The sequence below is a fragment of the Zingiber officinale genome, chromosome 3B, assembly GCF_018446385.1.
Source record: "Zingiber officinale cultivar Zhangliang chromosome 3B, Zo_v1.1, whole genome shotgun sequence".
Taxonomy (NCBI): Eukaryota; Viridiplantae; Streptophyta; class Magnoliopsida; order Zingiberales; family Zingiberaceae; genus Zingiber; species Zingiber officinale.
In genome coordinates, this window is record NC_055991.1 from 121746248 (window position 1) to 121817831 (window position 71584).

The window sequence follows — 71584 nt, forward strand, 5'->3', positions numbered from 1 at the left end:
TGGAGTGGCAGAAGGCAACAGGTATTCGAAGTTTTGAAGCAGGTGAATACGAAAATATATGCAACATGTATTCTTAGAATTGGGAATTACAAAAAAACAAAAAAAAAAGGGTGAAGCAGCTAAAACCAAGAGTTGGAGTGATAGAAGGCTCGAAGGATAATTATAATTTTTTGATGCAAAAGGGTTTGAACTTAAGTAGGCAAGAAAGAAAGGAAGAAGAAGAAGAAAAATGAATCAGGAGGCCAAAACTGATATTTGTCTTTACTAGGGCCACAACTAATAAATGCTTCATATAGATCGAATTTGACTAATTGATTAGGAAATATCATTTGAGATTGTTTGTGTGGGCCAAACAAGCCTAACGAGCTAAAGAAGCATGACCGATAGGGATATATATGAATCAAAAGTTCATCAACAAATTTGATATTCATTTTGATAAAAATTTATTTATATTCTTTTAATCTATACAAGATCATTTAAATGAATAAATTTGAACAATTCATTTAACTAAATAAATAAGCTTGAATATATACGTGTTCAGCTCGTTAACATCTGTGAATAATATTCGTGAACAACGTTATGAACAATATTCATAAACTATGTTTATCAATAAAACTTTTATCAACTTGCTAAATAAATAAACTTTCAAAATAAATAAATTGTATTATCAAACTCAATAACTAATCAAATAAATTTAAAATGTAAAAGTTTCAAACAATCTTAAATTGAGAGTTTCATAACATCTAAATGAACCAACCTCAAACCAAGCATAAGTTCATGAAAAGGAAAACAAGTCAAAATTGAACAATCATTTTAATGGCGTGGTTCATTTTAAATTTGGCTCATTTACTTTATCAAATAAGCTTGAACATCAGAAAATTTAACTTGACTTATTTACAGCCCTAATGACCGATCATCCTACTAGGGTAGAGGCATTTATGGATATGAGCCAAGATTTTTGTTAACTAGATTAAGGAGAAGATGAAAGAACCAACAAATAAAAAGTTAATTGGAAAAATAAGATTTAATCCTCGAGTAGAGCTTGCAAGGAGCATGAATGAATTAGGTGCAGGAATAGAAAGATATTTAAAGTTAGGTGACAAACTCATCACATTATAGAATTTGGGGGCATGTTACAGCTATGCCTTGCCATGAGTTTTAAGGAAAATTTTGCATAGTTAATAAGAGATATTCCAAGGATTTTGAGGAGGTAGTTTAACATATATAGATTACACCCCAATTACAGTATGCATCATGTCTATCAAAAGGCTCAAAAGATTACTAAAAGGTGAACATTTTGTTGAACATGGATTTCATAAGGGAAATTGAATTACCAAGACGACTCACCTCTCTATCACATCTCCTAATTCAAGCCAAGCTATTGAATCCATGATCTCGTCTTGATCCCAATCTCCATAACTTGATCCCATCAACTTCACAAGCTCCACGAGTTCTAGTTACACACTCAATCATTATGATATTCTATGATATATACAATCGTTAGGATAGTATATTTGGCATAATGGACTCCAAAAATCATATATATTATTATTCTTATGGATTGAAATATTTTTATCAAACTCAGACGGACTTGGTGCATTTGAGAGACGAGGTACCGTGGAAGAATACATCGGTAGACGAGAAGGGAGCGTGCGGTGTTTCAGAAGGACGAGAAGCCGGAACGGAAGATTGGTCGAGGAACAAAAGATGCAGCTGTCCGAGGGACGAAAAGCTGTGGAAGAGTACGTTAGTGGACGAGAAGGAAGCACGCAACGATTCGGAAGGACGAGAAGCCGGAGCGGAAGCTTGCTCGAGGAGAAGGTCGGAAGTTGGGTTCGGGTGAGTCATATTCCGGATGGCCAAAATCACCCAAGCGAGCGAAGCCGGAGCAAAAGTCCTGAACCGATGCAAGCGGAACTGGAGCAGAGACCAGGACCAAAAATTAGCAAAAGTTGATTTCTGGTTCTCGGAGTGCCCGAACCAGGTCAGGCCGCCCGGACTCCGAGCGTCCATAATCCAATTTTTAGCCAAATTCAACGTGGTACGTATCGTTGTGTCGGGGATAAAATATTATCTCATTCCAGGTGCCTGGAACCCTTCCAGACGCCCCGAGCAAGGGTATATAAACAGCCCTACTCCCAGAAGCTAAGAAGAATAAGAAATATACAAGCAACACTTGTACACACTTTCTTTTCTATTTAGCTTCGTCTTTCTGTGCTTTCATTGCTATAAAGAGGTTTCTCCGCCTGAAGGAGAAAATAGTACGACTTCATCTGCCTTGGATTAAACAGCCCTGCTCCCAGAAGCTAAAAAGAACAAGAAATATCCAAGCAACACTTATACACACTTCCTTTTCTGTTTAGCTTCGTCTTTATGTACTTTTCATTATTGTAAAGAGGCTTCTCCGCCTGAAAAAAAAAATAGTGTTACTTCATCTGTCTTGAATTAACAACCTCCCCGATTGTAACCAAATAAATCTGTGTACCTATATCTTTTAGTCTTTTTAATCTTTCTTATATGCAAGTATTATTTTAATTAAGTTATATGTCGAGAAAAGTCTTTTTGCTTAATTTGTGCATGGGTTATTCATCCTTACCGCCACCCCCCTCTAGGCGACTGTCAAGGTCCTAATAATTCTATGATATATACAATCATTATGATAGTATATTTGGCATAATGGTCATGAAAAATCATGTATATTATTATTCTTATGGATTGAAATACTTTTGTAAAATCTTACGTTCAAAAGACACTATAAGTCTATAACTAACCCCAAAACATTTTTCTTAATCAAATGCACACCTATATAAATATATAGCCAAAAAAAGAAAAATAAGATTATATTCTTTCATAATCTCTCAAAATTATAAATTTTAAAACAAATTTATTTAAATAAATAAATATAAAAACGATAATTTTAATTAAAAGTTACCATATTTTTTTTTTGCTGCAATATAATTATGTCCTCCCTTAAAATTTTGTTGAAAACTCCTTTAAGTTTAAACTTTGGCTTTAAAATATTTTACTCAACCCCGGTTTCCGCCCCTTGTTATCCTTGCCTTTACCACCCTCGTGATTATTTTATTTGATGGACTTGAAAGCCTCCCCTATCTTACACCGTGCCCACCTCTCCAATCCGCACGGAGAGACTCCACTGATCCGAGCTGCTATTTAAGCATTTCGCCTCCATTTCTCGATCGCATCCGACTCCAACGCTTCTGCAACCCTAATCGTTTCTCCTCCAGGTACCAATGCTTTCGATTTCCCTTCTTTGTTGTTAGATTTGTGTTAGTTTTTCTTGATCTCTCTTTTGTTGCGAGATCCCGACCTTATTGTAGTGAAATCCCAAGGTTTGGACCAGGGAGATCTGAGCTGGCTAGTGTTTCCCTTCGCAGATCATGGTTGTGGCGATGGATCTGAAGGAGCACAAGTTCCTCGCGGTGGGGCTGCTCTTCGTGGCGACGCTTGTCCTGGCGAAGTTCATCGCCGCCATCCTGGCGCCCAGGGGCAAGAAGCGGCTGCCGCCGACAGTGTCTGCGCTTCCTGTCGTCGGCGGGCTGCTGCGGTTCATGAAGGGCCCCATCCCGATGATCCGGGAGGAGTACGCGAAGCTCGGTGGCGTGTTCACGGTGAACATCTTGAACCGCAAGATTACCTTCTTCGTTGGACCGGAGGTCTCGGCGCACTTCTTCAAGGCGCCGGAGGCGCAACTCAGCCAGCAGGAGGTGTACCAGTTCAACGTGCCCACCTTCGGGCCGGGCGTCGTCTTCGATGTGGACTACTCGGTCAGGCAGGAGCAGTTCCGATTCTTCACGGAATCGCTTAGAGTGACAAAACTCAGGGGTTATGTGGACCAGATGGTGACCGAGGCTGAGGTAATCATCCCCCCTTGCCCCCCTCCCATTTGTGGTGATGATAATTCGGACCTATGCATAGTGGCTTCAGTCTTACACCGCATGTTAGTCTATAGGCTTAATTAATTTGGTAAAATAATCAATCTTTAGATCCATGATATGCTTCAATTGCATTTGTCAAGAAACAGATCCTTCCATCTCAATTCTCATGAGAAAACATTCTGGAGGTTAACATTATTTGCTCCGAAGCACTTGATCTTCCTATGGATTTGACATATTCCACGGGCTCAGATCTATATCACCTATCGTAATTGTGAATAGCATAATTGAATCAACTTTCCTCGGCTCGTATCTCTGGTTAAATAACTCTTATTGAGTATGTTTTACTAACGTAAATGTTAATAGAATTTGGTAGAATCAGAGAACTTACAGGAACAATTATTGGTGAGATATTTTTTATGCTGATGTCACATGTAATCCAACTTGTGTTGATGATTTGTGACGTTTATGGCCCTTGTTCTTTCTTGATATCAACATTGTGAGGACGTTTGAGCTCATTTTAATATTGAACTGAATAATTAGGTGTAATTTTCTTTTAAAATAAATCCATTGCAACTTCAAGTATTCCTCTAGTTTGCATAAACCTTAGCATGAATGATAATGATGGTTGCAGACTCATCTAGATCTAGTGATTGAGGATGCAATTTTTCTGAGAGTTCATGTTATTGTTCTGTTCTTTGGTTGCCTCTGATTTGCTGCATAAGTTGCAATAGTCACAATATATGCCAATAATAAGCTAATGAAGTGGAATTTTTTTCGTTCAAGGTCTGTGTAAGAATTGTCAATTTTACTGGGACATGGATCTTGCACATTGTTTTGTTGATGTTACACAGAATTAGGTGATCCTAATAAGTCATTGTGAATGCTCCAGGATTACTTCTCAAAATGGGGTGAGAGTGGCACAGTAGACTTGAAGTATGAGCTGGAACATCTCATCATATTGACTGCAAGCCGATGCCTGTTAGGGAGGGAGGTAAGGGACAAGCTTTTTGACGATGTCTCTGCCCTATTTCATGATCTTGACAATGGCATGCGCCCAATTAGCGTTATATTCCCTTATCTTCCTATCCCTGCCCACCGCCGGCGTGATCGTGCCCGTGCTAGGATAGCTGAGATTTTTTCCACCATCATCAAGTCACGCAAGAGTTCTGGGAAATCTGACGACGATATGCTGCAGTGCTTCATTGATTCAAAGTACAAAGACGGAAGATCGACGACAGAAGGAGAGATCACTGGTCTGCTGATTGCTGCCCTCTTTGCAGGACAACACACCAGTTCCATCACTTCGACCTGGACTGGAGCATATATGCTCCGTTTCAAGAAGTATCTTGCAGCTGCTCTCGAGGAGCAGAAGGAGATCATGAGGAGGCACGGTGACAAAGTGAATCATGACATCCTATCTGAGATGGACGTTCTCTACAGATGTATTAAGGAAGCTCTCAGACTTCATCCACCATTGATAATGCTTCTGCGCTACTCACATGATGACTTCAGTGTCACCACAAGAGAAGGGAAAGAATATGATATCCCCAAGGGCCATATTGTTGCAACGTCCCCAGCTTTTGCCAACCGGCTGCCCTACATTTTCAAGGATCCAGATTCATATGATCCTGATAGGTTTGCACCTGGAAGGGAGGAAGACAAAGCTGCAGGGGCCTTCTCATACATCTCATTTGGAGGAGGAAGGCATGGGTGCCTGGGAGAACCTTTTGCGTACTTGCAGATTAAGGCTATATGGAGTCACCTGCTGAGGAACTTTGAGTTCGAGCTGATATCTCCATTCCCAGAAAATGATTGGAATGCGATGGTTGTCGGAGTAAAAGGTGAAGTGATGGTGCAGTACAAGCGAAGGAAGCTGCCCATTTACTGACTCTCAATTTAGTGTGTGGTGCCTAACGTAGTTTGAAAGAATTCTCTGGGGTTCCCTGTGGTGTAGTGGTTGTCTTGAGTTTTTCTTGGACTTGTAGCTGTTCGTTTATTCTATAATGTCTCCTTCGAATTTGTGGATTGATCTTCTAAGTGGACTCTTAAAGCAGAAGCAATCTATTTTCGCTAGTCTATTGTTCTTTTTTCTTTTCAAATTTTAGTCTATTTGCAAATAACAAGCTGAATTTACATTGGCAATTGCAAATGCGAGGACAGGGGAAGGCCACTAGCAATAATTTTGGAGATGAAAGAAGTTACCTCTTCTACTTGGGATTTCAGCAGGAAACTTGAAAAGAGCTATTATCTCAAGTTAATCCGGAAAACTGAAGTAACTCTGCCGCCCGAATACCAATTCCTGTGGACGCCGAATTCCAGATTGCTTGCTGAAATACTGCCTTTGTTGTTCGAGAACAGTAGTTGCAAGGGGATTACAGTGAACCAATATGACTATGGCTGCTGGTATTAGGGTGCCAAATTGACTGGGTCGATACACATGGATAAGATTTTCAGCAAACTAACATCTACTTAAGTGCCACTGCGGCTACATTCTATTCAAGAACAAGATTTTATCGTATGGAGGCAGAGAAACAATGGAGAGAGTTCATTCTGCCTTCAGATCTTTACAATGTAGTTAATGGTTTTAAAAATCTTAATATAAGAAAATAAATTAAAATTGAATTAACATTGATGCGGCGATAAGGGAGAGTCCACCTGTCACGGGTCAAGTGGCATGGTGTTGGTCAAAGTCAAGACGGTCAACGCCAGGACTTACGAAAAGAGTCTCGACCAAAGGAGGCTATCTGGTTATCCCAGTCGGCAGAAAGTGGCCAAGTGGATCATCCGGTCGATCAGACGAATGACCATCATGGGTCGGTCGGCCAAACGAACAAACTCGTAACCAGTTATTTCGATCGGGAGGAAAATGAGCCGATAAGACCGCCCGTCCGGCGTAAGGATTGATATTACACAGGAGGAGATGAGGAAACAAAAGAGAACACTCCGTTCATCATTAAATATGAAGAAGCCAAGACAAAGAAGAACACTCCATCTATCATTAATGCACGGAAGACAAGACAAAGAAGTCTTCCTCTAACAATTAATATCATTAAATAAGGGCAAATGAACGATCACGAAGAAAGGTATAAAAGGGTACACCAGGAATGCGGAAAGGGAAGATTTATCTATTTCTTGAGTACTCATTCTCTTTTCCTGATTCTGACTTGAGCGTCGGAGGGCCAACATCAGGGACCTCTTCTCTGGTTTGGTTTTGTTTTGCAGGATCGAGGTCTTCATCCCATCAATAGTCACCCCATCCCCAGCTTTCCAGTTTCCTTCATTCGGACAGGATCATTTTAGCACCGTCTGTGGGAACATAGCCTACATCCAAATAAGAAGATGGGAGATGTTGGACGACTCATAACAGTGGTGCTGAAGCGAGAAGATCTTGATGCACTAATACAAGCTCGAGTGACGAAGATATTGGAGCAACAGCAACAGGCGTTGGGCAATCGGCCAACGCATGAGCTTGCTGCCTCTGCAGCAAGTCGACAGGCCGAAAGAGAAGATCGAGCGGATCAATTTTCATTTAGGGAGCCAAATAAGAGATCGATCGGCTCCTATGGGAACGCCCGTAATACGCCAGTCCCCTTCAACCGAGTGCTATTGTGGGCTCCCCCCAGAAGAAAGGGGTCGAGTAGATAGAGACCAGGGATCATCCTCGGATGAGGCACCCGTACGGACACATGAAAGGGAAAAGCGCCAAGGGAAGACAACTCGCCCGAGCAGGTCAATCAATAATTTTCGGAGGGGATCCTAAATGACCCTCTGCCAAACCATTACACCCCACTGACGATCGGAGAGTACAATGGAGCAACTGATCCCAACGATCATTTAGTCAAGTTTGACAATGGGGCCACCCTTCATCAGTACACGGACGAGGTGAAATGCCGAGTCTTCCTTACTACTCTATCTAGATCAACGCAACGATGGTTCAAACGGCTATCGAACAGCTCGATCCATAGCTTAAGGACTGTTGGAGCAATCTAGGTGCCCTGAGTTTTGATGTTTGTGCAAAGGTTTAAGTTAGGTTTATTGTTGTATTTGATATGCATTGTGAGTGTGCAGGATACAGGTACAACAAGGAAAGTCCAAGGGTGAGTCTTGGCGGTGTAAGTCCAAGCATGTAGTCTTGGCAACGTAAGTCCAAGTGTGATCTTGGCAAAGGAGGAAAGTCCAAGGATGAGTCTTGGCGGTGTAAGTCCAAGCATATAGTCTTGGCAACGTAAGTCCAAGTGTGACTTGGCAATGGATGAAGTCCCGGAGGCGCGACCTCTTGGCAAAGGAAGACCCGACAACAATGACAAGGCCGATGGAAGCTCCAGAAGGCAAGATGTGAAGGATGTGGAGGCATCCGAGGGACGCAAGGCTGATGGAGGAGGCTAGAAGGCTAGGTCTAGGTTGGTCGGGCGAGAACGAGTGCTGAGTGAATGTACTCGAGGTAAAATCCTAGAATTAGGGTTTACTGTAGCAGTACTATAGCATACTGTAGCAGTACTGTAGCAGTCGACTGGTGCACTGTAGAGAGCCGTTGAGAGAGTCGTTGGGCTGACACCAGTCGACTGGTGCAAGGACCAGTCGACTGGTAACGGGCAAATCAGCTTACTGATTTGTTCCAAGCTCTATAAGAAGGAACTTGGGATGGCCGGCCAAGGTGACGAAATTAGACTTGGTTAAAGCCTAATTAGTAGTCACTAAACGTGCTCAAGGTTCTCTTGTGTCCAAGTGTTCTTGGTTGGTGTTGTGGTGAGGTTTCTCCACCCACAAGGAGGTTGAGCTAGCCGGAGTTTGCCGGGGACTAATCCACCGACGGATTGAGGGATCGTCCATCTTACGGACACGCCGTGGAGTAGGAGCAAGTTATCTCCGAACCACGTAAACGCCTTGTGTTAGGGTTTGTGTTTGGTTTGTTGTCTTCTTCCTTATTGTTTTTAGGTTAACTTTCATATTTGTTAGTTTGTTTTTGTATTCCGCTGTGCACTAACATTATAGGAAGTAAAGTTTTGGGTGAGACGCTATTCACCCCCCCCCCTCTAGCGGACGTCAAGGTCCTAACAAGTGGTATCAGAGCAAGGTGAGCTCTTGTTGGACTAATCGCCAAGAGAGCAGCTAGAGGAAGAAGATGGAGTCGGAGGGACCTCTCGGATGGGACATCCAAATCCCACCTCCATACGAGCGCGAGGACTTTGACTATTGGAGGAAGCGGATGGAGATGTGGTTCCAAATGAATTGGGACCAATGGATTGCGTTGGAGGAACCGTTTAAAACTCCAACTGACAAGAAGGGAAAACGTCTCCGACGTCGATATTGGACCAAGGAGCAAAGGGAGCAATCGGAGACGGACAAGGAGGTAACTAAAATTTTAATTAATTTATTACCTCTTAATGCGATATTGAATGTAGGTGAATACGAGAACGCAAGTGACCTTTGGAAAAAGGTAATTGCGCTTCATGAGAGTCCTACACCAATCCAAGGAGAGGAGGAGCCCAAGGAGAATGACTCATTGGTCCAAGAGGAGAAGGACCAATCGAATGTTGATACGTGTTCAACATCCGAGGAGGAGAAGGAAGATGAGGAGGTATCATCCACATCTTCAAGGGAGAAAGAAGTGGAGTCGTCCACATCTTCAAGTGAAGAGGAAGAAGAGCAATCCAAGGAAGATGAGATATTGGAAGCTCAACCCTCCACCTCAACTACCAATAAGAGCACAAAGGACTACATCAAATGTTTTGAGTGTGGTAAGATGGGGCACTACAAGAGTAGGTGTCCTTCGCTCAAGAAGGTAAAGGAGGTAAACCCTAAACTCACTAAAGTTAATTTAGAAACTAATGTGAGTTGTAGGAAGAAGAAGAAGGAGAAGAAGAAGCACATTAGGTGTTTCATGTGTGGTGAGTGGGGACACTACCACACAAAGTGCCCAAGGAGAGGAGAGCTCAAGAAATTGGCGCACTTGAAGAAGTGGGAGAAGAAGTGGAGGAAGAATGGAGGCTTATGTCAAGGGGGAGCTCCAAAGGTAAAGGGTAAGGTAAACCCTAATTTGAATTTAAGTTCAAATTCAAATTCCTCCATGCATGTTAAAAATAATATGAATTATTTTCCCATGGAATTTATGGTTTTAGATATAATGATAGGAATAGGGTTAATGTAGGTGATAACCCTAGGAAATCATTTTCAAATGATAGACCTAAAAGGAAACAACTTATCTTGCCTAAGGAGAAGAAGGTGGTTGAAAACCTAGGCATTAATCCCAAGAAAGGGAGACATATGCCTAGGAAGGTGGGTAGGTCTAGGGATGCCCAAGGTGGACATGTTGACTTTAGGGTTAGAACCCTAGAATTGGAAAATCAAGCCTTGAAGACAAAGCTTGAGGAAATGGAGAAAATCCTAGAGAGGTTCATTATTGGACCTAAAGGACTTGACATATATTTGGGTGGTCAAAGACCCAAAAATGTCAAATTAGGTCCCTCCAAGACCAAAAGGAGGTCAAGTGCTAAGGTAGCACATGACATTGGTAAGAGAGGTGTGACCAAAGATAAGGGAGAGTCATCCAAGGCCAATAAGAAGGAATATGCTAGGGTGGCATATAATTATGGCAAGGATGGGATGTCCAAGGTTAAGGACAAGAAGAAATTAACCAAAGACAATGTGTCTAAGGTTAAGAATGTGAGTTTTGTAGGCCAAGTATCACCCGAGGTGCACCGAAGTGGCCTAGACATAGTGGATGAGTCACCAAGGGAGGTGACTAAGGTTAAGATTCCTAAGGTTAGGAAGAGCCTTTGGGACCCATGGTAGATGGGTTATCAAATGTGCCAAGTGGTTAGGAGACGGACTTAAGTCTCTAACATAGTGGGTTGGCACAATTGAGTTGAGTTTCATGCATAGAAATATGAATTGGGTTCATATTGCATGAAAATTAGTTTTTGATGTATAGATTCCATATAAACTAATGCTAGTGATGCATTATGGTTTAGTATGGGCAGATACATCAAGAGGAAGCCAAAACTAGGACTTTAGGTCAAGGTTCAATTGAACTTTTTAGCTAGTTTTGTGTTTTGTGTCAATCTTGGGATTGGTAATAGATACATTTTGTAATGTATTTTTCCCAAGTATACAAGGGTACAATAGACCTCTCCACAAAATTTGGGGATTTTTGGAGGTCTAGGGAATTTCTGGTGCATTTCTGAAGTTGACCTAAAAAGGCTGATTTTTTCAGAAATAGGGTACCAGTCGACTGGTACAGATACCAGTCGACTGGTAACAGTGTTTTTGAGCACAGAATGCCTCTGTAAGCTCATTTTGTCGATATCAGTCAACTGGTGATGATACCAGTCGACTGGTAACAGTAGATTTCGACCACAGAATGCTTCTGTAAGGTTCTGTCAAAGGGGGCAGTCGACTGGTACCTAGTTCAGTCGACTGATACCAGCCTAAAAATATTTTTTTTAACGTTGTTCTTGACCATGTCAACTCGTTTAAATGTATGAGATCCATGGGGGATAAATACATGAGTTTATGGTTAATTTGGATGACATGTTTTCAACAATTGGGATATTGTTGGAGCTCTTTTTGATGTATGGCAAAGGGGGAGAAGTCTAGGTTTAAGTGAGAAACCTATACACCTTTGCAAGAAATCCTAACTTGAGGGAGAGCTTAGGTAAAGGGGGAGCGATTGTTTAGGCAAAGGGGGAGAAGTTTACCTTTGCGGGAAATCCTAGCTCAAGGGGGAGCTTAGGTGAAGGGGAAGCCTAGAGATTTAGGTTCCATTATTTATGCATGAGTTGATTTGCATATTTATTTGCATATTTATTGCATTTATGTTTCCCTAACTTAAACAGGTTGCCAAACATCAAAAAGGGGGAGATTGTTGGAGCAATCTAGGTGCCCTAAGTTTTGATGTTTGTGCAAAGGTTTAAGTTAGGTTTATTGTTGTATTTGATATGCATTGTGAGTGTGCAGGATACAGGTACAACAAGGAAAGTCCAAGGGTGAGTCTTGGCGGTGTAAGTCCAAGCATGTAGTCTTGGCAACGTAAGTCCAAGTGTGATCCAAGGATGAGTCTTGGCGGTGTAAGTCCAAGCATGTAGTCTTGGCAACGTAAGTCCAAGTGTGACTTGGCAATGGATGAAGTCCCGGAGGCGCGACCTCTTGGCAAAGGAAGACCCGACAACAATGACAAGGCCGATGGAAGCTCCAGAAGGCAAGACGTGAAGGATGGGGAGGCATCCGAGGGACGCAAGGCTGATGGAGGAGGCTAGAAGGCTAGGTCTAGGTTGGTCGGGCGAGAACGAGTGCTGAGTGAATGTACTCGAGGTAAAATCCTAGAATTAGGGTTTACTGTAGCAGTACTGTAGCGTTACTGTAGCAGTCGACTGGTGACTGTAGCAGTCGACTGGTGCACTGTAGAGAGCCGTTGGGCTGACACCAGTCGACTGGTGCAAGGACCAGTCGACTGGTAACGGGCAAATCAGCTTACTGATTTGTTCCAAGCTCTATAAGAAGGAGCTTGGGATGGCCGGCCAAGGTGACGAAATTAGACTTGGTTAAAGCCTAATTAGTAGTCACCAAACGTGCTCAAGGTTCTCTTGTGTCCAAGTGTTCTTGGTTGGTGTTGTGGTGAGGTTTCTCCACCCACAAAGAGGTTGAGCTAGCCGGAGTTTGCCGGGGACTAATCCACCGACGGATTGAGGGATCGTCCACCTTACGGACACGCCGTGGAGTAGGAGCAAGTTATCTCCGAACCACGTAAACGCCTTGTGTTAGGGTTTGTGTTTGGTTTGTTGTCTTCTTCCTTATTGTTTTTAGGTTAACTTTCATATTTGTTAGTTTGTTTTTGTATTCCGCTGTGCACTAACATTATAGGAAGTAAAGTTTTGGGTGAGATGCTATTCACCCCCCTCTAGCGGACGTCAAGGTCCTAACAAGGACTTCCGAGCGGCATTCCTACATCACTTTGCTAGTAGTCGCCGCCACCAGAAAACGAGCGTGAATCTTTTCTCATTGAAGCAAAGGCCCCGAGAGGCCCTGAGGGCCTATATCCAGCACTTCAATCAGGTATCGATGAACATTCCAGCAGTCTCCTCATATGTGTTGGTGAACACCTTCACCCAAGGCTCACCGAGGGAGAGTTCTTCCGATCACTCATTCGGCGGCCGCCGAAGGACTTTAGTCATCTCCAAAAGAAGGTCAATGAATACATTAATGTGGAAGAAGTCCAGGCGGCAAGGAAGAAGGAGATGACCGTCGAGCCCGCAAGAGCATCCGAGCGGCGTCAACCGAGCCGTCATCAACCACCTAAAGGGCCTCGGCCGGGCGCCCTTCCACACTAGGAGACTAGGCCACATGTCGTACAGCAGGTGGCAGTCGCTCGTCCAAGAGGCAAGAGTTGGGCACCGATGTTTTGCACCTTCCATCAGTCGATGACGCACAACACCAGGGACTGCTACGACCTAGCAGCTAGTAGGTCGGTTCCACGTGGATATCGCTGTCGATCGCCACTTCCATACCAACGTCACCAAAGCCAATCTGCAGAACGAAGGGAGGAGGAAAGGACGACCGAGCCACGCCACCTCCAACTACAAAGGGACCGAATCCTTACCCGAGCCTCCTCCAAACGGACCAGACCGTCCGCAAGGGAAGAAGAGAACAAGAGTAATGTCGCTCGGGGGGAGATAGGAATGATCACCGGTGGGCTGAGCGGCGAAGATTCTAACCGAGCAAGGAAATTGCATACGCAGTGGCTCGAGATCCACATTGTTGGCTGCAGCAAGGAGAAAGCTAAGGGACCCGAGATTAGCTTTAGTCCTAAGGATTTGGAGGGAGTGGAGGTCCCCCACGACGATGCATTAATCATCCGAGCAGTAATTGCCAATTATACAATCCACCAAACTTTTATTGATACAGGGAGCTCGGTAAATATCATATACAGAAAGACATTCGATCAATTGCAAATTGACCAGAGTGAACTGCTGCCAATGACGACTCCGCTCTATGGCTTCACAAGCAATGAAGTGTTGCTGATCGGCCAGATCAAGTTGGTCATCTCACTCGGAGAAGAACCCCTGAAGTGAACAGGGACCATAAATTTCATAGTGGTAGATGTGCCCTCAGCCCACAACATCATTTTGGGCCGATCGGCACTCAATGAGTTCCGAGCGGTGGTGTCCACCTACTGATAGAAGATTAAATTCCCGGTGGACGGTAAGGTAGGAGAAGTCAAAGGAGATCAGTTAGCTGCTCGATGATGTTACGTCGAGATGGTCAAGTCTGAAGCAAGAGTTACTCGAAAAAACTCGCGTTTGGAAGTAAACGCCATCATTGAACCCCCCCCCCCCCCCAGCAACTACCTTCATCGCTGTCGATCTAGAGGGCAAGAAAAAGGCGATCACTAACTAGGAGATCCTCAGAGACTTACGAACTAGACTCGACCACGCAGGAGGTAGCTGGGTCGACGAGCTCTCAAGCGTCTTGTGGCCACTTCGCACGACTCCAAAAGAGGCGACCGGCGTAACACCATTCCAACTGATGTACAGAGGAGAAGTGGTGGTTCCTGTGGAGATTGGAGTAGAATCTAACGGGGTGCAACTCTACGACGAGGGAAATGGCGAGCGAAGGTTAATGGAGCTCGACTTGGTGGATGAAGCGCGAGATAAAGTGGTTGTTCGGCTAATGGCTTACCGATAGCGGATGAGACAGAACTACAATAGGAGGGTGATCCCGAGGTCCTTCCAGTTCAGTGATCTGGTGTGGAAGAAAAGCAAGTCAGTGGGCAACGTCACCAAACTCGAGGCACCATGGGTGGGACCTTACAAGGTCGTACAGAAACTCCGCTCGGGGGCTTATTACTTGGAAGACGAAAACAGGAGATGACTCGAGTGGCCATTGAGCGCAAATCATCTCCAATCCTACAGGCGGGGGTGAGAGGTGCGTGAGCAAATATAAATGTACTTGTGTATATGCCTTCTGGATGCAAGGCCGACATAAACAAAAACTAAGTTTTCCAGACTCTTGGGCTGACCAGGACAAGTTAAAAGTCGAGCGACGACTATAAACCTTTGTTTCCATCAACGGTCGAGCGGCGACCTTAAACCCTTGTCTGCATTAACGGTCGAGTGGTGACCTTAAACTCCTATCGTCATCAACGATCGAGCGGCGACCTTAAACTCTTGTCTTCACCAATGGTCGAGCAACGACCTTAAACCCTTGTCTCCATCAACGGTTGAACGATGACCTTAAATCTCTGTTGTCATTAACAATCGAACGACGACCTTAAACTCTTGTCTTCACCAACTATCGAGCGACGACCTTAAACTCTTGTCTCCATCAACGGTCGAGCGACGACCTTAAACTCTTGTCTCCATCAACGGTCGAGCAACGACCTTGAACCTCTGTCGTCATCAATGGTTGAGCGGCGACCTTAAACCCTTGTCTCCATCAATGGTTGAGCGGCGACCTTAAACCCTTGTCTCCGTCAACGGTCGAGCGGTGACCATAAAGTCTTGCCTTCACAAACGGTCAAGCGGTGACCTTAAACTCTTATCTCCATTGACGGTCGAGTGGCGACCTTAAATCCCCTGTCATCATCAATGATCGAGTGGCGACGTTAAACTCTTGTCTTCACCAACGGTCGAGTGACGATCTTAAACTCTTGTCTCCATCAACGGTCGATCGGTGACCTTAAACTCTTGTCTCCATCAACAGTTGAGCGCCGACCTTAAACCCTTGTCTCCATCAACGGTCGAGCGGCGACCTTAAACTCCTGTCATTATCAACGATCGAGCAGCGACCTTAAACTCTTGTCTTCACCAACGGTCGAGCGGCGACCTTAAACTCTTGTCTCCATCAATGGTCGAGCGGCGACCTTAAACTCTTGTCGTCATCAACGGTCGAGCGGCGATCTTAAACCCTTATCTCTGTCAACGGTCGAACGGCGACCTTAAACCCTTGTCTCCATCAACGGTCGAGCGACGACCTTAAACCCGTGTCATCATCAACGGTCGAGCAGCGACCTTAAACTCTTGTCTTCACCAACGGTCAAGCGGCGACCTTAAACTCTTATCTCCACCAACTGTCGAGCGGCGACCTTAAACTCTTGTCTCTATCAACGGTCAAGCGACGACCTTAAACCAATATCTTCATCATCGTTCAAGCGGTAAACTTAAACTCGAAACTGATCAGTCGGATAAACAGATAAACTCACTGCCAATCAGTAAAGCCACACTTGAGTTTACGCGACACTGGAAAAATGAGTCGAAAAATTAAAACCGCCTGTATAGATAAACAGATAAACTCATAATCGCTGCACAGGCTCGGGCGTCAGCCCATATCTATACAAGCGGACCCTGAATGATTATCTAGTGCTCGGGGGCTTAGAATTCAGCGCCTTCCGACTCTCACCACTCCTCAGTCGGAAGATGGAAAACCATCGTTATGTGGCGTTGACCGCTTGGGGCTGATTAGGCCGAGGTTACTCTGTCGGACAGCCGAGACGTTGATGCCGGCCAGATACCAAACTTTTGAACCTTCGGTGGCGACGACATGAAAGAACTGGCGGCACGCAAATAGTTCCCTGTGGCAAACCGAATAGGGATGGTGTCCGATCAGATAATGTAGGGGGAACGGTGGCCGTAGCAGAAGCTGACATCAAGGTTTCAACCAGCTTGGCAGAAGGAAGGTGCGGGCTAGTTCTGGTGGGGTCCACACCACAGAGGAAGCGGATCGCAATGTAGCCTCCGCCCGACGCCTCTTGCGGTTTATCAGTGGTTCCCCAGAAGATGTCAAGTCTGATGCCCCCTTAACTGGAATCACAAGCAGTCGTGCGGAGGGAGGATTTGATGCACCAACCGCTCCACCATTGGGTATCCGGCTAGCTATCCCCTCGCTCACTAGGGTTGGCGCTCCCTCTCTCTCTCCAAGCGGGTCTTTTTATGAGTCGATCGGCTGTAAATCGCGGTTCTCCAACTCAGCCACGACCGCAACATTGATCTCTGCATCCGCGAGTTTGGCTTTGTCGGCCAGACGTGCCCTTTGCATTATGTGAGTTGGAAAAATGGAGAAACAATCAGTTAGATTCAATGAAAAAGATGACAAAGAGCATACCTAAGCTGGTCGAGAGCTTCGTGTGGATCGGGCTCAAGAAGAACACATAGAGGACTCCCTTATGCAACAATTTATGGATATGGTATTTCTGTCCGGCCAATTGTGAAGCAACATGGAGGTAGTCCGAGCGGCTTTTACACTTTTTGAGTTTCAGTTGGTTCGCCACTTCCAGCCACCAGCCTGCCGTGAAATTGGGCCGCTTGGGAAATCGAACAAAAAGGTAGTAGTTCTTCCAATGTTTGTTGGAGGACGACATCTTGTCAAAAAAGACTAAGTCCACTTGGGCTTGAAAAGGAAAAGTCCTCGACTTGGACAATTTGGGATAATAGAAATAGTGGAAAAGCCGAGGAGTAAGAGAAATATCGTGCTGGCGGAACGAAACAATGACCCCGCACAGTAGCCGAAAGGAGTTCAACACTAGTTGGTGGACAGAAATACAAGAAAATTTACAAATAGCATAAATGAAAGGGTGGATCGGGAACCTCAGATCGGCGGTAAATTAGTCCCTGAAGAATGTTACGAAATCGGGTGGCAGTTCGCTCGGACGGTCAAAAGCAGAGGGAATACCAATTTGATAGTTAGACGGAATTTAATATGCAGCCCTCAAACTCTCCGCATCACCTGCGTCAAACCTAGACTCGATGGAGGTGCACCTGAGTCCAAGGACGACGACCGGACGTTGAGCTGAGCTTGCCATCAAGAGAACGAAAGAACAAGATCGAAAATGAATGATAAACAAACACTAAACCGAATCAATCGAATAACCTTACAAGGAAGATCACACAGAATCGATCAAAGAAGCTTACAGGGAGACCATCGGAGTATAGGGAGATCACCAGCGAAAAAGCGGAATGCCACAGTGGCGAAGCTCAAAGACGAAGGCACGAAGTGGGGATGATGACGACACACGCGAGGCTTATAAACCTCACGTCGGTCGCTCTCAACCATCCGATCCAAGGTCTCGAAAACCTAGAAGAAGATCTGGCCGTGGAATTTGAAAAGGCACTAATCACGTCAGCAGAGGATATCCGCCTATCTTGTCAGACGTGTGGCGGCAAAAAGAAGGGCACATGGCATGCGGTTATCGGACAGCATATAATGCACTTAATTAAAAGGGATGGGTGCGTTCTCGGCTATATTGTCAAGGATTTGCACGGGCTTCGAGAAATATGGATGAAGTCAGTGACGACCGCGCTTGCCCGAAGAAGTGCATTTGGAGAATTCTCAAGTATTGTTGCTCATCGTCCCGCTCGACATAGAGAATGAGTTATTGGACCGATCGTCCATTTGTCATGGTTAGATAACGACCGACCAGCGTTGATTGATGCGCCGATCAGATACTAGGGACCGAGCACTCCGATCGGACGTACAAATCACCAACGAAACCAGTTGTCCAGTCAATCGGACTTGTAGCATCCTTCGACTAGATTTGAGGGGTAGGCCTATGATGCGGCGATAAGAGAGAGCTCACCTGTCAAGGGTCAATTGGCACGGTGTCGGTCAAAGTCAAGACGGTCAACGCCAGGGCTTACAGAAAGAGTTTCAGCTAAAGGTAGTTGTCTAGTTATCCCAGTCGGCAGAGAGTGACCGAGCAGATCATCTGACCGGTCAGATGAATGGCCATCATGGGTCGGTCGATCGAACGGACGAACCCGTAACTGGTTGTTTTGGTCGGGAGGAAAATGAGCTACTTGGACCGCCTGTCTGGCGTAAGGAATGACATTACACAGGAGGAGATGAGAAAACAAAAGAGAATACTCCGTCCATCATTAAATATGAAGAAGTCAAGACAATGAAAAACATTTCATCTATTATTAATGCACGGAAGACAAAATAAATAAATCTTCCTCTGGCAATTAATATCATTAAATAAGAGAAGATGAATGATCATGAAGAAAGGTATCAAAGGGTACGCCAGGTATGAGGAAAGGGAAGAATCTATCTATTTCTTGATTACTCATTCTCTCTTCCTGATTCTGACTTGAGCGTCAGAGGGTCAACGTCAGGAATCCCTTCCCTGATTTGGTTTTATTTTACAGGATCGAGGTCTTCATCCCGTCAGTAGTCGTCCCATCCTCAGCTTTCCAACTTCCCTAATTCGAACAGGATCAAACATATTTAAAATATTTTTTTATTGCAATAGCCAAACCTATCAATGAATGGCGGTGCCGGCTTAAGACATAGGTCTATTAAGGGCCCCAATAAAAATTGAGACTCATTCTTTTTAACATTCTAAATTTATTTCTATTTAATTTTTTTATAAAAAAAATTATTCAAATTGTGGACATAATTTTTAACATTTTAAATTTATTTATTTTTAAATTTTTTTAAGAAAATATTCATTTTTGATATTAAGTTATTTTTAATTTATTTGAGGTAGATTTTTTTATAATTATTATTTTTAATTATATGCCTTATTTTACCTAATCAACTCTTTACTTTTTAATATCTCTAAAGAAATCTATTGGTGGTCTTGAAACTTTTCTATCTCACATTAGTGTTCCGTGTCCCTTTTTTTTCATCAACGATTTCATACATTTTTTCCTCTCTCGTCGGTAATTTTTCTTCCTCTGTTTCCCTAATAAGAACATAATAAGTTTTTTTTATGGATACAATGTAAAGAAGAATGCCAGTCTTTTTAAATATTTTTTCCTTTTTTAATTTTCATGAAGTTTTTAATTGTATTGTTTGTTTTGATTGTGTTATTTTTTAATGTTCTTTTATCTTTGTTTTTCTATCTTTTCTTATTCTCTTGTTGTTTCATTAACCATTTTTTATATTTTCTAAAACAGTAAGCAGAAAATTAAATTTTATATAAAAATTATTTTTTAAAATTAATATTTAATTTTTTTAAAAAGAAATTAAATCCGATCTCAAATCCAAATGAAAAAGGATACAACAACAACCAAACATTTTCCTATTAAGTGGGATCGGCTGTATGAATCCTTTTACGTCATTAAGCTCTATCTCCTATTATATCATCATTTATATTTAAATAAATTTTATTTTGTTTTATTATTACTAACCAAATCTTTTTTTGGTCTTCCTCTTCCTCGTTTGATATACATGTTTATCATAATTTCACATCACCTAACTGGAGCATTTATTGATCGTCTAAGTACATGTTCATATCATCTTAAACGTGTGTCTCAGAGTTTTTTCTCAATAGATGCAACTCCGACTTTTTCTCTAATGCTCTCATTTCTTATTTTGTCCATCCTCGTATGTCCACACATCCACCTTAATATCTTCATCTCTGCAACTCTCATCTTCTGCTTATGTGCTCGAGTCATAGCTCAACATTCAGCTCCATATAACATAGCAGGTCTAACTGCGATTTTATAGAACTTACCTTTAAGTTTAAGAGATACTTTACAGTCACATAAAACACTCGATTCTCACCTCCATTTTACTTATCCTGCTTGTATTCTATGTAAGACATCTCTCTCAATCCCTCCATCGTTTTACAAAAATGATCTTAGATATTTAAATCTTTCGGTTCCGGACAACTCATCATCTTCTATCTTAACAATTGTTTCATTACTTCTAATATTGCTAAACTTAAATTTCATATATTCGGTCTTTAATCTATTAAGCTTAAAATATTTTTCTTCTATTGTTTCTCTTCAAAATTTTAATTTAGTATTTACTCCTTCATGTATTTTATCTATCAAAATAATATCATCTATAAATAACATAAAAAAAAAAAAGTTAAGTAAAAATATTTATTTTTTTAAAAAAAATATTAAAGACCTAAGATAATTTGTTTTTCTTCCCTAGGTGCCTCAGCGATACTTGAGACGGCCCTCGTGAACGGAAAATATCAACAGAAAAAGATCCAAAGAAATCTAATTAATTTACATAACAGAGAAAGGAAATTGTTTGATCTTCATATTTTTATGATGTAATCTCATCGTTTTTTAATAGGATGACATTTTTCATCTTTCTCTTAATGTAGCAAATATGGGATTAATAAGAATTAGCCAGCATTTTCTAGCCAATGGTATGCATCTATCTAAAATGACTAATGTATATCCATTGCAACCACATAGACTTTGCTTCTTGATCTCATAGGGTTAGAATAAAATAAGGGTTTTCCCCTTCCCATATTTTAATATCAAGCTTGTACTCTAGATGCAGTGTGGAAGTCATCTGTAGAGTCTTGTTGATGGCTAGTACTTGAAATATGCTCGCGTTCCACGTAAAAATACACACTACGCTTCCACATAAAACCTCTTATCCATATAAAGCTATATCACCGGTCAAGTTTTATTTCAGTTGACAGACAATATATAGCACTCTTGAATCATAGATCATCACCCAAAACGATAATGTCGTGCTTAACTACATTGATCCACACTAGTAGTACATGAAATGAGTAGTTCCATCTGTCGATCCCAGTGACACTGGTTCTAACTGCGTAGTGATGCTTGAGGCACAGCAGGTAAGCCTAGTCCATCCTCCGCCTGCACAATTTCAAGCAGACTAGTCAGGATACCACAATTATGTGACAAATGGACAAAAAGACACCAAAATGCTAAGATAGCATAATTGCGCAATATCAATTTTCAAGAACAGCTTTCTGGACTTGAATACTACATACGGGCTATAGAGTCGTAACTAAGTCTACAAAATCTCCATTACTCGTGCCATTTTTAATGAAGACATGGGAGTGATTCTCCATTAATTTTTCTTGTAAACATTTACAAGTTCTCTTACATGATTTTACTGAATGATAGATATACCTGGTGGTTTACTCTGTTGGGCACTGCTGAAGCATTGCCCATTGGAGCTACAGGCAAGTTAAGTTCTGCGTCCAGATCAGATTCCTTATCTGGTTGAAGGTAAGATGGAACTGCATCAGACTCCGTCTCTGCTCCCATATCAGCTTCCAAAGCATCTAGCTCTATGTTTATTACCCAAAAAAATTTTAAAAAATAACACATTGCAAGTCATTCTAGATTTACAAAATCAATCAATTCAACAAATGGTGAAATGAGCAAATAACATGAAAATTGTATAGGAATGTCATACCACCCATAAGTTCTTCTTCATCAATGTCATCAGGGACATTGTAGCTTCTTCCAAGAGATTCTTGAATCTCTGTGCTGATATCCATCATATCCATCATTTCATCTTGCATACTCTGCATTTCAGAAAATAATTGCATACTTCAAAAACCAAAACACTGTATTTTCAAATCTCTAAATCAAATTGGCTCCTCGAACAATATATGGTAGCAATCTTTAAGCCTACAAGTAAAGGCAACATACATCTATAGCCGAAATATTCACAGTCTTCATCACCCCTTTCAACTCCTTGTTAGCAGTCTTCAATGCTGACATCTAGAGAAGTCATTGTTCTTTTATGTATTAGCAAAAGAAAACATGTTGGAACAATGAAAGTTAGACAAGAGACTTTGTAACATACAGTTTGTTGAGCATCTTTAAGTCCCTCTGTAGCGAAGGCAACTTGATCCAAATTGTATGTCTGGTTATATATCATGTCACGTTGACCATCATACCTGAGCAAAAGCAAGTGGAAATTATCAGGTGATGAGAAAATTGTGCATTTATCCATGCAATATGACAAAATTGATTTATGCAGGAGAGAAATCAGTTCGATATCTATCCAACCAAAAAGGACAGTTCAGAGTCAAAATGTTCTCATTGGATAAAAATTCCACAACATTTCTCAAGATCATCAAAGAGGGATGCCCAGTTGAGATCTTTCAGAAGATCTGCTATTAAACATAGCTAAACAGACATTCTTAGTGCCCATCTCAAAGCCATTTGATGACTGTTGAAGGAGGCAACAACACAATCAAGATCTTCCTATCAAATGTATTAGTTTAGTTGCACTGGGTTGATACAGATCACTAGAAAGTTGCAAAATAACAGTCAAAAAGTTAACCAAAACTTAATCAAGACAAGTAACATGATACTGCCAGCCAATAGCAATACAAAAGGCTACATTACAAACAAGAGGTTTCCTTGTTAAGCTAATATTCCATAATTTCAACAACTTCAAGACAGGGAAAATACTGTCACAAGTTTACAACTCAAGGATAATTTCGTGATCCCTACTAGGGCTATTACAACCTATCATACTGGGATGGGTACCCAAATCAAGCTCTACGGTTTTGTAACAGTACTTAAAACTATTAATTAAAAAAACATGTTGAGACACAAGTTTCTTAGATCACTTTAATCCATGCCACAATATTAGTGTTGACTGCTGTAAATCTTTGAAACCTTGATGCAGGCACATAACTAAAGTTGTACACTAATTCAGAAGCCATAAGTGCTCAACACAAGAGAAATTACTCCTCTAATGCATACTCAGGTGAAATGGTACAATGAAGCAGTTAGTGGAACCTTATGCCATGCAAAAGGATTCATAAGAATTAAAAGTTACTGAAACAATATACATAAAAATTATCCATCAAACCAATACCAAGCATTAGTTAAAACCAACAAATCTTGCTCATATATTTGGCAACAAAATTCAGTCAGTAAATGGGATTGAAGGATGAAAGAGTTATGAGATGTATGATCTGGACAGAACCACCGCAAGCACTGAGTCAAACAAGTTACTTGTTTGAAGGAAAAAAAAGACAGAGAACTTACATCCTCCTCTGCTTAAGGACTCTCATTGCTCTAGCTTTTATAGCTTCTTGAGCAGGACCAGGTCGAGTCTTCTTGATCTGCTCCTTGTATCTAGCTAATTCAGCATCAAGTTTCTTGATTTTCTCATCAACTGTTTCACCCCTTTTATTTATCTGAAAAAAATGTCGGTTTTAGTGACAATAGAAGATTCACAAAAAGACCATTCCAGATGGTCCATACAGCACAAACTAAAAATCAGAATGCAAAATGAATAAGGCCTACAGTCAAACTTACCATAATTTAAATGACAGAAGACAAAGGTGTTACAAATCCAAAAAGAAAGCAACGAATGTATACAAGAGAATCATCATTTCATATTATAGAAGCTACTGAAGAAAATACAGAAACTTAGCTTATTAAACATCAAGTTTATTACGATGCAGATGCATTCCCTGTAAACCAATCTGAAGTGATTGAAAATATTAAACAGACAAAATAAGTACGGCAAGAAAGGATCTAATTAAAAATTTATTTCCAAACATGTTAGTAAGTAAATAAAATATAGGCTCCACTGGAGAATTATACTCCAGCTACGATCAATTTCACTTAACAACACAATCTCGTCCTTTCTGCAAATTACCAAGCCAGATCAACGAAAATTCATGAGGCGATACATCTAAGTCAACTCTTCGAAAATCAGACCAAATCAATGAATCATACTATAAATCTAAATATTAGATTAAACAAAATGGACAATGGAGATCGAGCAAATTAGCATGACGCATCAAGCCACGAGCTACGTCAGAAAATTAGGAAATACATACGTTTTCGGAAAAAGAAGAGGCACAGGTTCAGAGAAGTCAAACCCTATCGGTGGCATCCTGGATCGTCGGAGGAGGCTCCTTGTCCTTCTTAGCGCCGAAGACCCGCCTCATCTCGGGGCTATTCCGACCTTACTCCCACCCTTCCACGACCTCTTCGGAGGAGCGTTATGCTGTGACGAGCGATGGATCGACGAGCCGACGGAGGAACAAAGGGGACGCGATCGGTGTCAGTCAAACCTCAAAAGCCAAACGGGCAAGCTTTCTTAGCAAGGAAACCCTCTACTCCGTCTCCGCGTGGAAATCCTAATGGTTCGGATCCACTTCCGATATATGCAGCTAGCCCGTAATCGCCCCTCATCACTTTGATTCGCACATCCTAGCCGTTTGGCACGAACAGATAGTTTATTAACCATTGAATGTGGATGCGGGTTGGTGAAGATCCGAATTCGTTTGTTTTGTATTCCTTAACATCTAAAAATTTTTTTTTTACTCTCGAGTACTTTTAAAGAAAAAAAAAAAAAAATACTCTTGAGTCCTGTACATGGAGAAAGAATCCTATAAAAATAAATTTATTAACTTAAACTCATTATAATCGAATTTTTAATTCCTAAAATTTAAATTTTAAATATATATAATATACCTATGAAAATTTTTCATTTTTAATCTTGAATATTATAAATTAGAAAAAAAAAATCTTATTAACTCAAATATATTATAATTTAATTCTTAAATTTTAAAATCTTAAACCCTAAATATATACAATATACTTAAAATAAATAAATAAAATAAAATAATTGATTCAAACTAAGACACTTAAATTCAATTTAGACACCCTGCATCCATAGGATTGCTCAATGTGCTATCCACAACTTAGTATTATATACACGTAATTAATCTCCTTTTCTTCATCGTGTAAATTTGAAAGTATCGATAGTAGAAATCCTTAATATAACATATCTATATTTAAAAGTAAATTTGGTCCTGCTCAATAGCATATTTTTATATTTTTTTAAACTCTGAATATCAATCCTTTTGCTTTAATTTTTTTTATAATATATCTAAAAATTTTATAGGTGATGAAAAAGTTGCTTACAACTTCAATTTTACTTGCAGTCCTTATCTTAAAAAAAAATTATTTCCATTTTTATATATGAAATTTTATTTCCTTCAATTCCCTCGTATCAATATCATTACCTAATTATTTCTCATATCTTTTTAAAGTATAAAAAATTTAAAAATAAATATAATTAATCTTAAATTTAATACTTTAAACTAGAATTATCAAATTAAACATAATTTTTTGCCCGCTTAATATTATTTCTCCTAAATTCAACGCTATTTAAAAAGAATCTAGTATATTTTTTATCTAATTAGAATCTAATATATTTTTCATCTAATTAAGATGAAAAAATTTATGCTCAATTTGATAATATATATATATATATATATATATATATATATATATATATTAACATACAATTAATTTTAAAGATGGACTATTTCTCTTTCCCATCATCATGTAAATTTGGAAGTACAATTGGTCCCGCTCAACAACAAATTTTCTATATTTTTCTAAACTTGTATATCAATCCTTTTGCTTTACATTTTGTTTAATAGTATCTACTAATAATCTTTTAGGTGACATAGAAGTTGTTTATTTACACATAAAATCATAAATCGGAAAGTATTCATATAGGCTCATTCTAGTAACATTCAACTCTTAAATATCTAATAAATTAAAATACTTAATGGTTGCATCATTATTCAGAGGGTTGCTTTACATTTTTTAATTGACATTTCTATTAGTTATTGATCATGTCGGGAAGCAGAGAAGATGGATCTATCGACGTGACGTCTTTGAAAAATTCACCGTATTCTCATGATCCGGATGGTGAGCTGTCTTCTGCATTGATCAGGCTGTCAGAAGTCCTCTGGTGAACAACACCTGCAGCCAGCGACCAGGTTGTCCCGATCCCTAGTACCTCGATGCTCGAGGTGGGTCCCGTGAACATATAAGCAGTAAGATAATAACAGAGAAATAAATGCACGAATAAGGAGTACGAGAACGTACCCTAGCCCCGGGAGGCACCCTCGGATGGGTGGGTGAGCTGGTCGGGATACTGATCGAGTCATCGTAACCCTGAATGGTAGATAAATGTCCATCAGGTGAGTAGCTGGCTCCGATGGCTCGGAGTCGGACACAATATGGATCCGCAGGACGTCGCCTTGTCCGACTACCACCTCGGCTCGCGGGCTGGAATACAACAGCGACACAAAGGTCGAACACTCCATCGGCTCGCAGACCGGGATACAATAACGGTACGAAGGCCGAACACACTCTCGGCTCGCAGGCCGGCACATGGCACGCAGGTCGGATAATATTAATAACAAACATAATGACGGTGCAAATAACGCAACATAACGGCTCGATGGCTGAAACTACATCGGCTCGCCGCCGGACGCCATCTCGGCTCGAAAGTCGGCGTAGACAAATAGTACGAGCGGCGTCAACCGCTGGAGGGGGTTGCCCGCTGCCGGAGGCAGCGGCTCACTGGTGGAGGCCGCGGCTCACTGCCAGAGGCAGCGGCAGTGGCTGCATGAGGCGGAGGTGACGCCAACTAGGGGCGGCAGCACTCTCTAGAGGGGGCATCAACGACCCCTGGGGGCGATGGTGCGTGCTGGCGGCGAAGCCCATTGGTCGCAGTGCGTAGGGGCGACTACGACGCGTGGAGGCGGCGGCAACCGGTGGAGGCTGCGGCAACGCTTGCTGGAGGAAGCATCGGGGGCGTCAAGAGGGCCGGAGAGGTGTCAGCTGGAGGCATCTGCCGGGAGGAGATCTCCCGTCTGCGAGGCTGGCGGCGACCAAAAGACGCCCCTCCCTTCCTTGTGGCGACCCTGGAGTGACGAGGCTAAAGGGAAGAGGGTAGAGGCAAAGGGGGAGGAAGCGCCGGCCACCTCATCGTTGTCGGCTCAGGGCGTCAAAAGGAGGAAAGTCCTCCTTGGCTGGCGGCAGAGAAAAAACCTCCCCCCCCCCCCCCCCCCCCTCCCATGCACAGTGCCCCCTTTTAAGACCAAAGCCCTAGAAACTTGAAATGACACCAATGCCCTCCCTTCTACTGCCCTTATCTCATTACCACATCACAAGCCTCTCCTTTAAATCTAGTCGAAGGAGGTGTTAGTCTGACTGACTGGATAGTCTATTACCAAAACTGAATCACTTGATATCCAAATCCAATCGTTGAATCCCTCGTATAATGTTACACGAGCAATCGCTGTATAGTGCCTCATGAGGGATGGAAACAATGCTGAGTAGACTGCGAGAATGTCAAGTAAGCGACCAGTAAAATGATTGTCTACCGAGCGACAAGAGAGATGCCAAGAAGCCTGGGCAGACAGGTGATGCCGAGCAGACTACGAGAAATAGTACTAAGCCGATAATCGGACAGATGCCGAGCGAGATACCGGGCAAATGTCGAAGAAGCAACAAAAACATCTTTGTGGGCGATGACTATGCCGGGTGCACAACGAAAATAATGTCGAATGAGTGACGAGTAAAATGATAGTAGACCGAGCGACACGTGGGATAACTAGCAGGCCAAGCGAACGAGCGGTGACGAGTGCGTGACCACGAAGGTGCTAACCGAAGGATCGGGAGGATGCCGACCGAGCGAACGAGCGATCGACGCTGAACGGACGACCGAGAAAATGTCGACCAATAGATCGTAAAATACCGACCTGGCGACCACCAGGATGTCGAGCAAAAATAAGTGTGTGGCCAAGCGGATGATCAGACGACTACCCAAGAGTCGACCAAGCGATGAAAAATAGGGTCGAGCGGCTACTAAGCGAGCAATCGGGCAAACGCCTGGGGAGCGCCCGGACAAATACTGAGCGAGAGACGAAGTAGCACTAGACCGAAGTGGAGCCCGCAAACCAGGCGAGAGCATAGCTCGTGAAATTGAATGCGCAGAAACAAAAACCGTGAGCCGAACGGGAGCATCGCACGTGAACCAAACTGTAGCCCATGTGAGTCGAAGGTGCATGGAAGCGAAGGTCGTGAACCGAACGGGGGAAATAGATGCTCGTGAAGACTGTGCGATCCTGAGCGGGGGAGTTAGATGCTCGTGAAGACTGTACAACCCCAAACGAGAGGGATAGAATATCTGAAACTAGTCTGAGACCAGTGACGAACTCTCGAACCCAAACGGGGGAGATAAAATATCCGAAGCTGGCCTGAGGCCAATGAAGAATTCTCGATCCCGAACGGGGGAGATAAAATATCTGAAGCTGGTCCGAGACCAATGAAGAACTCTCGCCTTCGAACGGGGGAGATAAAATATCTGAAACTGGTTCGAGACCAATGAAGAACTCTCGCCCCCGAACGGGAGAAATAAAATATCTGAAACTGGTCCGAGACCAGTGACGAACGCTCGATCCCGAACAGGGGAGATAAAATATCCGAAGCTGGTCCAAGACTAGTGACGAACTCTCGACCCCGAACGGGGGAGATAAAATATTTGAAACTGGTCCAGGACCAGTAAAGACACTCGACCCTTAACGGGGGAGTTAGAAGATCCGATAAGCTGGTCCGAGACCAGTGAAGACACTCGACCCCGAACAGGGGAGTTAGAAGATCCAATAAGTTGGTCCGAGACCAATGAAGACACTCGACCCCGAACGGGGGAATTAGAAGATCCGATAAGCTGGTCCGAGCCCAATGAAGACACTCGACCCCGAACGGGGGAGTTAGAAGATCCGATAAGCTGGTCCGTGAAGACGGTCTTCAAGTCGGGGGGGTTTATAATCGCCGGTTCGACTCTAGAGTTTAACGTCGCTGCTCGACGGTCTTCAGGTCGGGGGGTTTATAGTCGTTGGTTCGACTCTAGAGTTTAACATCTCCGCTCGACGATTTTCAGGCCGGGGGGTTTATAGTCGCCGGTTCGACTCTAGAGTTTAACGTCGCCGCTTGACGGTTTTCAAGCCGGGGGAATTTATAGTCGCCGGTTCGACTCTAGAGTTTAACGTCGCCGCTCGACGGTCTTCATGCCGGGGGGTTTATAATCGCCAGTTCGACCCTAGAGTTTAACGTCGCTGCTCGACGATCTTCAAATATAACTCAAACCCGGCCGATCGGCGTGGGAGTCTTCGTCAATGAGCTCGTGGCTCAAATAACATACACCCCGCCAATTGGCACGGGATCTTCGATAATAAGCTCGCCGCTCGGATAATATACGCCCGCCTGATCAGCACGGGGTCTTCGACATCGAGCCCGTGACTCAGATAATATACGCCCGGCCGATCGACACGGGGTCTTCGACATCGAGCCGAGGGCTTGGATAGTATACGCCCGGTTGATCGAAACGGGGTCTTCGACATCGAGCCGAGGGCTCAGATAATATACGCCCGGCCGATTGGAACGGGGTCTTCGACATCGAGTCCGTGGCTCGGATAATATACGCCCGACCGATCAGCACGGAGTCTTCGACATCGAGCCCGTGTCTCAGATAATATACGCCCGACCGATTGGCACGGGGTCTTCCACATCAAGCCCGTGGCTCGGAAATATACGCCCGGCCGATCGGCACAGGGGCTTCCACTTCGAGCCCGTGGCTCGGATAATATATGCCCCGCCGATCGACACGGGGTCTTCGACATCGAGCCCGTGGATCGGATAATATACGCACGACCGATCGACACAGGGTTTTCGATATCGAGCCCATGGATCGGATAATATACGCCCGGTCGATCGACACGGGATCTTCGACATCGAGCCCGTGGCTCGGATAATACACGTCCGGTCGATCGGCACCGGCGCGGGGGCCCTCGACCGAGGAACTAGGGCAAATCATATAACTGAAAGGGAAAAGATAATGCAAAAAACTGACCGAGGTCATGAGGATGGTAGAATTTTCCGGCGTTGTCCATCTTCACGTTCCAGATCAGGTGTGTTCCCACAGACAGCGCCAATTTTATCCTGTCGGGAAGCGGAGAAGACGGACCTGCCGGCGTGACGTCTCTGGAAGGTTGACCGCATCCCCATGACCCAGATAGTGAGCTATCTTCTGCGTTGACCAGGCTGTCAGAAGTCCTCTGGTAAACCACACCTGCAGCCAGCGACCGGGTTATCCCGATCCCAAGTATCTTGATGCTCGAGGTGGGTTCCGTGAACATATGAGCAGCCAGATAATAACAGAGAAATAAATGCACGAATAAGGAGTACGAGAACATACCCTGGCCCCGGGGGGCGCCCTCGGATGGATGGGTGAGCTGGTCGGGATACTGACCGAGTCGTCGTGACCCTGAATGGTAGATAAATGTCCATCAGGTGAGTAGCTGGCTCCGATGGCTCGGAGTCGGACGCGATATGGATTCCCAGGACGTCGCCCTGTCCGACTACCACCTCGGCTCGCGGGTTGGAATACAACAGTGACACGAAGGTCGAACACTCCATCGGCTCGCAGGCCGGGATACAATTGTTGGTGCAAGCTGCACCAGAATCAAACCTAAGTTTTGATGTTGTCAAAGGTTCAAGTTAAGTCTTGTTGTGATCTAACAAGTTTATTGAGTGTGCAGAATGTTTACTCAACCGGGAAAGACCTAGTTGGAGGCTAGGAAGGAGAAATCTTAACAGATCGTGGAACCCAGGTGAAAATCCAAGAAGGTCGAGGGGAGACGAAGCTTGGCAGTGTGATCAAGAGGTCTGAAGGACCGAAGATCAAAGGAAAAGTCCTAGGGAGCCGATCAAGGCTGAGTGAGAAGTCCAAACTAGATCTGGAGGATCAAAGTTTGGCAGGTAGGTTGAGGTAAGCAAACTGGAGGAGCGACAGTGAGATTGGGTTCCCGGAGGGAACAACTTTAGGTCGCTGATCCAACTGAAGAAACCGGGAAGGTTTCCAAGTTGAGATCAAGAACAGTTCTACTGTTCTTTTATTACTCATGCATTATTATACTGTTATGCTAACATCTGTGTTGCAGGGTATTTTTTGTTCTAACACTGTTTTGCAGGTCTAGGAGGACCGGTCGACCGAACCAGAGGACCGGTCGACCGAACCAAGTAAGATCAGCACAGAAGTCAGTCCAGATGAGAACTGAGTCAGAGTCCGGTCAAAGCTTGATAGGTCGACCGAAAAGTAAGATCGGTCGACCGAACCTGTTGACTCAGCAAGCCAGTTCATCAGCACCGAATCAGCAAGCAAAGGAAAGAAGGGCTGATCGGTCGACCGATCCAATCAACATTTAATCAGCATTAAAGGGTGATCTCGACAGATTTCAGCGAACAAGGAAAAACCTTGTTCGGTCGACCGATAAAAGGATTCGGTCGACCGAACCATTGAAGACAAATTAAAGCACAATTACGAGCCAGCATCAGATTGCCAGCTGGAGGTGATCGAAGCTGGTTCGGTCGACCGAACAAGGGATCGGTCGACCGAACCCTTGGTACTCCTATAAAACCAGGCTCGAAGACAGAGGCGAAAACAACTTTTCTGATCAACTCTTGTGCTCGTTTGCAATCTGTCCACGCTACAAGTCTTCATCAAATTTGCAAGCGACTTCATTCGATTGCTGACCGAGCTACGACTTAAATTCTGCAATTGTCGGTATAGCTTTATTTTTGTACTGCACTTTAATTCTGTAAGATAGTAGAAGTGTTACTATCTTACATATCTGTACTTGTACGATTCACTTCTTTCCGAGGAGTTCGGAAAGAAGGATTATAGTGTTTTGCTCATCGGTGCGGTCAAGGACCGCGGGCCTTCGAGTAGGAGTCGAGCTAGGCTCCGAACGAAGTAAACGATTGTGTCTCCTTTCTTATTTTCCGCTGCACGATTCTGACTTAAAAAGAAAAGAATAGTTTTAAAAAGAAGCGATATTCACCCCCCCTCTATCGCGCTACTCAATCCTATCAACAATAACGGCACGAATGCCGAACACACTCTCGACTCGCAGGCCGACACACGACACGCAGGCCGGATAAGATTAATAACAAACATAATGACGGTGCAAATAACGCAACATAACGTCTCGATGGTCGAATCTACATAGGTTCGTTGGTCGGGCGCCATCTCGGCTCAAAAGTCGGCGTAGACAAATAGTACGAGCGGTGTCAGCCGCCGGAGAAGGTTGCCCGTTGCTGGAGGCAGCGACTCATTGCCGAGGCAGCGACTCATTTCCCGGAGGCAGTGATGGTGGCTGCAAGAGGCGGAGGCGACGCCCACTAGGGGCGGGAGCACTCGCTGGAGGGGGCATCAGCGACCCCTAGGGGCAATGGTGCATGCTGCGGCGCATGGATGCGGCGGCAACCGGCGGAGGCTACGACGACGCATGCTGGAGGAAGCATCGGGGGCGTCAATAGGGCCGGAGGCGGCGGGGCAGCAGAGGTATGCGTCGGCGAGAAGGGGGAGTGTGACGACTTGAGTCCCCGTGAGGATGGCATCGGCACGCCTAGTAGAGGTGTCGGCTGGAGGCATCTGCCGGGAGGAGATCTCCCGTTTGCGAGGCTGGCGGCGACCAAAAGACGCCCCTCCCTTCCTTGTGGCGACCTTGGAGTGACGAGGCTAAAGGGAAAAGGGTAGAGGCGAAGGGGGAGGAAGCGCCGACCGCCTCGTCGTTGCCGGCTCAGGGCGTCAAAAGGAGGAAAGTCCTCCTTGGCTGGCGGCAGAGAAAAAACCTTCCACCCCCCCACCCCCATGCACAATGCTCCCTTTTAAGACCAAAGCCCTATAAACTTAAAATGACACTAATGTCCTCCCTTCTACTGCCCTTATCTCATCACCACATCAGTTATCATGTAATTTCATTTGCCAAACTAACTCTTCCAGTCGATTGAATTTGAGGTATTTTGTCACACTGTAAATGTTATTAAACAAAGTGTACTTTTAACGGGTTTAACAGTCGACTGAAATTTCTAACATTCAACTTATCGTTCTTTAATTAAAAGTTCTATATCTTCCTTATTTAATTAAAAAATTGAACCTTCTAATAACTAATTTTCATTATATTAATATTTTTTTATACTAAAAATAATTTTAAAATTTATGAATAATTTTTTCTAATTAATTTTTTTATAAAACATATGTATTCTTTTTACTTTTATATTTTAGAATTGACAATACCGTAAATAAAAAATCTTCTATAAATATTTTGATCGCAATAAATATTAGAAAACATATATTTCTCTTCATTTAACTAAAATCAATATTTATTTTTATATTATATTTCTAATATAAAAAATTAAATTAATTGTTTATAAATGAGTTATCGAGCTACTGTATGCATAGACCGGTGTATCTTTATTAATAAATCCAATTTATGGCCTGCATATTAATTTAGTCTTGAGTGCACGATGACTAGTAATCTAATTAAAAGTTCTACTTTCAAGAAAATGTCTGACAAAATTAAGACACATTATATTAAAAAAAATGATAAATACTACTGGGAATTGTAAAAAAAAAAAAAATTGAAAGTGAAGGAATTTTAATGAAGAGGTTGGCAATAACCTTTCAAACTAGTTAGCGAGATTAGAGATGTCACCGTCGGTGGGTAGCAAACCATGATCCTCACACATGAGTATCCCGTTGGAATATGAAAATAAAAAATAAAATATAACTTTAATAGGAATATGAATAGCCCATAGTAATAAATAAATAAATATATTGATATTTCTTCCTCGTTCCTTCTCTCTGAGCTTCGAGACGTTTGTATTTCGAGAGTAGATTCTCTAGTCCGTAAATTATGGATCAAGGGATGGTCCACTATATGAGAATTTTTGATTTGGATAGATCCTACCAATTTAAAGATGGGGTTCATCCAAATTAAAGATCTTCATCAATGGACTATTCCTTGATCCGTAATTTACGGACTAGAAAATTTCTACTGTTGTATTTCCGTGATAAAATATAGGTATAAATTAATTCACTGCATAATAATCTGTGCTCGTTGCTAGAGGCGGTTTTGTATGTCGAAAAATTATCATTCATTTAGATTCTTAAGCACCGTAACAAAGGAAAATAAATCATATTTTTTTAAAAAATATGATTATTACGAACATCGTTGGCAAAGCTACCCTAGCCGACAACAGTGGAGAGGACTTCTTCCATAATTCTGTATTTTTTTCTAATTGATACCATTTATTCAATTTAAGTTGAAAGGTTGATTTTGTCTTACACACATTTTCAATCGATAACAATAACAAGATAAACAAAAAAACTCATAGCGTGACGGTGTATAGTCAACTATCTATTTAAAAAAAAATCATCATTATAATTAAATAATTAAATGTATTATAATTTATATTGTAATACATTTTATTCTGTGAATCTTAATTTCAAATTTTGTGTCATTATGATTATGATGTCATGATAGGACATCTAAATTATTACATAATAAAGATACAATTAAAAGATATTTTAATTGAGTTTCTAGGTTATCTGTCATGTGTACTTCTCGATTTATCCTGATGGTCTAAAAAAATTTCTATGGGACCATGCCAATCACCCTAGGAATAGTCAATAAGACTAATTAAGATTATTATTATTTTTTAATTTCATATTTTGCCCTCCAGAGTTAGGGTGGGTGGAAGGACCGTTAAATTATCATCCAGATATTTATGATTCGATCCCTAACTATCCGGCAAAAAATTTTCATGGGTCAGATCGATCGTCTCAGGTTCGGTGTTACCTAATTTATTATTTTTTAATTTCATATTTTGATCCCTGGCTAAAAGATATCAAGTTGTCATCCAAATATCCATAGTTCAATCCATATTTATGATGTATTTGTAATGATTTTTTTTTTCTCTAAATAAGATACGTAAATATTTGCTTTTAATTGGGACAGATTTTACCTAGCTGGTTCATAGCGTGTTTACGTCTACCAAAAAGAAACGAAAATAAATGAGAAAGAGAGAGTTAACTAGATTCCGGCGATCCCCCCTCCTCCAAGGCACCCAGGCCAACAACCAGGAGAACTACCCACCAGTATTTCTTGAATTGCTCAATTTATTAGTACAAAACAAAACGCATTGTGTTCAATATTCATAACATGTTCTTCAATTTCGACGTACGCGAATTAATTGCTGCAATATCACAATTATAATTATAACCAACTTATTTGCCATACATATATATTATAATTATCTAGTCGATCGAACACAAACGCACAGTGGCTAATAAAGGATCTCGCGTTGGGTGGACGGCGATGGCCTGAAGATGGATGGATCAGTATTCAGTGAGCGGCGGCGATGGGGACGCTGTGCAGGACGACGGTCTCGACGGTTAGGCCGGGGCCGAAGCCGAAGAGAACTCCCCATTCCAGCCCTTCGCCGGTGGTGGCCTTCCCCTCCTCGACCGAGCGGCGCCTCATCTCGTCGAGAATGAAGAGGACGCAGGCGCTGGACATGTTGCCGTACTCGCTCAGCACGTCCCTCGTGGCCTTCATCTTGTTCTTGTCGAGCGCTAGCTTGGCCTCCACCTGGTCGAGGATGGCGGGTCCGCCCGGGTGGGCGATCCAGAAGAGGGAGTTCCAGTCGCTGATGCCCAGCGGCTTGAACGCCTCCGCCAGGCTCTTCTCGATGTTCTTGGAGATGAGGCCCGGCACGTCCTTGAGCAGGTGGAAGGTCAGCCCCACCTCCCGCAGGTGGCCGTCGATCGCCCCCTCCGAGTCCGGCAGAATCGTCTGGCTCGCCGACACCAGCTCGAACAGCGGCCGCTCAGTCGCCGGGTCCGGGTCCGCGCCGACGATGATCGCGCCGGCGCCGTCCGCGAACAGAGCCTGCCCCACCATGCTGTCGAGGTGCGAGTCGGAAGGCCCGCGGAAGGTCACCGCCGTGATCTCGGAGCAGACGACCAGGACGCGGGCGCCGCGGTTGTTCTCCGCCAAGTCCTTGGCGAGGCGGAGGACGGTGCCGCCGGCGAAGCAGCCTTGCTGGTACATCATGAAGCGGTTCACCGACGGGCGGAGGCCAAGGAGCTTGGTGAGCTGGTAGTCGGCGCCGGGCATGTCGACCCCGCTGGTCGTGCAGAAGACGAGGTGGGTGATCTTGGACTTGGGCTGCCCCCACTCCTTGATCGCCTTCGCCGCCGCCTCCTTCCCCATCTTCGGCACCTCCAGCACCACAATGTCCTGCCGGGCGTCCAGCGACGGCTCCATGTACGCGCACATCTTCGGGTTCTCCTTCAAGATCTCCTCCGTCAAGTACATGTGACGCTTCCTGATCATCGATTTATCACCTGCACACATCAAATCCATGCACACGTATATGTAGAAATATATATATATATATATATCAAAATCACATCCTTCTGAATTCTGATCATCCATCGTCCATTAATTACTTAATTATTACGTTACGTACACATTCTCTTGAATTTTTCCTTGAGCTCGGTGAGGTGCTCGCTTCTGGTGATGCGGAAGTAGTAGTCCGGGTAGTCGGCCTGGTAGACGACGTTGGGAGGGTTGGCGGTGCCGATGGCCAGCACCGCCGCAGCCCCCTCCGCCCGCTGAGACCTCCGAATCTCAGACACTACTAGCTTGGCCATTCTCGTAGTCGTAGCTAACAAGTCTCTTCGTTGTGTGGCACTTCGATTACACTTCACAGCTATATATACCGGCGAGGTAGACGAAAAACAAAGGAGGGGGCGATTAATTAATTAAGAGGTGGTAGTTGGAAATTGAAGGACGAAGAAGACGAACAGGAGTTGGGTTCATCCAAAGCAGGTGTTAGGTCCGACGGACGGGCAGATACGAAGCCACGAGACCTGAAGAAAGGAAGTTTGGTAGGAGCACCGATGCATCCATAGGCCACGCGCTTCGCTGCTCCGAATAAAACTTATCATCTTACCAAGCAAATTTCCACCGTGTATAGAAATAAAAACCTCCAAGAGTCGTGATGAGCTCAATTTACGGAAGATATATGTCCCCTCGAGATCGTCTAGTAATTAACGCATGAGATATTATTATTATGAGGTCTAAAATTTGAATTTCGATAAAATCAAGATAAATACCTCTCATGTGCTAGTCATTATTCCAAAGGCTAGTAGCCGGCCGTGTTTTATTTCCTTCGTGTTGGCCCTAGGAAGGATTGGCGGGGGTACTAAGGGTGAGCGTATTCATCTTTTATCACCTTGATTTGATGAACTCTTGTCCCCCTCGAGACGGTCTAGTGGTTAGCACATGAGCTGTTGTCATCATAAGATCTGGAGTTGAGGTATATGCGCTAGTAGCCGCTTGTGATTTACCTCCTCCGTGTTAGTTCTAGGATGGGTTGGCGAGGGCGTTGGGATGAGCGTTTTGATGAACTCTTTCCTTTGAGCATAACGCTAGGGTCCACATAATGCTAGGGCGACCGAATCGCCTTTGTCATATTAATTTGATAAATTATTTACTCATCATCCTAAAATCTCATTTGCTAAGATTTTAGTCCGAAGTATTCATGGTTCTATTCCTACATGTAATAATAATAAGAATTTTTTTTTTTCCAGTAGGATGATAAATTTGGAATATTATGTTATTGAATTATCCACTGCGAGTACTTTTGGATTTATCTTGATGGTTGATGAAAAACTTTGGTTCGATCAAATTAATCATCCTTTGGATTATTCGGCCAACAGGATTGAATATCTGGTGCTAATAAAGAAAATTCATGATTTTAACCCCGGAGTTATCGTGGAATGATTCAAGTCTCACTTGTGGCATATTATGCTTGAAAAGTTTAAACAAATTTTGATAGTCAATAAATTTTTTTTATAAGACTGAACCAGTCTTCTACAGTATCAATCGACACCTAAATTATTAAAAACATATCTAATTGGCTAGTATTTTGTTTATCAAATACACCAGAGTTTTTGAATTTTCTACCTGACATATTCCTTTATACTACTTAAACCATCATCTTTTAGAGTTTTTGAATTAGAGCTCACCTCGCATCAATCCTTCCTCTAATAGGCTAGTATTTTAAGCTCTTTCCATTTTTTTGATACCATATTTTTCATTCGCTCACTACTTTACGCCCTTTGATTCTTTTCCCCCTTCAATAATTGATATGTTAGTTTTGTTTACACAGAGATAATAGGCCTTAATAGGGCCTATATATAGAGCCCACTAAGGGCCTGCTATTTGCATTTCTTCTTTCCTTGTTTCCTTCCCAGATCGCACATATACACGATCACACACAACAGCGAGAGAGCGACAGGGAAAAAGAGCGATGGCGGAGTCCAACAACAACAACAACAACTCAATGGCGCAGCAGCAGCAGCAACAACACCAGCAGCTTCTCATGCAGCAGCATCAACAGCAGCTCTTCCTCATGCAGCAGCAACAGCACCAGCACCAGCAGCAACAGTTTCATCTGCAGCAGCAGCAACAGCTGCAGCAGCTACAGCGCCAGCAACAGCAGCAGAAGCAGCAATCGGGGCAGCACCAGTCACCCTATAGCCTCCTGCAACAGCAGCAGGCCATCTCTCGCTTCCCCTCCAATATCGACGCCCATCTCCGCGCCCCCGGCCTGCGTTCCCTCCACTTTCAGGGCCCCGCCCCGCCGCCTTCCTCCTCACAGCCACCTTCCGCTACGAATCTCCACCATCACCCTCCCCAGGCCCAGCCGGCGCGGCCATCTGGCGTGGGGGTAGGTATCGGAAGGCCAGGGAACCCCTTGGAGGTGGAAATGGCCCAGAAGGACGCCATGATGGTCTGTAACCCTGACTTCAAGCGGCCCTTCGCCTCCGTTGAGGATGCTGTTCTCAGGTATTTCCTCTTCCTAGGGTTCCACCGGCTTGCACCTTTGATCCTCGCTCGCATTTTAGGGTTTCCGTGCATGCTTTTTCCTTTTCTTACGATTGCCATTCTTAGCGTTCGTAAAGGAAATAATTAGCATTTTATACTGTGTCTCCTCTGAAAGGATTGGGAATTAGGGTTTGTTAAAATTGATGACGCAGAAACTGGGGGAAAAAAACAAACTGGAATTAGGGTTCTCACTAGATGACACAATATAATTTCATCCCAGGATCTCGGTTCATTGCTCAAAAACTTCGTAAATCAGATTGCAAGAAACGAGAAGTGGAGATCTTGTGTTTCTAGATTATGGAAACCATTAGAAAGAAGTAGATATTTTCTGGTATCAACCAACAGTGAGAATCTTTTATGGTAAATTGCTGATGAATTATACAGCAATTCAACTGTTTGCTATCTGAGTCATTGTGCTTTATTGTTCTTTAAATTTAAATTTAAAGCCTGAGCTTTAGATCCTCTTGTTTATTAATATCTTTGATGTACACATGATTCGTGATCATTGTGTTCCATTAAATGCCTGACATGATTACCACATTCAGCTCTGAATATTTGTAAAAATCATCTCCTGATTGTTAGTTATATTGTCTCAATCATCTGCAACCTTTATATTCCCTTTGACACTAGATTATTTTGTATTTTTAGCTTTCATACCTTCAGCCATCTCCTTTGATCAAACCCTATATGGTACTACTGTTGTAGATTTATCATTCATGTTTATATTAGTGCCACAAGATCACTATTAATGCTTGCATCAGATGGGGAGAATAATAACTAGCATTTGTAGGAACCAATAATAGATAGAAACAAAATTTAAAATTCATATTCAGTTAAAATCATAATATATTGAAATTAGGAAATGATAGATCAAATCAAAGGAAGAAAATTAGCCTTGTTTCTGAATTATTAATCCTCCAACATCTATGATTTCCTGAATGTTAGTCTAAACTGCATTTTATAAGTGGTAAGGTTTGCCTTTGTTCCCCGATATATGTTCTGAGATTTGTTCTTAGAGAAAAAGGTTAGCAGGAAATTTAATAATAGGATGTTGCTGTTCAAAAAGATTAAATCATTCCATTATATGAATTATTGGACTGAAAAAGCTACGCCACTAGTGTAAGATGAATACTGGTTTATGCTTGCATTTGTTTGATAAGTGAATTATCACAAACATGGCTTAATAACATTTAGGTGAGAGCGATGTTCAAGACCTATTATTAACACATTAAATTGTTAATAAATTTTCTCATTAAAGTATATCAGGATACACAGCATCAAAAGGACCTATGACTTGACTTCTTGAATCGATCCAATTAGAAAGGGGTATTTGTTTCGGTGAGCCATTGCTATGGTCTCACAATTAGGATAGGTTTTAGCTGGGCCTCAAGCCAAGCCGTAAGTGACTTAACGAGAATATGTCACTCTTGTATAGTCTCACATAGAGCATTATGGGTCATTTATGTACAAATATAGGCCTTGGCGCAAGACTTGGAAGAACTAGTGTTGCCTTGAGTTTGATCATTTTTCTTTCTGATATATATTCAACCTTGTAGTTTATTGCCAATTTGCTAGCTTATTTAGTGAAATATAATTATCTACATAGTATGACTGTTGGATTGTGAATCATCATTGTTTAATGATAAAGGAAGTACCTTAGCTGTGATGATGATGATGTCCATTGCCTTTTGTTTTGTCTCTAAACTATGATTTTTTCTGTTCTGCAGAAATGGTTATGCATATTAATTTACGTGTGAATTTTCTGATTAGTTCTGTCATAATTTATGGTGAACAACTAGCTTGGTCAACATTCTTGTTGCCTCTCTATTTTTTCTTTCACTGCCTAATATCAACACGAACATCCACTCTGAAGGACTGTTGCACCAATTAGACCTGGAAGAAAAAAACTTAGCCCTTGAAAGAAAGCCAAAATACTAGTACTTTGTTTGCTCAAACAATTAGATGACTGTAATTAGCGGCCAGGAATTGGTATGTGCATCTCTTTATTTGGCCGACTAATTGTGGTTTATGATACTAGACCATGGACATTTGAATTTTGTTAGAATCAACTAATTGTTATTTCATCCTTCTCTCATACATTTGACTCTCTGGCTCCTATACATAATAGCTCAAAGAGAGAGGTCAGAAAGTATTATAGATCATATTTAGTAGATTTAATTGCGAGCTAATAATTAGATAGACAACGATAGCACTCTGGGTAGGTCAGATTCACTCCTTTTCCAAGTCTTTCTGTTATGCTACCTAAAGAAGAACTGTTGTGGAAATCAGATATCTCTACGGAAGACAGGTGGTTGAAACTTGCTCTGTTTAAATGCTTCTAGGAGGCTAGGAACGACACAATTTAAGTGTTCAGGCAGTCATTTTTGCTAAAAGGAAAAATTTATTAGGGCTCGTTTTCCTAGATTATTATTATCATGCCTGTTCACTAACATTTACTCCTCTTAGTTTGGTATGTTTGCAATGGAGTTCTATTTTATTTGCATTTGTTTCTCAACACTCTCCTTTATGGTCAGTTTACTTGGGAGAGCAGAAAGTTAAACGAAGGAAAACTTTCCGCAGTGGAAAAGTTTCTGTTGTTTATTTCATTAAAATTTTCAAAAGGAAGAGAAACGCAATCCATCCACGGATAATTTTGGAGCCAAAATTAATCACCTCAAAATCGGACTGAAAGCAACGGATGGAAAAAAAATGATGCATGTACTCCTTTTCATTCACAAAATTACACCATATACCTAAAAAAATGACGCATGTGCTCTTTTAACTCACAAAATTATCTCATGTACCCAAAAAATGACGCATATATCCTTTTTTATTTATAAAATTACATTGTATGTATCCACCTTTCTCTACTGAGATAAACAAGCAATGAAAGGAAGATATTTCTTCACCCTTTCTTTTCTCTTCCTCCGAGGATAATTTTCCACCATAAATTCCTTTCCTTTCCTCATCCACACTCTAGAGTAAACGGAGCATTAAGTTGATTCAAAACATTATAAAATTCTAATTTATTACAGATATTCAATTTCATGATATCTTAAATATTTGTTACATTCTCTAATGAAGATCAAGATTGGAAGCAATGTGCATTTACTCACTTGGAAGTTTATGCCCCTTAATTATTAACTCTGAGTCAGATGAACTCACATGCAGCAAGAGCTATGAGTTTATACTCCACTTGTGGTTTTCCTCCGAGTAGAATGCAATATCTTGGTGTGAATCTCCTATTTGTGCTAGAGTATACTAATCTCTATCTGTATACAGCACAATTTATATGGTATGTTCAGTACGAGTGTAGGAGAGTATTTACTGGCACATTCTTGTGATATCATAAAATCTTTAAGGTTGGTTTCCAATTGTCATATCATAGAACCCCACAGAATTGACTGATCTCACTAACAATAAATGAGACATCTGACTAAGTGACTACAAGGTAGTGCAATTTTTTAACTAGTCTCCTGTACGTTTCCCATATTTGATAATAACTCGTGTTCTGGTATTAGGAAATAACATTACAGTCTATGGGAATATCAACTAGTTTTCCTCTTACATACTAACCTCCTTGAGCATGCCAAATACATATTCTATTAAGGGATATAGATCTCTCCTCTTAACTGAGTAACCTTATGCCAAGAAAATTCTCTAGGTTACTAAGATTTTTGGAAATGTTAGTCAAGGTATGCCTCTAGTCTTTTTTTTATTTCAATAGAGGTGCCATATTATTCACAGAAATGATAAAAGGATATGTTTTTTTCGAGCAAGAGCATTGATAAAATACCGAGGAATTTGATATATTTCTGATCCTCCCAAATTGATAGAGAGTAGAGCTGAATTTACCAACTTGCTTTAGGGATTTCCTGAGCCCATGTAGAGACTTCTTCAATTTAGACATCAAATTAATCTCCCTTTTGAGCAGTAAATCGAAGAGTTTAATTATGTCAAAAACCATTCTTGATGTCTAATTGATATTTTGACCACTGAAATTAGTTTGCCAACCTAAACCCTTGCCATAACAAAGGGTAGCAAGATAATGAACAACTTGAGTGTCTTTTAGCCACTAATTCAACCTTCAATAGATCTGTAATGCTTTCAGGTGAGGTCATTATAGTGAATACCCAACAGCAACAATTTCAGGTGTTGTCATTTCGTCAATTACAGTTGATTGCCATCCTGGATTAGACAGAATCTTTGAAACAGTTTTAAGAAGGGAACATGAAATGAAAGATAGAAATGAAGGTTGATAGCTACTACTTATAATTGATCTGCAAAATATGAACTATGCATAAAAATTCTATAAGAGAACATTTTAAAACAAACTATGGATTAGTTCTGATTGGTTTCTGGTCAGTGATAAGGGACATTAAATCAGTTCTCTCCAACAGATTGTTATCTGCTCCGTTTTAAAGATATTTCTCCAATCATGTCTACAGAAACATGATTAGATAACCATTAATATGCCTATAGAAACATGACATTTCATGATTTCAGTGGTTCAGTTTTCATAGTTGAATTGATTGTGTATGTGCGTGCTTCCTCTTCTTGTTGATTCTTCCTGATTTTTCCACCTTTCTGGTGGCATTTTTCCGCTACTAATTTTTGGCTTTGAATCATTTCTTACAATACTCTTTGTTGTATTATGCTAAAAGAAATATAAGATGTCAGAGAAATTTATTTGGTAGACCATGATTGACATGATTCATAATTATTATTTTTTTTCTCTTCACGTTTTAGGCTTCTGCCCTATCATGTGGTATCTGATTATGAGGCAGAAGAAGATGACAGAATTCTTGATAGTGATACCACTGGTCAGATATATTCACGGATTCAGCAATGGGATAATAACATTCTTGCAAAGATTGCAGAGTTCACGACTACATTTGAGAAGCAAGTCCTTGCTTTCAACATAATGACACGGAAGCGTGCTCAAGGAGAATTCAGGTCGGAGGAGAGACTTATGATCGAGCAGGCTTTGCTGCAAGAAGAGAAGCAGGCTCTATTGGGAATCAGAGCTGAAATTGAGTCTCGGGAGAAAGCTGGAAGGGAAGCAGCGGAGGCCAAAATGCGGATGGCAATGGCTCAGGCTGAACATGCTCGAGCAGAAGCACAAGCACATGCAGAAATGTATGCTCGTGCCCCCATGAGGGCAAGTGCTGCTGGCCTCACTGAATCTGGTTCTGGGCATGACATTGTGCCTGAACAGGGAGGTAACATGGACGAAATTCATGGGTGGGGAAATGCTCAAAGAGAAGATGAAGAGCCGTCCGAAGATTTCTTGAACGATGAGAATGAACCGGAAAATGGAGACACGGATGCGCAAGGTGAGTGGCGGGAAGCTGGGGAGCTGGACTTAAATTCTAGGTGATAATAAGGTAACTTGGCCGAGACTCTCCACAGAAACCTGATATTCCAACTTTACCCGAGCAGAAACAAATTTCAGCAAGACTGAGTTGCTCGTTTCCATGCGAGAAAACGCATCACCACAATTAACGCAACAGTTGATTTAGAAGGTTTCCCCTCTCATTTTAGCTATTATTTCCCCCTTTCTCTTTAGTTTAAAGATTAACACGTGGGTTCGCAGTATGCTCTACTTGAACTCTGTGGAAACTAGTCTAAGTTCTAATTTGCCCGTAAGGCAGACTTGATTGAGGATTCAGGACTGCGATACATTAAATAGCCATGGGACACGAAATCATTGGCAAAATGACTTGTCGTACGAGAAGGGATGCTCTTCCTGCATCAGCTTGGGATGATGTTGATTGATGTCTTTGATGGCTGTGGTGGTTTAAGATTGATACAACACGACACCCCTCTTAAAACAAGGATCGATTCGCTTCTCTCTTTTTTTTTTGTTTGGATAGAAGAGAATTTAGCATTCCTAAGAAAGCATTGGGAGGTGAATTTATTCCCTGGTTTTACACAAACCCTAATCCAAACATTAATCACTCGTTACATTAAAAGTCACCATTATCCAGCAAAAGTGGGTGATCCACAGAGGTCTTGATTGTGGACAGACGGACGAAGCTGGTCCACAACCGGCAGGAGGCGGCTAGCAAAGTGATTGACTTGACATGCACGCTGCCACATTAGAATTGGACTGGTGCCACGTGGTATATATATAAATATTTTGTGGTGGTCGGGACCATCGTGTTCCAGAATAACAGCGACGTCACGAGCAAGATAACGTTAACATCGCCATCAGACTCCGGGAATTTGGCCATCAGGATCAGGGTCTGCATTACCCCTGCGTTACGACGATGACTTCGTTATATATATATTTCTTTTATTTTACACCACTTTGTAAGAATAATTTTATTTTTATTGATCCGATTCGAAAATGAAAAGGTGGTACATTGGCTATATGACTTTGATATTAATAGAAAGGGGACAAAGTTCTTGATGATCTGAATAAATCTGGAGCTAGAGCTATGGATATATGTATATCATAGATAAAGTCTACGGAAATATTAGAGCGAGAATCACATAGAGGATCTTTGACACAGGTACTTCGATGCTCAAATCAAAATAGTAACTGAGCGAAATGGAGAAGAAGATGAATAGTAAAATAATCGTGCCCATCCATGTGTGAATGTATGCATGGATGTTTTTGTTTATCAGAGCAAATTTGGCCAATGGAGATGATCTTTTTTATACCGTCTCTCATAATCTTCGTACTAATGAGGCAGTAGAAAACATCTGGTGTCAGAGTAGGCTGTAAACGAGCTTTGCTTTAGCCAGCCTAAGCTCGAGCGTGCCTCGACTCGATTTATACCGGCTCGACTTGAGCTCGAGTTCGCTCGAGCATGTGAAGTTGAGCTCGAGCTCAATCTCGATATTTAATTATGGGCTAGAGCTCGAATTATTTTATTATTTTTAATAAAAAATTAATATATTATATATTATAAAAGTTATTATTATTATTATTATTATTGGCATGTTTGGCTCGATGAGCCATCGAACCAGTAATAATTAGGCTTGAGCTCGGCTTGATTTTATTCTAATCAAGTTGGCTCAAACTTGGCTAAAGTTCAGTCAACTTCAAGTTTGAGTTGAGTTTTGACCGAGTTGCTCGTGAGCGACTCACGAGCAATTTGGTTTATTTGCACCCCTATGTTAGAGTATGCACAACAATCCTCCTTTAGACAAAGAAAAGTTCAATTGCATTATACACTAGAATAAAAAAATATTCTATGGTGAGTAGCTGTTTTTCTTTGACAAGTTGTTTCGATTTCCTAACAATACTATCTCTTAGAGGAGACTCAATCAACTCTAGGTCCAGGCGGATATATGCCGAGAGACTTGCACAGGAGAAGTAAGGAGCTAAGCCCTGTATGTCTGGCCGGTTCTAGGGCCCGATTGACTATATGTTCAGAAATTTGTACAGGAGAAGTGGGAAGCTAGACCTCGTATGTTCGGCCGACTTAAGGGTTTGACTGACTATATGCTGATAATCTTACATTGGAAAAGTGGAGAGTTGGACCCCTTAAATCGGACCGGCTCTATGACCGTCCGGATTTATATTGGAAACTCTGCTTTTGAGAGGTGATTCGTTCGAATATGTACACTCGGATTTTGACTATCATTTCATCTTAACTAGCTATCACATCAACTTAACTATCGACCTCCACCATGTCTTTGGGGTCATTTATAATATGTTGTATCGATGATACTTGATTCAACCAACCGTTGAGAGTTTACATGCTAACATGCTTGACCGCAAGTAGGGATTTCAGTCATAATGATGCTCACATCTCCTTGAGTTATAAGATAGATTGTTGAAGCTATCAGCCGTTAGCAAACTCTTAAGGGGGTGTTTGGTTTTTTTCCTAGGAATAGGAATCAGAATGAGAATCATTGTATTGTGGAATGAGAATGAGTATGAGCATGTATATCACTCTTAAAAGCAATGTTTGGTTAGTTGCATATTTTCTATCGGAATAAATCAAAATTTTCTTTTTTACCCTTAAAGGAAAATAAGAGAAAAAATTAGATGTGAGAGAAAGATGAATGTGAGAAAAATATGATGAAATAGAATGATGATAGAGAAAGTATGATGAGAGAGAAAGTATGATGAAAAAGAATGAAGAGAGAGAAAGTGTGGTGAGAGAAAATGAGAAAAGATAGTGTGATAGGAGAGGGCATGATGAGAGAAGATGAGAGAGAAAATATGATGTGAGAGAAAGTATGATGGGAGAGGATGAAGAGAGAGAAAATGTAATGAGGAAAAATAAGGAGAGAGAGTGTGATGTGAGAGATTGAGGAGAGAGAAAGTATGGTGAGAGAGAAAGTATGATGAGAGAGAAAGTCTGATGAGAAAAAAAGAGAACAGTGAGTATGATGGGAGAGATTGCGGAGAGAGAAAGTATGATGAGAGAGAAAGTATGATAAGAAAAGAGGAAGAAAGTGCGATGGAAGAGATTGAGGAGAGAGAAAGTGTAATGGAAAAAAAAGAGGAAAGAGAGTGTGATAGGAGATATTAAGGAGAGAGAAAGTGTGTGATAAAATGATGAGAGAGAAAATATGATGAGAAAAAAGAGAAAAGAGAGTGTGATGGGAGAAATTGAGGAGAGAGAAAGTATGATGAGAAAAAAGGAAGAGAGTGCGATGGAAGAGATTGAGGAGAGAGAAAGTGTAATGAGAAAAAAAGAAGAAAGAGAGTGTGATAGGAGAGATTAAGGAAAGAGAAAGTGTGTGATAAAATGATGAGAGAGAAAATATGATGAGAGAGAACAAGGAGAGAGAAGTGATATGAAATAAAAAATAAATAAATATATTTTGATATTTGATATTAAGGGAGAAAATTTTAGTTTTAGGTCAAGGGTATTTTTGGAATAAGGGAATATTTTGATTGATGAAAATAGGGTAATGACTCATTGAAGGGGAGGTACATGAGAATGAGTTATTACCCAATTTCAAGGATTCATTCCCTTATTTGTATTTCTATTCCTATAATCCAAACATTAACAATGACGATCAATGATTCTCATTCTCATTCCTCACTCTTATTCCCCTAAATCAAACACTCCCTTAATTCTGTTTGGGCACTTAATTTTCTTGATGAGTATAAAAGAAAATGATGTTGCTAGGTGAGACTTATTGTTCAAAACTACACCAGAGATTATATAACCCCACCAAAAGATATATTATAATCGCTTCCAATCTATTGGAAACTAGGTCTAGCCAATGTTCAGACTGATTAAAGATTTGACTATTAAGCAATAAGACTAAATGAAAAGTTGACCATTAATTGCAAGCCATTGATCGACTCGAATATTTTATAGTCCACTGTTTCTGGCTGGACTATAAATATTTTATATGCCTCTCTAATTTATAATCAACTCTAGTTACCTAGAGTTGTCTCACCTATTTCAATTGATTACTCATTTTTATATTATTTTTTTATCCTTTATTAATTATTTTTGATAAAATCTAAAATAAAATTATATCAATATTTTTTTTCGTTTCACAACAAAAATAATTTCAAAGTTCAGAGTTCGAAACTCAGCTGCAGCATATAATTTTCTCATTAATCAATCAAAAACCTAGATTTCTCTTTAATCACACATTTTAGAATTGACAACACTGTGAATAGAGAAATTTCTATATATGCCTTAGGTCGACGATGTTAGAAAACATACTTTTCTCAAATTTTTAGCTGGTAGCACTGTGAATAGAGAAATTTCTATAAATACCTTAGGTCGGCGATGTTAGAAAGTATACTTTTCTCAATTTTTGGCTAAGATCAAGAATGATATTAAATTAACTTTTTATAAGGAGAAGTCTGTTATAATAATTTACTGCTGGGATTCTCGAGTGTCACCCTAGTATGCAATTGCACTATTGTATGAGTGTAATATTTGTTCTTATCAATTTAATATCTGATATAAAATATTAAATCAATTTTTTATAAAGACAAGTTCGTTATCCGTACACGTTCATGTATTATATGTTGGACACAAACAATTTGTTGTCGGAGATATACAGGGTAGTAGCCGAATTTAAATACTCGAATTGAATTCAACTTATAGCTGAGATGACCTTAGATGATAATCTCAGGCTGCCAACAGAGGCTAGTTTCTGCCAAGTGATGAAGGTAGTCTGCACAATGTTGACAGATTGCGCTGATCGGCCGAGTAGCACGAGCGGGCGCAGCAGATCAGAAAGATCGATCGGGCAGAAAGGCTGACCGAGCGGGCAGATAGGCCTGTTGAGAGGTAGGCCGGGCGATCTGGTGTCGAGCGAGCAGACAGGTATGGCGAAAGACAGACTGGCCGAGCAGACATATCTGGAGAGGCAGGTCGAGCGAAGTAGACCGGCCGAGCAGATAGGTAGGTCGGGTGAAACAGACTCGCCGAGCAGACAGGCAAGTCGGGCGAAGCAGACAGACCAAACAGACAGGTCGGGCTGTCTAGTCTCTGACTAGCCAACCGGGCGAAGATCTCGAGTGGGCAGAGAAGTCTGTCGGTCAGATAAAGAGACCGACCGGGTGAGCTGACCGAGGCCTGCGAGTCGCAGTTTCCTTGAAACATATTCGCCCACCTCCGGCTATGCTTCGAGGCTTACAAGGGTCGTTTGTTTCCCAGGATACAACAACCGACCGTGAATCCGACCAAGCACTGGTGGTCACGGCGAGCTGAGTGGTACCCGAATGCTACCATGGGCACTCCACTGAGCAGGAGATGCACGATAGAGGAGGAGGAAGAAAAATGGAGAGTCATTGCTTTGCTTATTGTGTTCTTCTCTGCCTATGATCAGAGCCTCCTTATATAGGAGCTCGAATCAATGGACAGAGTTAATGATCTTAATGGTCATTATTAGCCGAGCAGCGAAACGACCATTGCTTCACTCATTATTACTCGACTGGTTTTATTCTGTATTAATATTGAATTTAATGCATCCGTTTCACAGTAGCAAAAGATCTACGTGGAAAAATGTTGGTTGTTTCACTTGGGCAAATTTTTGCCCCGACCGGTCCAACATTCGTGTGCGTAGGTCGAGCTGGTACATGAGTCAACTTGGTTCAGTGCAATCCGGACCCTGGTTTTGCACCCCCCCTGTGCACCCACGTGTGAGAGAGAACCTCTCCTCATGCATTTGTGCACATCCTCAATGTATGTGAATCAATATAAACTAACAAAAATATCTTGAAACTTCCAATGTGGGACTAAAGTCTCATTCACAATGGAGCCTCTCTCCTCTTTCATTTCTTCTCCATTTACTTATATTTAACAATCCCCCACATGAATGGAGATATGATAAGTGATAGCATTCAGCAGTTGAGTCAAGTATAGGATAGGTAGGTTTTACCCTTTGAACCTTCCCTTGTGAAGATTTGGTTGCTTACTGGATGATAGTAGACATGATGTTCTTGAACTATACTGCCGTCTGTGTAAGCGGTGACAAATCTCACCCAAAACTCTCCCTGATACAACTCAGTTCTCATGAGTGTGTTCGTTCTTGACCATGAACACGCTTGGTTCTGTGAGAAGCTCTAAAAATTGTGTCTCCAATTCTCTTCGAAGTGACCCCACTTCTTTCTCACATAGGTGATCCCTCAAGAGTTACCATCTACTCTTTTTGATCATTAAAAGCCCATCGGCTTACCCTGGTCTAGTCATTGTTTCATTGGACTACTCCCTACAATGTATCTTGTCAGTGCAGATTAGTTGTCCCTTTGAACCTAGTTCTTGGGATCTCCAGTCAGCATAGGTTGGGTGTCCTCTGCACTGATCGCTGACAACGGTATCAAGCCCATTCCCTGTAATGAGCTTGCAACTAACTCTCGATTTAACCCCTTGGTTAGCGGATCCGCTAAGTTATCCTTTGACTTCACATAGTCAACAGTGATAACTCCCGTTGAGAGTAGTTGTTTAATGATATTATGTCTATGACGTATATGTCTAGACTTACCATTATACAGATGGCTCTGTGCCCGACCGATTGCTGATTGACCATCACAATGTATGCAAATCGCCGGCACAGGTTTCGGCCATCGTGGAATATCTTCTAAGAATTGTCGTAGTCATTCATCCTCTTCACCATATTTGTCAAGAGCTACAAACTCATATTCCATCGTGGATCTGGTTATTACGATTTGCTTAGAAGATTTCTAGGAAATGGCTGCACATACTAGCGTGAAGACATATCCACTCGTAGACTTAGAGTCTTTTATATCAGATATCCAACTTGCATCGCTGTATCCTTCGATCACAGCAGGATATCTTGTATAGTGCAGTCCATATTCACGAGTATACCTCAAGTACCTCTGTACTCTTGTTATCCCTTTCCAGTGCTCAACACCGGGATTACTCGTGTATCTACTCAGTTTTCTTACTGTGTAGGCCAAGTCTGGTCGTGTACAACTCATCAAGTATATCAGACTTCCAATTACTCGAGAGTACTCTATCTGAGAGATACTTTTATCTCAATTTTTTGATAGATGTTGACTCGTATCTATCAACATTCATGCCAACGTGGTATCACCCTTGGTGAATTTCTCAAGAATTTTATCCACATAATGGGACTGACTGAGAACAATTCCTTGTGTTGTTCTAAGAATTTTGATTCCTAGAATCACATCAGCTAGCCCCATGTCTTTCATATCAAATCTTGAGCTCAGCATACCTTTTATGGATTTTATTATCTCATCATTACTTCCAATGATAAGTATGTCGTCTACATAGAGGCACAAGATGACATAGTCACTCTGTGTGGCTTTCATGTAGATACATTTATCACATTCATTGATCTTGAATCCACATTCCTTCATGGCGTTATCAAAATTTTCATGTCACTGCTTTGATGCTTGTCTCAAGTCATATAATGATTTCACCAATCTACAAACATTATTTTTTTGTCCTGGTACAGAAAACCCCTCAGGTTGCTCCATGTAGATTTCCTCTTCTAAATCCCCGTTTAGAAAGACAGACTTTACATCCATTTGATGTATTTTGAGATTACATATAGCGACAATAGCCAACAATACTCTAATGAAAGTTATTCTCGACACCGGAGAGTATGTATCGAAGTAATCAAGGCCTTTTCGTTGTCGGTATCCTTTGATTACCAATCTAGCCTTGTATTTATCGATTGTGCCATCTGATTTCATTTTCTTCTTGAAGATCCACTTGCAACCTAGTGGTTTACTTCCCGGAAGAAGATCCACGAGTTCCCATGTGCGATTTTGCAAGATAGATTCTATCTCAGATGCAATCGCCTCTCTCCAGTGAGGTCCATCAGACGAGCTTTCTGCTTCTAAGTAACTCTAGGGCTCACTTTCCAGCATGAAAGTGATAAAATTCGATCCATAGGATTTTTCTACACGAGCTCTTTTACTCCGTCTAAGCTCGAACTGAACTAGTTCAACATCATCTTCTTCGCCTTGTGTTTCATATGCCCATTTTGAGGAGCTAGCATCCTCTCGGGTCTTATACGGAAACACATGCTCGAAGAACGAGGCATTTCTCGATTCGATTATCGAGTTCTTGTGTATCTCCGGTATGTGTGACTCATACACACAAAATCGATAAACACTGCTGTTATGTGCATATCCAATAAATATGCAATCAACAGTCTTGGGTCCTATCTTAATCATTTTCGAATCAAGCACCAACACTTTGGCAAGACACCCCCACATTCGTAAATATTTGTAGGACGATTATCTTCCATTCCACAACTCATAAGGACTCTTATCTATTTTCTTCCGGGGCACCTTATTTAAAAGGTAATTAGCTGTTAACACAACTTCCCCCCACATGGACTATGACAATCCAGAGCTCAATAGAAGAGCATTCATCATCTCCTTTAGAGTTTGATTTTTTCGCTCAGCAACTCCATTTTGCTGAGGAGTATAAGGAGCTGTTGATTCGTGTCTGATCCTATGTTCAGCACACAACTCAGCAAACGGGGATACATATTCACTGCCTCGGTCACTTCGAACCACCTTAATCGTTCTATTAAGCTGGTTTTTAACCTCATTTTTATAGAGAGCAAATTTCTCTATAGCTTCATCCTTACTTTTGAGAATATACACATAACAATATTTTGTGTTACCATCTAAAAAAGTGATGAAATATTTATTACCACCATGAGTTGGCGTACCTTTTAGGTCGCACACATCAGTGTGGATTAGGTCAAGTGGTTCATTACTTCTTTCAATATGTTGAAAGAATGACCTTGTCATTTTTGCTTCAACACAAATCTCACACTTGTGTTTTGGGTCAAGGTGAAATACAGGTATGCTTTGCATATTAATTAATCTACGCAATACATCGTAGTTAACATGTCCAAATCTACCCTGCCACAAACACGAAGACTCAAGCATATAAGTAGAAGAGCTTTCAGTTTTATTTATCTTAGGCCTAATCGTCATTACATTGAGCTTAAACAGTCCATCAAATACATAACCCCTTTCTACAAACACTCCATTCTTGGACAATACAACTCTGTCCGACTCAAAGACAATGCGAAAGTCATGCTTTCTTAACATTGATCCGGATACTAGATTCTTTCGAATCTCTGGAACATACAACACATTATTCAGAGTGAGATCCTTGCCCGAAGTCATCTTTAGCACCACCTTTCCTGGGCCCATGATGTCCGAGGTTGCTGAGTTTCCCATGAACAGTTTGTCTCTAGTGACTTCTTCGAAGTTATGGAGCGGCTCCTTGTTACAACACACATGTCTAGTGGCTCCAGCATCGATCCACCATTGCCGCGGGTTTGAACCAATTAGGTTCAACTCAGAGACCACAGCGCAGAGGTCATCCATTTCTGGTCCCTCGTTCAGGTTGGCCTCTTGCTTCTTCTTCGGCTTTCTGCACTCCAAAAATTTGTGACCCACTTTGTCACTGTTGAAGCACTTCTCAGAGAACTTCTTCTTGCTGATGCCTCCTCTGGGTTCCATCTTGGAAGACTTAGGGTTCTTCCGTTTCGAGCTTTGACCATGCTTGATCACGTTGGCTTTCACAGTAGTCTGAGAGAATAGTTTTCTCTTTGAACTCTTGTTGTCTTCTTTGATGCGAAGTCGAACAATGAGTTCCTCCACATTCATCTCCTTCCGCTTGTGCTTCAGATAGTTCTTGAAGTCTTTCTAGCCGGGAGGCAGCTTTTCAATGATAGCAGCCACCTGGAAGGTTTCACTCAGAACCATCCCTTCTGAGTGGATCTCGTGCAAGATCACCTGAAGCTCCTGGACTTGACTGATCATCATCTTGGAGTCAACCATCTTATAGTCCAGGAATCGGCCCACAATGAACTTCTTTGCCCCTGCATCCTCCGTCTTGTATTTCTTGTCCAGGGACTCCCACAGCTCCTTCGTCGTTCTCTTCATGCTATACACAGCATACAACAAGTCGACAAGGCAGTTGAGGATATAGTTTCGGCAAAGAAACTCAGAATGAGTTCATGCCTCTACTGTTTTGATGGTTTGCGCATCAACATCCTCAGCACGCTTGGGAGGGTTCTCGGTCAAGAACCGAGCCAGATTGAGCGTGGTCAGGTAGAAGAGCATCTTCTGCTGCCACCTCTTGAAGTTCAGTTTACTGAACTTCTCTGGCTTTTCCCCATGACTAATTGGCATAGTTCCAATTAGGGCGGAGGGGGCCTGCACGTGTAGAGTCTGTTGCACCTCAACATTTCGTTCCGTGGACATCTCAACAGAGGCAAGTCTGTTTCAAGATTGTTGGACACAAACAATCTGTTGCCGGAGATATACAGGGTATTAGTTGAATTTAAATACTCGAATTAAATTCAACTTACAGTTGAGATGACCTGAGCTGATAATCTCAGGCTGCCAGTAAGGGCTGGTTTATGCCAAGTGATGAAGGCAGTCTGCACAGTGTTGACAGATCGGGCTGATCGACCGAGCAGCACGAGCGGGTGCAGCAGATCAGAAAGGCCGACCGGGCAGAAAGGCTGACCGAGCGGGCAGACAGGCCTGTTGAGAGGCAGGTCAGGTGATCTAGTATCGAGCTGACAGACAGGTCTGGCGAAAGACAGATCGACCAAGCAGACAGGTCTGGAGAGGCAGGTCGAGCGAAGCAAACCGGCCGAGCAGATAGGCAGGTCGGGCGAAACAGACCGGCCGAGCAGACAGGCAGGTCGGGCGAAGCAGACAGGCAGGTCGGGTGAAGCAGACCGGCCGAGCAGACAGGTTGGGCTGTCCAGTCTCTGACTAGCCAACCAGGTGAAGATCTCGAGCGGGCAGAGAAGTCTGTTGGTCCGATAAAGAGACCGACCGGGCGAGCTGACAGAGGCCTGCGAGTCGCAGTTTCCTTGAAACAAATTCGCCCACCTCCGACTGTGCTTCGAGGCTTACAAGGGTCGTCTGTTTCCCAAGATACAACGACCGACCGTGAATCCGACCAAGCATTGGTGGTCACGACGAGCTAAGTGGTACCCGAATGCTATCACGGGCACTTCGCCGAGCAGGAGATGCACGACAGAGGAGGAGGAAGAAAAATGGAGAGTCTTTGCTTGTTGTGTTCTTCTCTGCCTATGATTGGAGCCTCCTTATATAGGAGCTCGGATCAATGGATAGAGTTAATGATCTTAATGGTCATTATTAGCCGAGCAGCGAAACGACCACCGCTTCACTCATTATTACTCGGCCGGTTTTATTCTGCATTAATATCGAATTTAATGCATCTGTTTCATAGTAGCAAAAGATCTACGTGGCAAAATGTTGGTTGTTCCACTTGGACAAATTTTTACCCCGACCAGTCCGACATTTGTGTGCGCAGGTCGCGCTCGTACACGAGTCAACTTGGTTCAGTGCAATCCGGACCCTGGATTTGCACCCCCCTTGCGCACCCACACGTGAGAGAGAGCCTCTCCCCATGCATTTGTTCATATCTTCAATGTATGTGAATCAATATAAACCAACAAAAATGCCTTGAAACTTCCAATGTGGGACTAAAGTCCCATTCACAATGGAGCCTCTCTCCTCTTCCATTTCTTCTCCATTCACTTATATTTAACATTATATTGCACATGCAACCAGGGGTAAAACCATATATAACTTTGGTGGGGCAGTTGCCCTACCTCAATTTTTTGTAAGTACCCCTAGAGATGTATAAAATTATAAAAATATTAGAGTCTTGTCTCACTAAAAAAAATTAAAATAGGGACAATACTCAAAAATTAAAACTATTTTCTATAAACCAATTATTCTTCCCTCAGATCTCTCCCTACATTGTTCCACCTAGTAGAAAGGGCTAGCTCACGCAATGCGTGTGCACGATCGCTAATATATATAGGCATCTAATGAGGTCAAAATTTAAAATTTTTAATTCTTCTCTCAACTACATACAATAACTCTCTTCTATCACTTTTTTTTTTGATGAAAGGTAAATATATATCATAAAAAAAAGTACTAACATACAAAAACCAAATATCCTAACGCATGTCATGTATGACGAAGTGTCAGATCGAAGGAATATGAGGTATGTCGTACAAGTGCTCACATGTGTACCATCACTCTCATGCATACCAACTGCTCTCTCCTCAAGTGTACTCTAGTCGATGACATGTAGGGTTGTAATCGAGTCGAGCCAAGCCGAACTCTTGAATGTTCGAGCTTGACTCGTTTATAATCGAGCCGAGCTTGAGCTTTATTTAATGAATATATTCATGGCTCATGAGCTTATTCAAACTTTTATCGCGCCTAAACGAGCTTAATAAATATAAATTATAAATTTAAATATTAATTAAAAACTAAATTATATTTTTTAAAAAAATTATAATATTCTTATTAAAATTTATAATTGTATTCTAATAAATAAATTTAATATATTTGTCTATATATTTCATGAGTAGAGTGTAAAGTCTATAAATTCAATATCAAAACTATAATTTTTTTAATTTAAAAGTTGATTCATGAGCTTAATGAATATGTTCACGAGCTAACGAGCTGAATATTACGAAGCTTGAGTTTGATTTGTTTATCTTAACGAGTCTCATTAAATGAGCTCAAAATGAGCTTTTATCGAATCGAGCTTCGAATAGCTTATGAGTGGCTTGGTTCATTTACACCCCTAATGACATGCCTTCCGCACAAACCACGGAAGATCAAGCATCGATCTGTCTCTGCCATCAGTGTCCATCAGTCTCAGTTAGGGGTGCAAATGAATCGAGCCAGCTCGTGAACTTTTCAAGCCGGTTCTAAAAATATTTGACTCGTATTCGAATTTATCAAATTCGAGCTGAACTCGTAGATGTTTGAACTTTTTTCGAGCCGAACTCGAACCCAAATTATATTGTTCAATAGTTCACGAACCGCTCGTGAGCCTTAATATTTTATTAATATAAGTTAAATATATATTAAATAAATAAATTTCAAGCCTTTTGAGTATCTATTTTGGAGTAATAATTCGCGAACATGTTCGAATCTTTCGAGTCAAACTCGAACCCAAGCTCTAATTCGAACCGAACTCGAACAAAAAATTTTGAATTTTTCAAGCTTCGAATCGAGCTCGAACTTGAATACCTATTTCGAGCTGAATTCGAGCCTTAGATTTTTCTGCATATTCGGCTCGATTCGGTTCATTTACACCCCTAGTCTCAGTATCTCCTGTTGGAACCTTGACGCCCGCTAGAGGAGGGTGAATAGCGTCTCATCCAAAATGTCGCTTCCTACACTCGTTAGTGTTGGATCATAAAGTTCGCTAGAGGGGGGGGGGGGGGAGGAATAGCGATCGTTGAAACTTAATCGAGTAAGCAGCGGAAACAGAAAATAAGGAACAATGCTAACATGCCAAGTTTTTACTTGGTTCGAGGACTTCGTCGACTCCTACTCCAAGGCCTGCACTTGTCGAGTGCTTTCGTTAGGCAATCCACTAATAGTTCGTAAAAAAGAGTTACAAGATTAGTACAAGAACTATAAAACTAAATTACCGACAACAAGGAAATTAAAACTGAGTCGCAGGTTGTCGGAAGCGCTTCGTAACGTCGCAGAAGCGTCTTTGGAGCAGTGTGCAATAGAGCAATCGTGGTGGAAAGTTGTTTTTCATGCTTTAGCGGAAGTCTTCCTATATAGGTAGCTCCGAGCACCCGGATCCCTTCTGGGCGCTTGGACTGTGATGTTGACCTAGCCAATTAGCGCGCTCCACATTTGCGACGAAATAGACTTTTGAATTCCGAGCGCCCGGACCAGCTCCGGGCGCCCGGATCCCTTCCAGACACCTAGATCACTTTTTCCAGCAAAGCTTTTTCCTGCAAGAAAAGCTTAGTCCGAGGCAATAAACATTATACTACCCTGCAAAACAAAGTTAGCACAATATAGTAAATAGAGTAGTAATTAGATTCTGTCTCCTCGAGACCAGAATCTAGTACAGATCTCAACTTAGATTTCCCAAATGGATCTAAGTTGGATCGACACCTACTGTTCCCTCAAACGGGGAACACGTCCTCACAAAGTCACTCTCCTCTAGTGACTTACCTTAACTTACCGTCTTGCCAGACATCCAGTCAGCCCGTCAACCTGTCTAGACTTCATGCCAGCTATCCGATCAACCCGTTGACCTAGTTAGACTTCCCTGCAACACTGAGTTAGCACAATAGATAAAATAGTAAAGTAAGACAGTGTTAACAGATTTCAAGATTCACTGGTCTGGATAATCATGCGCGGTCGACCGAGAACCAGTCGGTCACATATAACCTAGGATTACCTCCCCTAGGACTGTCTAGCTTCACTCATTAGGACTTTCATTGCCTGACTTCACTCACCAGGACTTCCACCACCTAACTTCACTCATTATGGCCCGACTTCACTCACCAGGACTTCCACTACCCAGCTTCACTTATTAGGGTCTGACTTTACTCACCAGGACTTCCACCACCCAGCTTCACTCACTAGGGTCTGACTTCACTCATCAGGACTCCCACCACCTAGCTTCACTCATTAGGGGTTGACTTCACTCACCAGGACTTCTACCACCTAACTTCACTCACTAGGGCCCAGTTTCACTCACCAAGAGTTCCACCACCTAGCTTCACTCACTAGGGCCTGACTTCACTCACCAGGACTTCCACTTTGCCTAACCTCCAGTTAGGACTAGTCACACAGTAGACTTCTCACTTGCCTATCCTTTGGGTAGGACTTACTTTTGCTAGTCATCTAGTTCTAACTAGACTTCTCTCTTCCAAACATCAAGTCCTGTTTGGATCAACGCTTGGTCAAATTAACCAAACTTAGGTATATTGTCAAACATTGAAACCCCAGAGCTCAATTGCACCAACAGTTAGTACGCGACGGAAATACAAAACAAAACTAACAAGAAAAAAACTAGACCCTAAAAGACAAGAAACATAAACAAACCTAACACGTTTATGTAATAACTATTGGTGCAACATCCCTCAGGTCAAGGTTGACCTGGTTGACCAAGCTGAGTCTTGGTTTGGGTTTAGATGTTTGACAATAAGATATTGATTGAAGAAGAGTCAAGTAGGTCAAGGATGACCGGATACTTGACTGGGAAGTCCTAACTGGGATGTTAGGTAGGAGGAAAATCCTGGTGAGTGAAGCCAGGTGAAAGACCTAGTGAGTGAAGCTAGGCAATTGGGAAGTCCTAGTGAGTGAAGCTAGGCAGGAGAAAAATCCTGGTGAGTGAAGCCAGGTGAAAGACCTAGTGAGTGAATCTAGGCAATTGGGAAAGTGAAGCCAGGCAAGAGAAATCCAGATGGGTCAAGGTTGACCAGACATCTGGTGAGAGTCCAAGTAGGTCAAAGGGATTGACCGGATACTTGGCATGAGGAAGAAAAGTCCAAGTAGGTCTTAGGGAGTGACCGGATACTTGGCAAGAAGAGAAAAGTCCAAGTGGGTCAAAGGGATTGACCAGACACTTGGTGAGAGAGTCCTAGCTGGTCAAGGGTGACCGGATGCTAGGTCTTATGTACCAACAAGTCATGATTGACTAGATGTTGGTTTAGGGGGCTTTGGGCTTGGTTTTGGGCAAAAATCAAGGTTTGGATTGATCCGTAGATTGATCCAGCAGGTTTGGATTGATCCGTGGATTGATCCAGCAGGTTTGGATTGATTCGTGGATCGATCCAGCAGGTTTGGATCGATCCGTGGATCGATCCAGAAGATCTGGATCGATCCACCGATCGATCCGGTGAGTCCCCGCGAACATAACCTCTCTGGATCGATCCGTGGATCGATCCAGAGGTCCCAATCGATCAGTGGATCAATTGGGACGCTGCTGCTTCGCACGATAAGTGCTGGATCGATCCGTGGATCGATCCAGAAGTTGTTCCAGAGCACAGAGGCGCTCTGGATCGATCCGTGGATCGATCCAAAGCCTCCCCAATCGATTGGGAGCAATCCAATCGATTGGGATTCGACCGTTGGCGTCGTTTATAGCTGTTGGCGTGCGATTTCTTCAGCAGAACTTCACCGATTCATTCCAGATTCAACACAGCTCCTCCCCAGCACTCTCTAAGCTCCTCACCGCCAGTTCTTGAAGGTTCTTGGAGGTTCATCCAAGTCAAGAGGCGAGTTGCAACGAGAAGAAGAAGAAGCTAGGGTTTTTACTGCATTTCTTGTAAGCTTTTGCTTATTCTTTACTACCCTTTCTTCTTCTTGTATTGAGAGTCTTGTAGGGCTTCTCCGCCCTCGGTAGTTACCGAAAAGGAGTGTTTTCATAGTGGAGGGTGCGTGCGTGGTGTGGATCCTTGGATTAGTCATCTCCGTTGGAGGTGGATACCAAGTAAACTCCTAGTGTTAGCGTGTTTGTGTTTGTTTATGTATTTTCCGCTGCGCATTCTTGAAGAAACAAGCAACACCAAGCAACGAGCACGCGACGAGCTATTCACCCCCCCTCTAGCTACTTTTGGTCCTAACAATAACGTGGTTTGAAGATAACTTACTCCTACTTTATGGTTGTCCGTAAGGTGGATGATCCCGATCCGTCGGTGGATAACTCCCCAAAAAATCTTCGGCTAGCTCAATCTCCTTGTGGGTGGAGAAATCTAGCTACAATCTTGATCACGTACACACGGATCACACACAGGAGCTTGGAAGACTACTAATAGGGGTTAACCACCTCTATTTCGTCAACCATACCCAAGCACCCCGAGTTCTATTAAATATAGGTCGATAGGAAAACATCAAACTGTTTTCCCTCCACCAGTCGACTGGTAAAAATAGCAGTCGACTGGTCCTAAGTGAACTTCGATCGTTACAAGTAGAGCCGTCAATTTGGGTTGGGTCCGTCGGGTTGGCCCGCCCGCCAAACAATTTAAGCGGGTTGGGTTAAAATTTTATCAACCCAAGTCTGCCGCGGGTCGACCTGCCTAGGCCCGTGACCCGCACGGGTTGGCCCGCGATGGGCTTGGGTTAGCCCGCAGGTTGAGAAACACATGTAAGCAGTTTAGATCAGTAGTCAATGCTGCAACTACGAGAGTACCAGGGGTTAAATTGTAGCATTTCATTATCTTCTTCGTAGAGAGGAATACTAATTAGGAAAAGCCCATACTTGTGAAGTTGAGTGTGATATACAAAAGTTATAGAAATATATATGCACACTTTAAAGTGGATTAATCTTAAAAGTAGATGACCTTCTTATTTGATTCGTTTACGCATGCACAGCTAGGGTACCACTGATCTAAACTGCTTGACGCATAGCCAGGAGTCCTAATTACTATTCCTCTTCGTTGCACAATTTTATGTCAATTTATTATCTTTCTTTATTATAATTTTAAAATAAAAATAGTACTTTTGATCCAATATAGGTATTTGTTTGTGTTCATTTATATTTAAAATAGATGTTTATGAATACATTTGATTGATGAAATATTTTCAAAGTAAAATATTGAATATATGAACTATTTTTTTAATCTTTTTAAAAAATTTGATAGGCTCGCGGGTTGGCCCGCCAAATCCGTGACCCGCCTTGGATTGGGTTGGGTTGAAAATTTCCCAACCCGCCAAGTTGACGGGTTGGCCCGCTCCGCCCCGCCAAATGGTTGAACCGCCACGAACCGACTAACCCCGCCATGGGTTGAACCGTCTGACAACTCTAGTTACAAACTAACGACTCGATACCAGTCGACTGCCCCACATGAGTTGAGCGAATAGAGATATTCTGTTCGCTACCAGTTGACTGATGAAAACACCAATCGACTGCTATAGTAAACCATAAACCTAGGATTTTATTCTGATTACAATCTCTCATGCACTCATCCTTATCCGCACAACCCAGACCTAGCCTTCTAGCCTTCTCCATCATCCTTGTGTCCCTCGGATGCCTCCCCATCCTTCACGCCTTGCCTTCTGGAGCTTTCATCGGCCTTTTCATTGTTGTCGGGTCTTCCTTTGCCAAGAGGTCGCGCCTCCGGAACTTCATTCATTACCAAGTCACACTTGGACTCTTCTTATTGTACTTGTATCCTGTATACTCATAATGCATATAAAATACAATAATAAACCTAACTTAATTTTTTGCCCAAACATCAAAACCTAGGGGCACACTAGATTGCTCTAACAATCTCCCTCTTTTTATTGTTTGGCAACCTGTTTAAGTTAGGGAAATTTAAATGCAATAACAATGCAAATAAAAATGCATATATACTCATGCATAAATCATAAAACCTAATCCTAGGCTCCCCCTTCACCTAAGCTTCCACGCAAAGGCAAACTTCTCCCCATTTCCAAATAAATGAGCAATCGCCTCCTCTTCACCTAAGCTCCTTCTTGAGTTAGGATTTCTTGCAAATGTATTTTAAGTTTTCCACTTAAACCTAATACTTCTCTCCCTTTATCATACATCAAAAAGAGATTCAACAATATCACAATTATTGGATTATTTAACCTCTAATGACTATAAACATCATGTATTAATCTCCCATAAGATTACATACATGGTCACCACTCTTTTGGTCATTTTCTAATGCTAAAAAACTTTTTCAAACTATATCAGTCGACTGCCCTTATCAAAACGAGCTCACAGAAACATTCTATACTCGTAAATAGTGTTATCAGTTGACTGGTAAAAGTATCAGTCGACTGGGTAGTCGACTGGTAAATGTTATAATCGACTGGCACCCTATTTCAACCAAAAATAGCATTTCTAACCTAACTTTAGAAATGCACAAGAAATTCCACAGACCTTTAAATATTCTTAAATTTTGTGGAGAGATCTATTTTACCAATGTCTACTTGGGAAAAATATATACAAAAATATATTTATCACAGATCCCAAGATTGACACATAATCTAAAACTAGTTAAATGGTTCAATTGAACTTTGACCTAAAGTCCTAGTTTTGACTTCCTCTTGATGTATTTACTCATACTAAACCATAATGCATCCCTAACATTAGTTTATATGGCATTTATGCATCAAAAATTAATTTTCATGCAATATAAACTCAAATTATATTTCCATGCATGATACTTATTCTAATTGTGTCAATTCCTTGAATTTGAGACTCAAGTCCGTCTCCAAATCACTTGACACATTTTATAACCCATCTACCATGGGTCACAAAATCTCTTCCTAACCTTAGGACTCTTAGCCTTAATCACCTCCTTAGGTGACTCATCTACCATGACTATACCCACATGGTGTACCTTAGCAGACTTCCTCTTCTTAACCTTAGACACTTCATTCTTTCCATAATCATATGCAACCCTTGCATATTTCTTATCATGAACCTTGGATAATTCTCCCTTGCCATTGTCATGTGCCACCCTAGCACTTGACCTCCTCTTGGCATGAGAGGGACTTAATTTGACATTTTTGAGTTTTTGACCACCCAAACACATGTCAAGTACTTTAGGTCCAATAATAAACCTATCTAGGACTTTCTCCAATTCTTTAAGCCTTAGTTTCAAGGCTTGATACCCTATAGTCAACATGTCTATCTTGAACATCCCTAGACCTACCCACCTTCCTAGGTATATGTCTCACTTTTTTGGGATTAATGTTTAGGTTTTCACCTACTTTCCTTCCCTTAGGTAAAGTGGTTTGGGTCTTATTAGGTCTACCCTTAGTGTATGACTTCTTAGGTTATCTACCGTGTTAATTCTATTCCTATCATTATACCTAAATCCATAATTATGCATGGGTACATAATTTTCAATATTCCTATCAATCATGAAGGAATTTGAACTTGGATTAAACTTTAAAATAGGGATTACCTTCCCTTTTACTTTTGAAGCTCTTACTTGACTTAAGCTCCTCTTCTTTTCCCATTTCTTTAAGCGTGCTAATTTCTTGAGCTCTCCTCTCCATGGGCACTTCGTGTGGTAGTGCCCCCACTCACCACATGTGAAATATCTAATGTGCTTCTTCTCCTTGAATCCATCTCTACAACCCATATTAGTTCTTAAAGCAACTTTACCGGTGATCTTGTCCGAACGCTGAATCGATGGACGCTGGGCACGTAGCGCTCTCCCAACCGATGACGTGGCTTTCTGACTGACCGTATGGAGCTCCGGCGAACCTGCAAAGAAGTCGAGCCAGGAAGGGGTTCCCGGCGACGACCCTCTGACGCTCAAGTCAGGTAAGGGGAAAACAAGAAGGTGGCTCCAAGGTTCTAAGATTATATCATGTGTACCTCCGGCGAAGTATGAGGACCCTTATATAGAGCTATGAGGAGGCTTGTGCACACATATCGAGGTGGACACGTGTTCTGCACCATACCTCAGTATGGGTTTGTCAGAAGAACATGCCTAACGCCATACTGCTACAATCTGAGCACCTTCTTGATGGGACAGAAGAGTCTTCCATTGTACGATTCTGCGTATGGCCTGGTCCTCGAACATGCCTGTTGTCAGCAACAGGGGTTGTTAAGATGACGTCCCCACTGTCCCATACCTTTTGACTTTTTCTTCCTGGACCGACCGTCAAGCCGCTCAGCTAGAATATTCACCTTTGATTTGGCGTAGGTGGTCGTCCGTCCGGGAAGATTCAGGGTCGTCGCTTGCTCGACTCTCATAGCCTAACACCCTGGCCGAGCGGGCAGACTGCTCGGCCTTTATACTCTTGCCTTGCACCACGGCCGAGCGGACGATCCGCTCGGCCATATGATCCTCTTTCCTTCATTGGAAACCCGGGCTCACGGCCAGGTGGTTGTTCCCTCGGATGGGGGTCATTGCCTAGTGATCGGCATGTCCCGTCCGCTTGTCGAGCCCAGGGGGTTGACCCCCCTTTGACTGTTGACCTCCACGTGCCGTTGACCTTTCCCTCATGAGGGCCCCCCGGCCTTACCACCATGAGGGCCCCCCGGCTTTACCACCGGATCAACCGGGTTTAAGGATTACCTCCTTTACAATTTTGAGTGAAGGACACCTACTCTTGTAGTGCCCCATCTTACCACACTCAAAGCATTTGATGTGGTATTTTGTGCTCTTCTTGGTAGTTGAGGTGGATGGTTGAGATTTCAAAATTTCCTTTTCCTTGGATTGCTCTTCTTCTTCTTCACTTGAAGATGTGGACGGTTCTACTTCTTCATCCCTTGAAGATGTGGATGATACCTCCTCATCTTTCTTCTCCTCCTCGGATGTTGAGCACGTGCCAACAACTGATTGGTTCTTCTCCTCTTGGACCAATGAACTCTTCTCCTTAAGCTCCTCCACTCCTTAGAGTTTTGTAGGATCTTCATGAAATGTAATTACCTTTTTTCATAGGTCACTTACATTCTCGAATTTACCTACACTCACTAAAACATTAGGGGGTAATAAATTCAATATAATTTTTGTTACCTCCTTATCCGCCTCTGATTGCTCCCTTTGCTCCTTGGTCCAATACCAAGGACGGAGGCATTTTCCCTTCTTATCCATTGAAGCTTCGAATGGATCCTCCAATGCCATCCAATGGTCCCAATCAATTTGGAACTAATTCTCCAAGCGCGGTCTCCAATACCCAAAGTCTTCTCGGTCATATGGAGGTGGGATCCGGATATCCTATCCAAGCAGACCTTTTGACTCCATCTTCCTCTAGCGCTTTGCTCTCTCGACGATTAGTCCGTAGAAGAGTTACCCGCTCTGATATCATTTGTTGGGATCTTGACGTCCGCTAGAGGGAGGGTGAATAGCGTCTCACCCAAAACGTCGCTTCCTACACTCATTAGTACGCAACGAAAATACAAAACAAAACAAACAAGAAAAAAAACTAGACCCTAGAAGACAAGAAACGCAAACAAACCTAACACATTTATGTAACGTGGTTCGGAGATCACTTACTCCTACTCTACGGTTGTCTGTAAGGTGGACGATCCCGATCCGTCGATGGATGGCTCCCCAGAAAAACCTTCGACTAGCTCAATCTCCTTGTGGGTAGAGAAATCTCGCCACAATCTTGATCACGTACACATGAATCACACATAGGAGCTTGGAAGACTACTAATAGGGGTTAACCATCTCTATTTTGTCAACTATGCTCAAGCACCCCAAGTTCTATTAAATAGAGCTCGATAGGAAAAAAACAAGCTATTTTTCCGCTACCAGTTGATTGGTAAAAACATCAGTCGATTGGTCCTAAGTGAACTTCGACCGTTACATGCCAACGACTCGATACCAGTCGACTGCTATAGTAAACCCTAAACCTATGATTTTATCCTGAGTACAATCTCTCATGTACTTGTCCTTACCTGCACAACCTAGACCTAGCCTTCTAGCCTCCTCCATCATCCTTGCGTCCCTCAGATGCCTCCCCATCCTTCGTGCCTTGCTTTCTGGAGCTTCTATCGGCCTTGTCATTGTTGTTGAGTCTTCCTTTGCCAAGAGGTCGCGCCACCGGGACTTCATTTATTGTCAAGTCACGCTTAGACTCTCCTTGTTGTACCTGTATCTTACACACTCATAATGCATATCAAATACAATAATAAATCTAACTCAAATCTTTGCCCAAACATCAAAACCTAGAGTCACACTAGATTGCTCCAACATCTCCATCCTCCATGCATAGGTGGTATCGTGTCACATGCCTCTATGCCATCATCATCTACCTATATTAGTGTCTTTATCATCCATCCATCCACCAACTGCACCACACCAAGTGCCATCTAGCGTCCATCCATACGTGCCTCCACGCATGCTCTCCTCACTATCAATCCTCCTTTGGACCGGGTCATCTGATGCAAGTATAATTGTAACCTCAAATTGGCCAAAAGTCACCATCACCGTCCCCACACACTTTTAGCAAGTAGCCAGTTATCAACGGATTTGCAATGTCTTTCCCGCGAACCGTGTGCTGCCGACTAGATATATCATTATGGTGGATCTATTTACCCTCGTAAATTTTTTAGCAAAGCCTCAACTATAAATAGAGTTGGCTTGTCTTTACCGTGAGTCATTTGCTGCTGACTAGAAAGATCATTAAAAGTAGATCTATTCACTTAAATTCTCACCCTCCTATCAAAACGTACATGCTCTCATGCTCAAGAAGTGTGCTCTCATGTAAATCCTCCCATCCCTCACTCACACATAATCACTTCTCTTACCCACCCACACAAGATGTATCAAAGCATACACACTCTCCTCTCCCCCTCCTCAGACGAGAATGCATATATGCTCCGTGTGGCTCCATAGCTCTCACTCAGGCTCCATGCGGCTCCGTGTCTCAAGCCTCTAAGCAAATGATGCTCCTCATGTCTCAATGTTGTTGAAGGCTCTGCCCCAAGTCTCTATGCAACTTGTCTGAGATCTCTAAGGAAGGTAAACTTTACATGTCTACTTCTCTCTCCTTTGATGGCATACAAGGTGGTGCTAACACCACCAAACTAGCATCATCCACCTTGGTGTTGGTTTTTACAAACCAGCACCAAGGTGATACTGATTTGTAGAAATCGACACTAAGGTGGTGATGATTTGTAAAAATTAGCACCAAGGAGGTGTTGGTGACGCTGACACCACCAAACGAGCATCATCCACCTTGGTGCTAATTTCTACAAACTAGAATGAAGGTGATGCTGGTCTTTAAAGACTAGCACAAATACCAGTTCCAACATGCTTGTGCTAGTTTTTAAAGACCAGCACGTTGGAAGAGTCTTTAAAAACTAGCTAGAACATTGGAGCTACTCTTTAAAGACCAGTACTAGCACTAAGTGGTGTTAGTTTGTAGAAATTAATACTTAGTTCATGAACTAACACCAAATGATGCTCGTTTGTAGAAATCAACATCACCTTGATGTTGATTTTTACAAACCAATACCATAGCACCACCTTGGTGCTGGCTTCTACTACCTTGCATGCAATCAAAGGAGAGAGAAGAGAGTTATTGCATACAGATGAGAGACGTTAAAAAACTTAGATTTTGGCAACGTTAGATTGCCGACGTTGGATGTATATATATATACAACCGCTTATATATATATGGTGATAGATTTACTACAATGGGTAGAGATCAATTTGCAGCGAATGTATACCCTGGAAAAAAAACTCCTCTCATCTCCTACTCACTTGACGATCAAAACTTATCCTATGATTTACCTTCATTTACATAATTTGAGAATGTACTACGAAGAGCACCAATATGAGGATAATCATCTATTACCATATATACTTGATCCTTTCCGGAATCTGAGTTAGACGAAGGTTGGATGAGTTGTTATTGGTGTTGACGGAGAGACGACTAAGATACCCTTATCGTATGTGCCCAAGAGAATAGACCACGACGTGGCGCTGATGGATGACGATAACTAAGCCGACGGTACTTGAGTTCTGTGCGCACTTAGACAAGCACACGGAACGTTAGAGGTCAGAAACCAAGGAAAAAGTCCCCAGAGCAGGCCCTCCGACGCTCAAGTCAGGTATTTTTTCCCTAGAAGAAAGGTGTACGAAGGAAAAGGAACTGTAGAGGACAAGTACAAATGTGTGCGTACCTACTCAAGGGAGAGGACCTCCCTTTTTATATGACTGTGCTTACCTCTGGTGCCTGACCGATGTCAGAGAATATTGGGCGTCAGGACCTGTTGGGTGATGGAGGACGCATGACACTCTCCCATGGACTGGAAGAAGGTTCCAGTCGTAGATGACCGTAGACTATTGGAATATTCCCTGACATACAACAGTTATTTTCTGATAGGCGGTTACGATTCCCTGACCTTGTTATCACTTAGTGCCTTCTACCCCACCCGGGTTTGACTAGGGGCAACCCGGGATGATTTTTCGGGTATAACACCTGGCTCGAGTCTTGATGAGCTGTGGCGAGAGCCTTATCTTCTTGTTTGGATTGCTAAAGATCTGACCGGGAGTTGGCCTACTAAGAACACCAGGACTAGATATGTAGACCGAACTGAGAAACTTGACCAGTTGGAGTAGGTCAGACATTACCTCGGTTGCACATCATGTCTCAGATATGGGATCTCGATCTGTAAGCATCTGACTGGGAATCCTATGCTGATGATGTCAGACGACCTCACTTCTTTTTTTCCTAACTACTGATTGCTATATTCCTCTGACTTCTAACTGTCACGCCCCCTTGACTTTTAACTGCAATACCCCCATAACTTTTGACTATTACGTCCCTGACTTTTGACTGTCGCATCCCTTTGACTACTACCTGGCCTTATCAGACCCTATTCATTATGCACCATATCAATACTAATCATGTTTCAATAGACTATAAACCGTTTGCTTAAACTTACCTCAATCTCATCCAGATTAGGCTTTAAAAAAACTGATATGTTGGGTATGATATAGAATTATTGTGCTCTCGATTAATTCAAGATGAACGAACACCAAAACGTCCAACTCCATTTAACAATATAATTGAAATATAATAACAAAAATTAAATACAAAATAGTGTAGATTGCATTAGTATCTTTAAAAAAAAACAGAAGGAAATTGTAAGAGTCTACAGATGATAATGCGATTATGTTCGGATAAGTTTCTTAGCATACTTTATCGTTTGCTCGCTTTGTTTGACACAATGTGCGAGAATAAATCAGTTCAAGCCCAAATGATGTGGTCTAGTGAATCAATACTTTTAATTTGCGCAATTTGAATCTTCTTCCTATACAGAAACAGTCTTCTTCTTCCCTATAAACACAATATAAACTAATTTACAATCTTTTCTTCTTCTTTTTCATGCATCTCGAATTCTTTCGATACACCAACATGATTACGATACACATCATATATTTTACAAGCATATCTAATCTTTTCAGATGATTTTACAAGCTGCAGCTTCTCCTGATCTCTACAGATTTCACGAAGATCTTTAATCAAATAACTAATTCTCATCGACGGATATCGCTTCTCTTTGCTTCGCCAGCGCTGAGCAGTTGGATTCCAAGCTCGCCGGATACATGCAGAAGGCTCGGTCCCATGCGTAGCGGAAGGTGAGAGAGCCCGAGCTGGGGATCTCCCTTCCGTCGGCGACGAGGTACCCGCCGCCGCCCTCCTCCCGCCGGAACAACCTGGGATCGACGGGGACCGAGCTAGCGAAGCCCTCGCTTACGAGCACCACCCGCGAGACGGCGCAGCAGCACCCGTTCTCCACCTCCACCTCGAACACCGGGTCCATCGTCGCACCTCCCCTCCTCCGCCCTCTGTTCGTCTGCCGCACCCTAATGCTCGACACGTCGCACCGCTGCCTCTCCGCAGGCGAAACATCCAAGCACGAATCTCGAGAAGGAAGCGGCGCACAGGCGGCGAAGTAATGGAACAGGAGGGCGGCGGAGAGGAGCAGGAGGCGAGCGGAAGCCATTGTTCTCTCCGTCTGAGGTCGGTGCGAATGGAATTGTAGTTTCTCGCACTGTATTAAATATAACAGAGGACTCGCTCCTTTTCCCTGTCCCTGTAGTTGGCACAGGAACATTGAATCACCCACCCATTACTTTACCACAGTTAATAATAAATATCCAATATCCAATGCCAACTAAATAAAATAAAATAAAATAATAATAATAAAAAACAAGGATAGGATTACAGATCAAGCATGGCTGCCGTATAACAAATTTAATTGATGGCTTTCTAAAAGAAAGCGGTTTAGCTTTGCTCACTTTAGACTTTCTGAAATAGCCGAGTGCTGTGGATGGAGGCTGGTGAAAGGTGAGATCCATAAGGATGATCGCAGGTCAAGTTGAGTGTTTGGAATTAAGCAGCCATGTGTCGACCGTGGAGTAAGCTCTCCATGGTGGTGGTGAAAATATCTTCGGAGGATCATCTGACCAAACATTGTGAAGCTTTGGGCTTCCTTCTTCTGCAGGCTGCCGCAGCTTTTGTTCTCCTTTATGAATTATTGGCTAGTGGCTAGGACTTTCATGGATTATAATTATTGAGACCCTGCCATTGGCTGATGAGTTAGGTCCTGCGGTAAAAATCTGTCTCATCATATTTGGGGTGATTGATAATACGCAGCCGACTCTTCCAGAATAACACGCGTCGAAGAACTCGACGAGAGTTGTCCCGGTAAAACAA

At 42.3% G+C, this 71584-nt stretch overlaps 5 protein-coding genes across 5 annotated transcripts; 2 read left to right on the top strand and 3 right to left on the bottom strand.

The window, feature by feature from the left end:
- The first annotated feature begins 3084 nt into the window (after positions 1-3084).
- On the top strand, positions 3085-5969 carry LOC121967512 (obtusifoliol 14-alpha demethylase). The gene is made up of 3 exons (XM_042517794.1): positions 3085-3245; positions 3396-3875; positions 4786-5969. Exons 2-3 carry the CDS (start codon positions 3399-3401, stop codon positions 5782-5784), a joined length of 1476 nt encoding a protein of 491 aa, XP_042373728.1. The 5' UTR covers positions 3085-3245; positions 3396-3398; the 3' UTR covers positions 5785-5969.
- A 15242-nt stretch (positions 5970-21211) lies between these two features.
- Positions 21212-24681, bottom strand: LOC121967513 (vacuolar protein sorting-associated protein 60.2-like). The gene is made up of 7 exons (XM_042517795.1): positions 24466-24681; positions 23621-23772; positions 22422-22515; positions 22265-22336; positions 22026-22137; positions 21737-21897; positions 21212-21457 (listed from the first exon to the last, which is right to left on the bottom strand). Exons 1-7 carry the CDS (start codon positions 24532-24534, stop codon positions 21404-21406), a joined length of 714 nt encoding a protein of 237 aa, XP_042373729.1. The 5' UTR covers positions 24535-24681; the 3' UTR covers positions 21212-21403.
- Positions 24682-35446: 10765 nt separating this feature from the next.
- On the bottom strand, positions 35447-37024 carry LOC121967514 (chalcone synthase 2-like). The gene is made up of 2 exons (XM_042517796.1): positions 36776-37024; positions 35447-36650 (listed from the first exon to the last, which is right to left on the bottom strand). The coding sequence occupies exons 1-2, from the start codon at positions 36957-36959 to the stop codon at positions 35647-35649; spliced, it is 1188 nt and encodes a 395-aa protein (XP_042373730.1). The 5' UTR covers positions 36960-37024; the 3' UTR covers positions 35447-35646.
- Positions 37025-38543: 1519 nt separating this feature from the next.
- On the top strand, positions 38544-44872 carry LOC121967515 (SWI/SNF chromatin-remodeling complex subunit SNF5-like). The gene is made up of 2 exons (XM_042517797.1): positions 38544-39162; positions 43951-44872. The coding sequence occupies exons 1-2, from the start codon at positions 38624-38626 to the stop codon at positions 44579-44581; spliced, it is 1170 nt and encodes a 389-aa protein (XP_042373731.1). The 5' UTR covers positions 38544-38623; the 3' UTR covers positions 44582-44872.
- A 25306-nt stretch (positions 44873-70178) lies between these two features.
- On the bottom strand, positions 70179-71359 carry LOC121968571. Its single transcript, XM_042518892.1, has 2 exons — positions 71167-71359; positions 70179-70961 (listed from the first exon to the last, which is right to left on the bottom strand). The coding sequence occupies exons 1-2, from the start codon at positions 71224-71226 to the stop codon at positions 70395-70397; spliced, it is 627 nt and encodes a 208-aa protein (XP_042374826.1). The 5' UTR covers positions 71227-71359; the 3' UTR covers positions 70179-70394.
- Positions 71360-71584: the final 225 nt, after the last annotated feature.

What these genes read in the sequence shown, in the direction of transcription:
- LOC121967515 (XM_042517797.1), top strand. Translation starts at nt 38,624, where the DNA reads ATGGCGGAGTCCAACAACAACAACAACAACTCAATGGCGCAGCAGCAG. An exon ending in GTTGAGGATGCTGTTCTCAG is followed by an intron (nt 39,163 to 43,950) that starts GTATTTCCTCTT and finishes TTCACGTTTTAG; the next exon opens with GCTTCTGCCCTATCATGTGG.
- LOC121968571 (XM_042518892.1), bottom strand. Translation starts at nt 71,226, where the DNA reads ATGGATCTCACCTTTCACCAGCCTCCATCCACAGCACTCGGCTATTTC. An exon ending in GCTATTTCAGAAAGTCTAAA is followed by an intron (nt 70,962 to 71,166) that starts GTGAGCAAAGCT and finishes TGCCAACTACAG; the next exon opens with GGACAGGGAAAAGGAGCGAG.
- LOC121967514 (XM_042517796.1), bottom strand. Translation starts at nt 36,959, where the DNA reads ATGGCCAAGCTAGTAGTGTCTGAGATTCGGAGGTCTCAGCGGGCGGAG. An exon ending in GGAAAAATTCAAGAGAATGT is followed by an intron (nt 36,651 to 36,775) that starts GTACGTAACGTA and finishes TGATGTGTGCAG; the next exon opens with GTGATAAATCGATGATCAGG.
- LOC121967513 (XM_042517795.1), bottom strand. Translation starts at nt 24,534, where the DNA reads ATGAGGCGGGTCTTCGGCGCTAAGAAGGACAAGGAGCCTCCTCCGACG. An exon ending in TGAATATTTCGGCTATAGAT is followed by an intron (nt 22,138 to 22,264) that starts GTATGTTGCCTT and finishes TCTGAAATGCAG; the next exon opens with AGTATGCAAGATGAAATGAT. An exon ending in TGAAGAAGAACTTATGGGTG is followed by an intron (nt 21,898 to 22,025) that starts GTATGACATTCC and finishes TAATAAACATAG; the next exon opens with AGCTAGATGCTTTGGAAGCT.
- LOC121967512 (XM_042517794.1), top strand. Translation starts at nt 3,399, where the DNA reads ATGGTTGTGGCGATGGATCTGAAGGAGCACAAGTTCCTCGCGGTGGGG. An exon ending in AGATGGTGACCGAGGCTGAG is followed by an intron (nt 3,876 to 4,785) that starts GTAATCATCCCC and finishes TGAATGCTCCAG; the next exon opens with GATTACTTCTCAAAATGGGG.